General features: G+C 42.1%; 3 protein-coding genes across 3 annotated transcripts; all 3 read right to left on the bottom strand.

Annotated features, from left to right (window-relative positions):
* Positions 1–15,993: 15,993 nt before the first annotated feature.
* LOC140708289 (vomeronasal type-2 receptor 26-like) lies at positions 15,994–25,224 on the bottom strand. Its single transcript, XM_078378234.1, has 3 exons — positions 25,081–25,224; positions 24,658–24,817; positions 15,994–18,514 (listed from the first exon to the last, which is right to left on the bottom strand). Exons 1-3 carry the CDS (start codon positions 25,222–25,224, stop codon positions 17,604–17,606), a joined length of 1,215 nt encoding a protein of 404 aa, XP_078234360.1. The 3' UTR covers positions 15,994–17,603.
* LOC144583418 (vomeronasal type-2 receptor 26-like) lies at positions 21,757–41,577 on the bottom strand. The gene has a single exon (XM_078377142.1). It carries the CDS (start codon positions 32,697–32,699, stop codon positions 31,704–31,706), a length of 996 nt encoding a protein of 331 aa, XP_078233268.1. The 5' UTR covers positions 32,700–41,577; the 3' UTR covers positions 21,757–31,703.
* Positions 41,578–55,176: 13,599 nt separating this feature from the next.
* Positions 55,177–70,720, bottom strand: LOC140708287 (vomeronasal type-2 receptor 26-like). The gene is made up of 4 exons (XM_073003679.2): positions 70,577–70,720; positions 66,388–66,615; positions 61,639–61,765; positions 55,177–61,426 (listed from the first exon to the last, which is right to left on the bottom strand). Exons 1-4 carry the CDS (start codon positions 70,718–70,720, stop codon positions 60,516–60,518), a joined length of 1,410 nt encoding a protein of 469 aa, XP_072859780.2. The 3' UTR covers positions 55,177–60,515.
* Between the last annotated feature and the right edge of the window lie 1,369 nt (positions 70,721–72,089).

Raw genomic sequence — 72,089 nt, 5'->3', positions numbered from 1 at the left:
ATAGGATAGCTCCAATTATTTTTCTTATTCCTTTTTTCCCTTCTTTCTTTTCTTTTTCTTTTCTTTTTTGTTCTTCTTTTGGTTCATTAAAAGTATCAGCCAAATGTGGTGATCACCCTACTGTTGCTCATGTACTATGTTATTTGCATATACTACTGAGAGCTGTTGGGAGGTGGAGCCAGAGAAGCTAAACGTCAGAGAGAGGAGAGTCTGATGTGAGAAATCAGAGTCAGAGATGAGAGTCTGAAGCAGAAGTAAGTCTGTGGTAGTTAGAAAATGTGGCAGAGTTAGGAATTAACCTGTTGTGTTCAACTTTCTACTCAGCTTGGACCTCCATCTTTGTAATAAAAGGGTGTTGACAGAGGTCAACTGGTGGCAGCAGAAAGAGAGAGTGTGTAGTGGGCCTCAGGCTAGTGAAATAACCTGGGGACACGTAAGCGTGCATCACACCAACATCCAGACAACGAAAGCTACCATGAAGCTACAAATGGCCAACAGCCCCATGTAGTCTAGGACAGGGGTGTCCAACCTTTCACCTTCCCTGGGCCACATTAGAAGATGAAAATTTGGTTTGGGCCTCACATAAATTTGGTTTGGGCCGCATGGGGGGGGGCAGCCCTAGCCATCCTCCGCAGCCCCACTTCAAGCACGCTTACCGGCAGCTGCAATCTCAGACAGCAGAGGCTGCCAGCTTCGACTCCGGTGGCTTTATGGGGCCGGGAGGGGGTCCACCTATTGACGGGGATGGCGCAATGCAGTCACGCAGCCCCCCTCTCCCCTCCCCTCCCCTCCCACTCCTTCCTTCCTTCCCTCTCTCCCCCTCTACTGTTGTGACATGCACCGGCCGCATTCCGGCCACAAGTGCCATCAGTGTATTTTGAAACTTTGGAATTTCTTTAAAAATAAAAAATTGCACTGGGCCGCATTACAAGCCGACCTGGACCACGTGCGGCCCTCGGGCCGCAGGTTGGACAAGCCTGGTCTAGGACAATGTAGAACATGAGATCCTAATCTTCATTACAAAAGTGGGGAGAGGTAATTGTGGTGCTCGCCTAGGTCATGAAAATGAATGTGCTGTCTGCATGTACCCATGAAAGTGCCGGAGAGGAAGACTCACAAGATATAAGAGTCTCTGCAGGAGGAACAGATAGGGGGATTTGTGAATTTGGAGTTTGGGGCTGAGAGAGAAGGTTTGGTGATTGGGAGTCGATGAAGTAGGATGTTTTGTTAAGAGTTGATGACATTGATTGTCTCTTCATTACCTGTAATAATAAACAATTTCTATTTCATTCTTTTTAAAATGGCACATTTCTTGGACCTCTATCATGAGTAACACACAATAATTCGCGAAGCCTTTCATGGCCGGGATCTAATTGTTGTTCTGGGTTTTTCAGGCTCTTTTTCGGGTTTTTCTAGCCACCTAGAGTGGTCAAAATGACTAGATAGGCAGGGTATATATATAAGAAACAAACAAACAGACAAACAAACAAATAAATGAAGATGATGTGATTTCTCTCTCATCTGTATCTCATCTTTTTCCCTACCATTTGCTTCTTGTTCAGGTCAGGCCTGAGAATAAGAATATAACATTTGGGAAGGAAGATACAACCCAGCAAGCCACCACTGGAAGCCAAGATGGAGAAGACCTCCACGGCTACCATGTATTTCCCTTTAGTACTCAGGTAGGCTGGCAGAAAAGACACCCAAACACTGCAAAACATCAACATGCTGAAAGTGATTAATTTGGCTTCATTAAAAGTATCTGGCAACTTGCGGGCAATGAAAGCCACTGTGAAACCTATGATGGCTAACATTCCCATGTAGCCCAGGACAAGATAGAACATGAGGTCTGAACCTTCGTTACATTGAATTAAGATTTTGTCAGTCTCAGAATGCATGTCAAACTCTGGGAAGGGGGGAGAGGTAATCACCCAGAACACACAGATACCAGCCTGAATAAGAGAAGACACCATGATGACTGACCCTGCCAGCCGCTTCCCAACCCATCTCCTCATCCCAAGTCCAGGCCTTGTGGCCATGAAGGCTACAATCACAGTGATGGTTTTGGCTAAGACACAAGCAACAGATAGACAGAAGACGATACCAAACACCATTTGTCTCAGAAGGCAGGTGAGAGTTCCAGGCTGTCCAATGAAGAAGAAGGAACAGAGGAAGCAGAGGAGGAGAGAGGAGAGGAGGGCACAGGTGATGCTCCAGTTGTTGGCTTTGACCATGGGAGTATGTCGGTACTGAATGAAAGTCCCCATCACCCCAATGGTGGTGATAGAAAGGAAGAGGGCCAAGGAAGTCAGTACTGAGCCCAAGGGTTCCTCATAAGAGAGGTAGCTTAAGGCTTTGGGAATGCAACTGTCTTGATTCTTGTTTGGATACTGGTCTTCAGGGCATTCCTGGCATTCTTTTGCATCTGAAAAAAAACAACCTGGTCTTAGTTTTGGAGTCACACAACTTTTATCCATTAGAGAAAATGATCCTTCGAATGAGTCCTGCATTTTTTCAAAGTAGATACTCTCTTGGGACATCCTTGTTCTTCGATTTAACAAAATGAGGCAGGAACACCACTAGAGAGGCAATAAAAATTCCTGTATTTCTCCATAGGTTTCTTTTGGATTCCTTCACTTACCCATCTGGATCGAAATCCTCCCATTGGGGCATGCAACGCAGTCATAGCAGCACACCTGCTTCCCCAGTTGGACAGACATGCTCTCTCCAGGGTGGCAGCTCTCCACACAGGTGGACTTGGGTGGATTCTAATCATTATCAGAAGGAAAGTCAGGAAGAAGTTAATTGATAATTAGAAGGAAGGTTATTTAGAAGTTAAATGATCATGAGGAACAGGAGTCTCCAAACTTTTGAACATGAGCACCACATCATATATTTTCCACATTTTGAATTATCTATCTAGCTCACAACATAAAAAACACAGTATGTTATATATTAAAAGATACATTAAACAATATATGAATTAAAAGATAATTAAAATATTAAAACATTAAAAAAGAGAGTAAAATTTCTTCTGAAATCGGTTCAGGGATCCAGTTATAATTGTTAAAGTCCTGTCAGAAGAGATGGGTCTTTAGCTTTTTTCCCCAAATGATTAAAGGGAAGGGGCCATCCTGATTTGCCGAGGTTGAACGTTCCATAGCCTGGGAGCTGCCACAGAGGAGGCCCTCCCTCGTGTCCACATCAGCTGTGCTTGTGCTTGCAATGGAACTGAGAGGAGGGTCCACTCTCCTGATCTTAATTACCAAGAAGATGAATATCGGCATATATGATCCTTTAGATAGCTTGAACCCAAGTTGTATCAGTGTATAATGACCAGCACTTTGAATTGGGCCTGGAAACGGACTGGTAGCCAGTGAAGTTCTTGTAACAGGTGTGTTATAGGTTCCCTGTAGCTGGCACCAGTCAGTAGTCTGACTGAAGAGATTTGCACCAGCTGAACTTTCCAAACTGTCTTCAAAGGCAGCCACACATAGAGCGTGTCACAGTAATCCAAACGGGATGTAACTGAGGCATGTGTCTCTGTAGCCAGATCTAAACTTGCAAGAAACAAGCATAGCCGACGCAGCAGCTTTAGCTGTGCAAATGCACTCCTGGCCACCGCGGAGACCTGGGCATCCAAGGTTAGGGATGAATCAAGGGGTACATCCAAGCTACAGACCTGAGTTCTCAATTGGGGGGGGGTGTACCCCAATCCAGCACAGATAGTATCCCTATTCCCTCCTCTGCCTTCCGACTAACCAGTATCTTCTGTGTCTTGTCTGGATTAAGATTCATTTGCCCTCATCCAGCCCATTACTGATGCCATGCACTGGTTTAGAGTCAAGACTCAGGAGAGATTCCCTGGAATTAGGTGGAATGGAGATATAGATTTGGGTGTCATCTGCATACAGTGGGTCCTCGACTTACGAACGGCCCTAGTTATGAAGATTTCCGGTTACGAACCCGATCTCATCGCAAGTAGTAAACCCTACTTGCGAACGCAGATCGGGTTACGAACCCAAAAGTCAGGGAGGAAGGACGGGAAATTTGAATTTGCCTTTGGAGCTTTCAAATGGCTTCCTCGGACATCAGAGGAAGCCTTCTGAAATCTCCGAAGCCAAAAAGGCTTCAAAGTTCAAACTTCCCACGCTTTCTCCCTGCCTTTTTGGCTTCGGAAGCAAGCTGGCCAGCCAGGGAGAAATCGGGTTCCTCCTTCCACCCGACGGTGAGTCCCGCTCAGCCCAGCACGAAGAAGACTCAGCATCGGGTGAAAGGAGGGAGCCAATTTCTCCCTGACCAGCCGGCTTGCTTCCGAAGTACAAAAGGCAGGGAGAAAACGCGGGAAGTCCAAACTTTCTCCTTGCCATTTTTGGCTTCAGAGAGCTCCGAAGCCACCCACCGCGGCGGCGGGGACCCCCAGGGAAGTCTCCCAGGGCTTGCACGCCACCACGGGAAACCTCCAGTTGTGAGATTCAAATAAATTAACAACAGGTTCTATGTCCTAATGACCGTTTGTCCGTTCCCACCTCTATGCGTGCTTTGTTTCAGACATCGCTTGCTAAACAGGAGTCTTTGGAGGGGAGTTCTGCTTGTTTTTTCCTGTCCCACCTATGGTGTTAGCAAATAAATGTGCCCTAAACTTCAGATTCCTAGCTGTTTAAAACTTTTAGCTTCTTGATCTGAGGCAAAAGATATTAGACACTTCCAATGAGAGACCCAGAAAGCTCCTGAGTTGGACTACAAGTACTATGAGTTGTGTTCTTAGCCTCTTCTGAAAAAACATCAGCACAACCACATAGCAACATCAAAAGTACACTCACAAAGGAGATTGATGATGAAGGAAAAGCATATCTACAAGTACCAGAAACCCTCGCTCATGTTCTGTGTAGACTCTGGGACTGGCCGTTCAACTACATACTGTAAGTGTGCGGCCGGGCCTCACGGAGGAGGAGCTGCGGCCAGAAGGGAAAGAAACGGTGGGCTTTGGGAAAGAGCGGCTTCCGCCAAGTGGCACCAGGGCACGGCGGCGGCGCTGTGGGGATGGGGAGCCGGGCTTTTAGCAAAATTCACAGGTCTCGCTACAGACCAACAGGTGTGGCTAGTGGTTGCATCGAGAGGAATTGCAACAGAAGCGCTGGGGAATTCCTAGATTCACCCATGCGGCACGCACTGAAATCGGTCACCTTTATTAATCCTGGATGCCCAGTTCACTACAACGGCAGCCTACGGGAAAGGGGAGTGGGGTGGGGTGGAGAGAATCTATCCTATAAGCCACTCCTGCTCCCTGATCTCTCCTGGGTGGGTTGGTTCCTACTCGCCACAGCAGCGCAGGACCTCCCTCTCTCCGCCAGCGACGGACACCCATTGCAGGTTGATCCGGGCTTGCCCGCTGCTTCCTGCAACTGTCTGTTCGCGTGCTGCTGCTGCTCCCGCTGCCCCCCTTTGCTCTCTCTCTCTCCTCTACCCCCCTTGGCCTCACTGGGGCTGCCCTAAAGGCTGAGGTGGCGGTGCCTGTGCGCCAAATGATGCAGCCACCGCCGCACCTCCCGCGCTCTCCTGCGGCAGGTCACCTGGCTCGCAGGCAGCGGCTGCTTTCCCCTCTGCCATGGCTGACTGGGGGCACTAGTGTGGCTAAACTGGGCTTGGATCTGTCGCTCGCCCTCCCGCCCGCCCACCCTCCCTCCCTCCATTTCTGCTCCTCTGTTGCCCCCACCACTCACCGCTCCCTTAATCCGAAAAGCCGCCTTTATCCACCAGCCATGGAGGATTCCACCCCAACAGATCTGCGAGACATCAAGCTCAAGCTGGGGCGCAGTTCCTGAGAGCCTGATGAACTCCTTGCGTGGGCAGGAGTCTAGTACAACAAGGACCGCCAGCCCCACCACCACCACCTCCAGCCCCCAGAGCCCCAGAGCCGCTGCCAGCAGCGGCAGCAACTCCAGCACCCTGGAAAGACTAGAGACGAAACTTCACCTCCTCAGGCAAGAAATGGCGAGCTACCTTGCGGGTAATGGTGGGATTTAGCAGGCTAGCAAACGGTTCTACAGAGCCAATAGTACCTTAGGTATCAGTTCTGTTGAACTGGTGTGAACCGGCTGAATCCCACCACTGGAAACCTCCCTGGGGGTCCTTGCCGCCGTGATCGGTGCCTTCAGAGGTTTCAAAGGGCTTTCCCCAACATCGGAGGAAGCCCTTTGAAAGCTCCAAAGGCACCCAAGCCAGAGGAGGTCCGGGCGGCTAGAGCAGGCCGGGCGCCTGGATGCTCATCCCCGGCCGCGTGGAGCCAGTGGAGGGACGGGAGGCTAGAGCAGGCCAGATGCCTGGCCGCTCGCCCCTGTCCGCGCCGAGCCAGCAGAGCACCGGGAGGCTTCAGACTGGTAAGTCCTTTTTTTAAAACTTTACCTTGTGGGTTTTGGAGGGTGGGTTTGGACTGGGGGTTATGTTTCTGTGGTTTTTGTGTGTGTGGTTTTTTTTTGCAGTCCCAACAAGGGACTTGATCTTTTTATTTTGTTTTGTTTTGATTTGTTTTGTTTTTTGAAATGCTGGAACGGATTAATTCTGTTCCCATGCATTTCAATGGGAAATGGTAGGTCCATCCAGCACAGAAAGTGTCCCTATTCCCTCATCTGCCTTCCGACTAACCAGTATCATCTCTGTCTTGTCTGGATTAAGATTCCATTTGTTTGCCCCCATCTAGCCGATTAGTGATGCCATGCACTGGTTTAGAGTAAAGACTCAAGACAGCTTCCCTGGAATTAGGTGGAATGGTTATATAGAGTTGGGTGCCATCTGCATACTGGTGACACCCAACCCCAACACTCCAGACAACCTCTCCCAATGGTTTCATGTAGATGTTAAAAAGCATGAGTGACAAAGCAGAACCCTGAGGAACACCACAGGCCAATGGCCAGGGTGTTGAGCAGGAGTCACCCAGCAGCAGCTTCTGAGGTGTCCCCTCCAGGAAGGACTGGTGCCACTGTAAAATTGTGCCTCCAGGTTCACATCCCAGAGAGACCGCCCAGAAGGATAACGTGGTCAATTATATTGAACGCCGCTGAGAGGTCCAGCAGAACCAACAGGGACATACTACCCCTGTCCAGTTCCTGGCCTAGGTCATCTGCCAATGTGACCAAAGCTGTCTGTGTCCCATTGCCAGGCCTGAAATGGGTCTAGATAATCTGTTTCCTCCTTGCAAATATAATGCAGGGGTTGTTTTTTCCTTTACTTTTTTGCCAGAATCCTGATGCTTTTCCATAAAATTTGCCTAATTTGCTGTGCTTCTTTGGAGACAATAGACATGTTGTCATCACTGGTCACAAAAGACACTCTGGGCTGAGTCCATCTACTGTTCTCATATGGCATAGATGGTGGATCCATTTATACCGAAATGACATGGTTCAGAAGGGAAATATTATAAACAAAGGGAAATGGAAGCGGGAGAATTTAAGATGAAGGCAAGAGAAGAATCAATAGAATACACTTAGGAATTTCAGTGTTTTGCATATGTACAGTTAACAGAAAGATTTAAAGACAAGAAAATTGTGGAATTTGAAGCAGAAAAGTCTATCTTTGTAGAAGAATTATCTACCAAAGAGGATCATCTGTATTCCAGAATATATAAACTACTTCTGAAATATTATACAGAGGATGAAAAAGATTGAGACTGCATGGTAAAGTGGGCGTAACGGCTACACAAAGCCCTTGAAATGGCTGAAAGGGGAAAACCCTCAGAGCTTCTCAAAGGCAAAAGTCCAGTAAAGATAAAAATAACAGGGAAAGCCATATAGGACATTCTGTTAGATAAAGAAAATATTGATCTAGGGATGTGTAATTTTGAGTTTTAGAATATCCAATCACAATATGTATAGCTTAGTTTTCTGTCTTCTTTATGCTTTACTAGTTGTGTAACAAACTCAACAATAAATGTTCATAACTAATGAAGGAGAGATTCTGAGAGGAATTGAGAAAAGCGTGCGAAGATCTGATCCCCACCCCGGATCCCTCCTTTCCACATATTTTTTATTTCTGTTTGTTCCTCTTTCTTTTTTTCTCAGTATGTCCTTATTGGATTTGAAAGTTAATTAATTAATCAATCAATCAATGGAAAGCAAAGCTAGGATTAGTTATTCAAAAGACCTTTTTATCCTTCTGTGACAGTATACCAGCTGTGATACAAAACGATATTCATCCTCTAATTACCTTCCATTTGGACTCTTGCAAGGTACTTTAAGTGTCTCAGGCTTGAAAAGCAATCTGCACATTTCTCTGTGTTGTGTTCTTAGCCTCTTCTGAAAAAATATCAGCACAACCACATAGCAATATCAAAAGTACACTCAGAAATGAGATTGATGATGAAGAAAAAGCGTATATACCTGATCAAACTTCTCATTCCACTTGATGGTACTTCCATTCAACACGAATCTCTGGCCCACAGGAGCCAGAGGGTTCACACTTCCAACCCGGATTGTCTGGAAGGATTCATTGGGGAACCTGACAAAATTGATGATATCATATCCTGCTTCTAAGTCTCCTTTCTCATTAAAAAATATTTCTTCACCAGCACTGTTGTTAAACCGAATGTTTCTTAAAAATGAATGAAGCTGGACCAGAGGAGGGAAAAAAACACTTCTTTAGTCAGACTTGAAGAAATGGATAAATACTCTGTGCTTTCCAGCATCTGTATAGCACATTGGAAGAGTTAAAATAACAACTGGTGGGATATTTCCAGGACTTCTCAATGAACCGATGAAGCATTTTTTCCCCACCAGTATTATGTGTTTATTGATCCATGCAAATTTCCTCTGACTCAGTAACATTAAATCATAAGCAGAAATCCTCTGGCTACTGAGGCCACGTTGGGCACTTTACAGATTCCCACATTCTGTGGCTCCCAAAGGAAACCTCTCTCCCCATCCCATAATCTGTTTCTCTCTCTCTCTCTCTCTCTCTCTCTCTCATACACACACACACACACACACACACACACACACACACACACACACACACACACACACACACTCACGCACTCACTGCCCACACAAAGATAATTCAATCAGCAAGAGAAATGGGTCTTAATAATTCCTGTTCCTCACATTGCACAATTTTTTCATTTTCTAGTTCCAATTACCTGCCATGGCTGAATGTGCTGGAGGTTCCATTTCTCTCCAGGCCCCTTCCACTTCTGCTTAGCTCTTGATGAAAAGGCTGCATGGAGCGCATGAGCTACAGCATAAACGGCATTGTACGTACTGTAGCTCTGGCCAGACATGTCCATTTCAAACACACTTCCAGGAAGACTCCTCAGCTTCTCCTCTCCACTACAAACCTCCTGATTTGGATAATTGAGGTTGTAAAGTGGGAATGAACAAAGAAATGCAGTACACCAAAACTGATGGATGAAATAAAACTGATCCTGATATGGATTCATATGCTCTAGAAAGTTCTCAAATCCTGGCACCACATTTGTGTGGAGTTTGAAGGACAAACTTCCACTAAAAGATTTTGTGGCCAGTTTCATCCCAGCAGGTAAAGCTGTGAAATCCCACTGAGCCGTGGTCACCCACACCCTCCTTTGAGGCTGCCTTTCGTACAATTCAAACTTGTCTAAAACAAATCGTAGTCCCTCCAGTGACTGCCTGTCTCCATACACAAGAACCACATTAATTTCACTCTGAGAAAGAGTCAAATAGATTGGCGCCAGGATTATCCAAATTATTTCTTTTGGTGAAAATTCGGTCACGATTGGGATTTCCTCTGTCCAAGCAATGCAAATATGACTCTGTAAAAGCCTTGGTCTCAGGGTTCGAAGGAAGGTTTCCCCACTATCATCCTTGGAAACAATGACACCAATCCAGTTCCATCTAAAGTGCTTGAAGAGCTGAACAATCCCATCATACTGAGCATCTTCGTTGGGGACCATACGGTACAAAGAAGGGAACCGACTCTTGTCACGTAATGCAGGACTGGTGGAGCCATAGCTGAGCTGAGCGAGAAAGCATCATTACACTTACATTAAAAATAAACCCCATTTTTCTGAAAGATATACTTGCTCTAACTAAATATTTATCAGGAAGCACAATGAGGAAATAGAATGTTTGATTTCTAAGCTTGAACACTTTGTTGTACATTCACTTTGGATTATGAATTTGGCAGGTGGAAGTAAATGCTAGCCAATATGAGGAATGGAAGCGGGAGACAAATAAGGCCGTTCCATGAGGTTACTGTTTTCTAACCATGTGGACATACCTGAGGTATATTGTAGATACTGAAGATGGTGGCCATCTGCCTGGAGTTTTCAGAAGTGAGCCCACCAATGGCGGCCAGAACTTTTGCTCTCCTGCCACAGTTGTAATTGAGGGGTTGCCCTTTGCCCAGGAAGAGAAGATCCAGGGTGGTCAAGCAGCTTCTCCAAGGATTAAAAGAATTGTCATAAATCTTGTAACCCAATGTGATATTGTTTAAAAACTGAGCATTCTGGTTGATTTGGCGGATGGCAAAAGCAGAGACCAGGATATGCTGGTAGTTCTTTGGAATTACACTGCAATGAAATTTCACAAAACTGCTCAATTTTTTGCTTGAAGGAACCAAAAGTGTGTTATTACTTGTGCCTTGAATTTCGTCCTCAGACCAAGTTAGATGTCATCATCTATATCATGGGAAACATTTCTTGGATGAATGATTCTCCTTAGTCTAGGACGTATTTAGAACACCAGACATAACAGTAACCAAAATATCATATTCCTCATTTTCCCTTCACTATAGATACAGATTTAACAAATGTAGAACTAATTCTTTAAGCAGGCACCACGTTCCCTCTCAGGAAAAACATGCAGAAGAATGACTGAAAAATGTCATCCCCAAGGGGGATGGGAAGGACTGAGACAAGATATATTGAGTTTAAGTATCAAAAACTACAAAGAAAGGAGGACACTGTTTTTAGATCCTAGAAACTGTCAAAGTAGAAGAGCAAAAATACAGTGCAATGGAGAGTGAATTTGTCGACCCCTCTTATGGAAATGTCAGCAGCAGAAGAAAAGCGAATGGTCAACTTATCCAAAAAAAAGGGAGGGGAAAGGAGATGATGGATTACAAGTGTGTCAGACAGGAGAAAGGAGTCAGCAAACAGAATTGAAGGAGCCCTCAATAGCAGAATTAAGTAAACATAAAGGGTCAATAAGACAGAAGCATCCCAGAGAAATTGAGCTTGTTATTACAAACACCCAATTCACATACAACAAACAGAGTCACAACATTTGCTTTAAAAGCCACTACAAGTAGAGCTAGGTATTTGCAACCTATTTGTGTCAATTGCCATAAAGATTTAGATGTATGGAGACAGCTATATGGGATAGAATTTAAATGTTATCCTTAAGTTTTATCATTGAATTTTAGGGGATTAATATTAGCAGTATTTAATGCAGTGTATTAATTTCTTTAAAAATTTGCAATGATCTGTTGATTACACAATAAAGATTTGAATGAATGATAAGATGCAACAAGAAGAATAAGGATTTAGTAGTAAATAAAAAGCCATGTCTCGCTGTCTAGATTTCTAGAAGGCAAAGTGATCCTGAAGAAATTGTAAGTAGATGACATACACTTGGTCTATTTTTTGTAGATTATGTGGAGGAATGAAAGATTATGTAGTTCTAAACCTATAATTCCAATACCTATCTAGTGTGCTATTTTATGAATATTAGTGTTAAAGATATTATATTGATGCTAGCTACCTCCTTTCTGCAAAAAGTACCTAGAGAATTAATAATACTAAATTAATAGCACTCCTTTTCGGTCTGGATTTGTAAGAGTATCTACATCATCATTATAGAGAATACTAAGCAAAGTGTATGTCTTTACTATAATTGTAATTTAATTGCACAAGTGGATGTAAGAATACTTCCCCCCCCCTCTGGAATTCTATCCTGTTCCCACTCTTTCCTTTTCCCCTTACCTTATTCCTTTGTTCCTAACCAAAATCATATACTTTTGAAAAATCAATAAGAAATCCTGGAAGGGACCAAAGAGAAAAAAAAGAAAGAAAAGAAAGAATTTCTGTCATTCTATGACACTGAATGAACAGCAAGACATTCAACAAATGTTAGTATTCAAATCCAATTCTCTATCAATTATGTTGAATTACAGCCTGCTTCCCTTGACCTATATATAGATCCATACAGTACTAAAGCAAAATTAGAAATGTTAACGAACAGCAGACCCATAGAAAAAAGATATTTCTGAACGGTCAACCACAGAGAATTTATGGTCTCAGAAATAAATGGAGAAAGATCTCAAGTGAAACAGGAAAACATCTGAAAGATAAATCTGATATTCAACATGCTCCATCTGAAAAAGTTTAAAATCTTTTATGAATAACCTGCTCCTTCCACCGGATTATCTTGAATAGAAACAAAGGAGATTTTCCTGGGAGAGATCCTGATCAGGTGATTTCTCTTTTGCTTCAGTTCACAGGCCTAGGACAGTTTTCTCCATATACTGCCTCAACGTTTAGAGAGTGACAAGACAACCAACAAAATACTTTGTTTAATGAAGAGAAGGCATGCCCTTGGCTTCACTCTACATTCTCATTTATGAAGCAGTGAAAAAGAACTACTTACAAACCAATTACTTCAGAAGAATCTGGGTATTTCACAAAGGTCTTCAGAAGAAAACCACCAAGTGTAATGGATACAAAGTGCCCAAAACTCATCTCATCTGAATCTTTAGGGAAAGAAGTTTGAACTCTTGTCCTCCAGTCACAGATGGAAGGGCTCATATTCCAGCTGGAAGAAGGATGCACCAGGAACATCAACAAAGCCAGACAGAAGGCTGAAAAATGTTGGGACTGGTTCCCTTCAGACCTCTTCATGCTGAGCCAAAGGCACCACCAATACAATCAACTCTTGGCAGAAGACACAGAGAAGTTTGGACTGACAGAGCTGTCCACTTTATTTCTCAAACTGAGGTGTTGTCAGTTCATTGGAGATGAGACTTTGTACACTAAGTGCAGAGATGCTGACCTAAATGCGCTGTTTTTGCTCCTTGTTTTTACACGGATGCCTCTCATTTCTCAGGGGTATTGGGAAAACAGAAATGCAAAACACAGTCATTCAGATAATTATGGGAAATTTAATCAAGTCTCAGTGGATTTATTAAGTTAGAAGCCCCACTAAAGGAATAAAAATGGACACAAACTCTTTCCAAATTGTCTAAAAGTGATTATTTTGGCTTCATGAAAAGTTTAGGGCCAAATCTACTTAGGTTTTTTTTCCTTAAAAGTATTAAAATTTATTTTTTTTTCTAAAATGATGTGCTACCAGAACTGATAAACATTCAGTCCCATATTTACTAGTTCTCCCCTTCTTAACATTTATATCACATAAACGTTAATCATCAATCACTATATCCCAGACTTCTCTATACCAATCACCAATGCTGAACTTTTTTCAGGAATTTTCCAGGTAGCGAGTACTCAGAAATGTTTTTCCATTCTCTTCTTCTGGAGCTTCCCTGGGACTGGGCAGCTTGTCTAAATCCACATAAGTTGGCTTTTCTTCCAGAAGCCACCATGGGGAATCCAACTCATGATGTTCGGCTTTGCAGCCTGTAACCTAAGTCACTGAGCTCAAGGCCAATAGGATAGTTCCAATTTCTTTTTCCTTTTTTTTTTTTTTTTGGTAGACTTTCCCAATGGGTGGACAGTGAAGATGATGTGACTTCCCTCATTACCTGTGTCTGAATTGTTTCCTTATTATTTTCTCCCTCCTATTCAGTTCACACCTGAAAAGAAGAACAAAACATTTGGGAAGGAAGATACAACCCAGTAACCCACCACTGGAAAGTAAGATGGAGAAAATCTCCATGGTGACCATGTATTTCCCCTTCGTACGGTAGTTTGGCAGAAAAGACATCCAAACACTGCAAATCATCAACATTTTGAAAGTTATCAGTTCGGTTCATTAAAAGTATCAGCCAACTGTGGTGATCACCCTGCTTTTTCTCATGTACAATGTTATTTGCATATAATATTGAGAGCCAGAGAATCTAAAAGTCAGAGAGAGGAGAGTCTGATGTGAGAAGTTGGAGTCAGAGATGAGAGTCTGAAGCAGAAGTTAGTCTGTGTTAGTCAGAAAGTGTGGCAGAGTTAGGAATTAACCTGTTTTGTTCAACTTTCTACTCAGTTTGGACCTCCATCTTTCTAATAAAAGGGTGTTGACAGATGTCAACAAGTGGCAGCATAAAGAGAAAATGTGTAGTGGGCCTCAGGCTAGTGAAATAACCTGGGGACACGTAAGGGTGCATCAGACCAATTTCTGGACAAAGAAAGCTAGCATGAAGCTACAAATGGCCAACTGCCCCATGCAACCTAGAACAATGTAGAACATGAGATCCTAATCTTCATTACAGAAGTGGGGAGAGGTAAGTGTGGTGCCCGCCCAGGTCATGAATATTAATGTACTATCTGCATGTACCAAAGAGTGTGCCAGAGAGGCAGACTCACAAGATATGAGTCTCTGCCGCAGGAGCAGATAGGGGGATTTGTGAATTTGGAGTTTGGGGTTGAGAGAGAAGAATGGCGATGAAGTAGGATGTTTTGTTAAGAGTTGAAGACATTGATTGTACCTTCATTACCTGTAATAATAAAGAATTTCTATTTGGTTCTTTTTAAAATAACACATTGCCTGGACCTCTATCATGAATAACACACAATGTTGATGATGTCAACTGGTGGCAGTGACACAACACGTAGCTTGTGCCCATTGCTTGGCGAAACAACCAAGGAACTGGCAGGAAGGTGAGAGTAATCAACCAGAGAGCACAGATTCCAACCTGAGCAAGAAAAGGCACAAGGATGAAAGAGCCTGGCAGTTGCTTCCCCCTTTACCTGTCTCTGAACTCTTTCTTCATTCTTTACTCCCTAATTTTCAGGCCTGAAAAAAAACAACCCGTAACATTTGGGAAGGAAAGGAGAGCCCAGTAACCCACCTTCAGGGCCACCATATATTCCCCTTTAGTGCTCGGAATGGTTGGCAGAAAAGACATCCAAAGGTTGAAGGCTAAGCAAAAAAAGGAAGGGGTTTGGAGAGAAATGGAGCCTCCAGGACCTTCACCCATGGCAAGTAATGAGCAGGGAGGTTGGCAAGTCTCTGGGTCCAAGGGCAGAGTCCCAAGGCCCAAGTCTGAGTCCCTGTTTAAAACAAGCTTTTCTCCCACCAGTACGGCAGGAGTGGGTGGATGGGTTGTGGGCTGTGTATGTGTGGGCAGGTCGGAGGCTTTGTGAACTCTTCATCCCATCAGCCCCTCCCTGGAGCAACAGATTGTCACCACAGGTTTGGCCAATATGAAAAACCTGCTGAGCTGACCTCCCCTTCCCTGAACCTTTCATGCTCCCCATTGTGACTTTCTCCTCTGACATTTGCCACACTTTGCCTGCCTCTCCTGCAGTATTTTGTGTCTTCTTTTTTATTGTGATCCATCCAGAGTGGCGTTGTAGCCAGATGGATGGCATAGCAGTTGAACGACCAACCAAACTGCAAAATGTCCAACCAACCAACCAACCAACCAACCAACCAACCAACCAACCAACCAACCAACCAACCAACCAACCAACCAACCAACCAACCAACCAACCAACCAACCAACCAACCAACCAACCAACCAACCAACCAACCAACCAACCAACCAACCAACCAACCAGCCAGCCAGCCAGCCAGCCAGCCAGCCAGCCAGCCAGCCAGCCAGCCAGCCAGCCAGCCAGCCAGCCCCCCAACCAACCTCTGCTTCAAGAAAACCTCCTTCATTTCAGTTCAGAGGAATCTGGAAGCAAAAAAACAAAAACAAAAAACAGGTAATTCCTTCTCATGGGAAGAATACAGATTTAGAAGTCTATGTCTGTATTCCTCCACCTGTAATGAAAAGCTTTGGGGTTTCATTTTAAAAAAAGTGTTTGAGATGAACATCTAGATACATATTTCTTTTTTAAAGGTTTTAATCTTTTTGAGATGGATATCTTTTGAGATTTCATATTTTTATTTCAGATTTTCCCATTTTCTGTAAACATATTCTCTCCATTTAGTTCTACTGTATACCTCTGAGATTATCTATGCTGTGTGGTTAACCTTTTTTGCCATTGGTCTGTTCTTACTTAAAAAATGTAATCCCCCTTTAGACTAGGACTGATTTAGGGATTGATCTAGGAATACAGGTTCCAATTCAACAGGATCTGATATTTTTCATTTGACAGAGACCTGAATTTGAATATTATTGTCTGTTTAATTTCTTATCCTCCATTCATTATCCCCTTATTCCAGAATAAGATGCGAGAACACTGCTATGGAATAACACGGGCTACACTTTATTGAATATTCATATTTATCTTCAGTGGAAAACAGCGGGTCCTGGTGTAGTGCAGAATCAGGCTCTGCAAAGGGGTCTCAACGGACCCCTAACAAAATATGGATGAGTGCCAAGCCCCAAGATCTCACAGTTGTGAAGATAGCGAGAACCTGGCTGGCTCAAATTTGTCCACCCCCCCCAGACCTCAAGGGCCCTTCTTCTTGTTGACTGTTGGTCTGGGAGTGGCCCCAGTGGATCTTCTCCCCCATGTACTGTAATCCAAAGGTCCGCAGCACTGGGAGATCAGATGAGCTATACGTTACCTGTGGTTGTGAGGTGACTCACTGAAACGTCTTTTATTCTCACTCCCCACCTGTGTGGTAAAATCTGACAACCTCTCATTCTGCCAGCACACCTTAGCCAGTGTGGGATAGGCAAAAAATCTCTGCTTCCAAAGGCCAATCAAGATGTAAATCAAAAATTCTTATCTGGCCCCAAACAGGTGACCAGTAAAACTCACACTACCATTCAGGGCTGGGGGGAGGGTGGGCTGCCGAAAAGGAATAGGCCAAAGATAGGAGGAGTCTTGCCTTAAATACTTCCTCTCCACCATCCTTGCAGTTTACTCTGCAAGAGCTTCTTCTCTCACACTATACCAGGAACGGGATAATGCAAGCCCACACTGCCGAAGAGCTCATCAGCAGACCAGGCAGTGTCTTGAGCTTACAGGAATTATGTCCAGAACAAAGAAAGAAAAGCCATCAGTAATAACTGGCCTATTGTTCTACACCTGCTTCCTTAACAGAATTATAAGTTTGAGAATAATTTCTCCTTAAGTACAAGTGGCCAGACCTAATCAGCTCTGAGCACCAAACTTATTGCACAAGATATTGTAGCGTAATTGATTAGTGAAGCAGAAAACAGGATGATTTTGTCAAATTTAATTGCAGTCTGATTCCAAAAAATTATCAGCACATCTTGGCCTTTACTTATGCCATCTGCAAGATCAACCTGAATGCTGAATTGTTACCCAACATCCAGACAACATGCTGTCTAATAAAATGAAAGAAAAATATTGCACCCACTTGGAATTTAATTGTATAGGTATGTTCTCGAGAAGGCAGCAGACATTTTTTCTGCCTAAAGTAACATCAAAACAGTACAAAACCAGAACAGTTCTCAAGACTTCTAAGATATCTTTGATTTCTTTCTTTGGTATGTGTAGACTTTCCCCAGAGGAAGTCACTGAAGATGATGTGATTTTCTTCTCACCTCCATCTCACCTTATTCCCTACTATTTGCTCTTTGGTGTTCAGATCAGGCCTGAGAAGAAGAACATAACATTTGGGAAGAAATATACAACCCAGCAACCCGCCACTGGAAGCCAAGATGGAGAAGACCTCCACGGCTACCATGTATTTCCCTTTAGTACTCAGGTAGGCTGGCAGAAAAGACACCCAAACACTGCAAAACATCAACATGCTGAAAGTGATTAATTTGGCTTCATTAAAAGTATCTGGCAACTTGCGGGAAAAGAAAGCCACTGTGAAACCTATGATGGCTAACAGCCCCATGTAGCCCAGGACAAGATAGAACATGAGGTCTGAACCTTCGTTACATTGAACTAAGATTATCTCAGTCTCAGAATGCATGTCAAACTCTGGGAAGGGGGGAGAGGTAATCAACCAGACTGCACAGATACCAGCCTGGATAAGAGAAGACACCATGATGACTGACCCTGCCAGTCGCTTCCCAACCCATCTCCTCATCCCAAATCCAGGCCTTGTGGCCATGAAGGCTACTATCACAGTGATGGTTTTGGCTAAGACACAAGCAACTGATACACAGAAAACGATGCCAAACACCATTTGTCTCAGAAGGCAGGTGAGAGTTCCAGGCTGTCCAATGAAGAAGAAGGAACAGAGGAAGCAGAGGAGGAGAGAGGAGAGGAGGGCACAGGTGATGCTCCAGTTGTTGGCTTTGACCATGGGAGTGTGGCGGTACTGAATGAAAGTCCCCATCACCACCACGGTGGTGATAGAAAGGAAGAGGGCCAAGCTAGTCAGTACCGAGCCCAAGGGTTCCTCATAAGAGAGGTAGCTTAAGGCTTTGGGAATGCAACTGTCTTGATTCTTGTTTGGATACTGGTCCTTGGGGCATTCCTTGCATTCTTTTGCATCTGAAAGAAAACAACTTGGTCTTAGTTTTGTAGTCACACAACTTTTATCCATTACAGAAAACAATTCTTCAAATGAGTCCCGCTTTTTTTTTCAAAGTTGATACAGTCTTGGGACTTCCTTGTCCTCCGATTTAACAAAATGAGGCAGGGACACCACTAGAGAGGCAATAAAAATTCCTGTATTTCTCCATAGGTGCTTTTGGATTTCTTCACTTACCCAGCTGGATTTATAAACAATGGCTACTCCCCCTCCCCGCCCCTCCAGTCTACCCTGGTGCTGGACCGCATAACCAAGCGGACAGATGAGAGCCAGGGGAAGGCCCCCCTCCCTGCCAATCCATGTCTCGGTTATGCATGCCAGGTCTGCATCCTCCTCCAGGATAAGGTCGTGAATTACCTGGACCTTATTGGATACAGACCTGGCATTCAACAACACCAGGCGTAGAGTCGAGGGCTGACTGGTCTGGCTACTTCGGTACTGGGGAAAAGAGAAAATAATCCTTCAAATGAGTCCTGCATTTTTTTTTCAAAGTTGGTACTCTCTTAGGACATCCTTGTTCCTCGACTTAACAAAACGAGGCAGGAACACCACTAGAGAGGCAATAAAAATTACTGTATTTCTCCATAGGTGCTTTTGGATTCCTTCACTTACCCATCTGAATTGAAATTCTCCCGTTAGGGCACGCAACGCAATCATAGCAGCACACCTGCTTCCCCAGTTGGACAGACATGCTCTCTCCAGGGTGGCAGCTCTCCACACAGGTGGACTTGGGTGTATTCTAATGATCATCAGAAGGAAAGTCATGAAGAAGTTAAATGATACTTAGAAGGAAAGTTATTTAGAAGTTAAAGGATCATGAGGAACAGGGGTCTCCAAACCTTTGAACATGAGGGCCACATTGTATATTTTCCAGGGAACGTGCTTGTAGATGCAGCCGCATACATGCATGCACCCCAGGAAGCACGGACATCCACCCACCCGTATGGAGGCCTGCACACACACATTCACACACAAGCACAGACCGCTGGAAACTCGCCACCCTTCTTCAATATGAGCTGAAGTCCGTGGGCAGAAGGGAACAGTCTGAATAAAACGGTCCACAATTTGGAGACCCCGGAAGAAGAGGAAGATCTCTCTCTCTCTCTCTCTCTCTCTCTCTCTCTCTCTCTCTCTCTCTCTCTCTCTATCTATCTATCTATCTATCTATCTATCTATCTATCTCTCTCTATCTGTCTGTCTGTCTGTCTGTCTGTCTGTCTGTCTGTCTATCTATGCGGCTGACAACATTAAAATTCACACAATTTAAAAACACAGTAAGTTAAATATTAAAAGATAAATTAAACAATATATGATTTAAAACACAAATAAAACATTAAGCTTTTTTCCAAATGATTAAAGGGAAGGGGCCATCCTGATTTGCCGAGGTTGAACGTTCCATAGCCTGGGATCTGCCCTAGAGAAGGCCCTCCCTCGTGTCCACATCAGCTGTGCTTGTGATTGCAATGGAACTGAGAGGAGGGTCAACTCTCCTGATCTTAATTGCCAAGAAGGCGCATATCGGGATATATGATCCTTTAGATAGCCTGGACCCAAGTTGTATCGGAGTATAACAGGGGTCTCAAACTCAATTTACCTGGGGACCACTGGAGACAGAGTCTGGCTGAGGCTGTGCTACATCAAATTTTCCACCAAGCGGAGCAAGAGCCCAAGGAAGCCGCCCAGGAGTTTCCTTAGCCCGGCTGGTGCTCCGAGGAGGAGGAGGAAACACCGGCGGGCTCTGAGGAGGCTGCTGGCCAGGCTGGTGCTGGAGGTGCCGAGAGATAGAGAGAGCCAGAGAGCTGCTTCCCTGGAAGAGGTGGCGGCAGTAGCAGCTGCTGTTGGTGGCTTGGAGGTGCTCTTTGAGGATGGGCCAGGAGCGAGTTCTGCTCTCAGGCATTGCTCAGCAGTGGCTCGGACGCTTTGGGAAAAGGGCCAGGAGCATGCCTCGCTCTCCAGCTCTTCCCCAAGACATTGCCTCTTGCATCCTCCATCCGGAACTGCAGCCTGCCAGCCACCACACAGCTGGGCTGGCTGGCAGGCTGCAATTCTGGGTAGAGGGTGGAAGAGGCGCTGTCTTAGGAGAGAGCTGGCGAGCGAGGTGAGGCTTTTTTTGACTCTTGACAGCAGAGGACGTGTGGGCACTTCAGGGGGTGGGCAAGGTGGGGTCCACAAACTGTCATCTGGTGGGCCTCAAATGGCCCCCAGGCCGCATGTGTCAGACACCTAGTGTATAATGACCAGCACGTTGAATTGGACCAGGAAATGGACTGGTAGCCAGTGTAGTTGTAATAAGTGGGTTATCTGCTCCCTGTAGCTGGACCCAGTCAGTAGTCTGTCTGCAGATGTTTGCACCAGCTAAACTGTCCAAACTGTCTTCAAAGGCAGCCCCACATAGAGCGTTTTACAGTAATCCAAACGGGATGCAACTGAGGCATGTGTCACTGTAGCCAGATCTGAACTCGCAAGGAACAGGCACAGCTGACACACCAGCTTTAGCTGTGCAAATGCACTCCTGGCCACCGCCGAGACCTGGGCATCCAAGGTTAGGGATGAATCAAGGGGTACACCCAACCTGCAGACCTGAGTTCTCATTGGGGGGGGTGTAACCTGATCCAACACAGATAGTATCCCTCTTCCCTCATCTGCCTTCCGACTAACCAGGATCATCTCTGTCTTGTCTGGATTAAGATTCAATTTGTTTGCCCTCATTCAGCCCATTACTGATGCCATGCACTGGTTTACAGCCAGGACAGCTTCCCTGGAATTAGGTGGAATGCAGATATAGAGTTGGGTGTCATCTGCATACTGGTGACACCCAGCCCCGAAACTCCAGACAACTTCTCCCAACTACTGTCCTCATATAGCATAGACAAATGGAATAAGTTACTTGATGGTGGATCCATTCATATCCAAATGACATGGTCAAAAGGGAAATATTATAAACAAAGGGAAATGGAAGCGGGAGAATTTAAGGTGAAAGCAAGAGAAGAATCAATAGAATACACTTAGGAATTTCAGTGGTTTGCATATGTACAGTTAACAGAAAGATTTAAAGATAAGAAAAAAATGTGGAATTTGAAGAAGAAAAGTCTATCTTTGTAGAACAATTATCTGCCAAAGAGGATCATCTGGTTTCCAGAATATATAAACTACTGCTGAAATATTATACAGAGGATGAAAAAGTTTGAGATTGCATGGTAAAATGGGCATAACGTCTACGCAAAGCCCTTGAAATGGCTGAAAGGGGAAAACCCTCAGAGCTTCTCAAAGGCAAAAGTCCAGCAGAGTTAAAAATAACAGGGAAAGCCATATGGGATGTTCTGTTAGATAAAGAAAACATTGACATAGGGATGTGTAATTTTGAACTGTAGTATTTCAGATCACAATATATATAGTTTAGGTTTCTTTCTTTCTTTCTTTCTTTCTTTACAATATTTTTTTAGTCGCACCATTAGCAGTGGGTTTTGGGCAGCGTACAACATTAAAACTTAAAAACATTTTAAAAGACAATATAAAATATCATATATTAAAATCATTCTTAAAAAATTAAAATTAATAAGTCCTGCTGCTCATGTGGCCAGTTAGGGAATACTGTTTAATTAAAATGCTGGCTAAACAAAAAGGTCTTTGCCTGGCACTGAAAAGCCAAGAGTGTTGGAGCCAGGCGGATCTCTATAGGGAGGGCATTCCTAAGTTGGGGGGCAACAGCTGAGAAGGCCCTATTTCAACATGCCATCCCCCTCACCCCTTTCAGGGATGGCACCTTCAGAAGCACCTGCTGGCCTGATCTTAGAGGACCGGCAGGCTCATATGGAAGAAAGCGGTCCTTTACGTAACCAGCTCCTAAGCCGTTTAGGGCTTTATTGTGTAACAAACTCAATGATAAATATTAGTAACTAAGGAAAAAGAGATTCTGAGAAGAATTGAGAAAAGCGTGCAAAGATCCGGTCCCCACCCCGGATCCCCCGTTTCCCAACATTTTTATATTTCTGTTTGTTCCTCTTTTTTTTTCTCAGTATGTCCTTATTGGATTTGAAAATTAATTAATCAATCAATCAATCAATGGAAAGCAAAGCTAGAATTGGTAACACAAAAGATCTTTTTATCCATCTGTGACAATATATACCAGCTGTAATACCAAATGTTATTCATCCTCTAATTACCTTCCATTTGGACTCTTGCAAGGTATTTTAAGTGTCTCAGGCTTGAAAAGCAATCTGCACATTTCTCTATGTTGTGTTCTTAGCCTCTTCTGAAAAAATATCAGCACTACCGCATAGCAATATCAAACGTACACTCAGAAATGTGATCAATGATGAAGAAAAAGCATATCTACCTGATTAAACTTTTCATTCCAGTTGATAGCACTTCTATTTACCAGAAATCTCTGGCCCACAGGAAGCATAGGGTTCACACTTCCAACCCGGATTGTCTGGAAGGATTCGTTGGGGAACCTGACAAAATTGATGATGTCATATCCTGCTTCTAAGTCTCCTTTCTCATTAAAAAATATTTCTTCACCAGCACTGTTGTTAAATCGAACGTTTCTTAAAAACAAATGAAGCTGGACCAGAGGAGAGAAAAAAAAATAACTTTTTTAGTTAGACTTGAAGTAATTGATAAATACTCTGTGCTTTCCAGCATCTAAAAATTGTCCATGTAAAACACAATGGAAAAGTTAAAATAACAACTGGTGGGATGTTTCCAGACTTCTCAATGAACCGATTAAGCTTTTTTCCCCACCATGTGGAATGTTTATTGATCCATGCAAATTTCCTCTGACTCAGTAACATTAAATCATAAGCAGAAATCCTCTGGCTACTGAGGCCACATTGGGCAGTTTACAGATTCCCACATTCTGAGGGTCCCCAAGGGAACCTCTTTCCCCCCCCCCCCATTCCCTTAATCTCAGTTTCTCTCTCAGTCTCGGTCTCGGTCTCGGTCTCTCTCTCTCTCTCTCTCTGCCACACAAAGATAATTTTACATTGTTCCCAAGTAACAGATGTTGTCAGAAGAGAATATATATTAGTTAAAACATAATTCTCATTTAAGACACAATTCATTAACTTCAAGGAAACATGGATTTTTAAAAACAAATCATTTAAAACAAAATTAGGGAACATTGGAAAGGTGTTTGATGCACTTGTGGAAGACACGGTCATCGACAGGTCCCTCTCTGTCACTCTTCCAGAAGAAAAGTGAAACAGTGTGTACTGCTATGATTTGGAAGTTAGGGCTACAAACAGATTTTGCTCTATTCTGCTTGGTGTTGGTACTGGATTAGTTTAGTTTTATTTATCTATTCTTTGTTTTTGAATGAGATTGATTCACTCCACAGGAGAAATGGGTCTTAATAATGTCCTGTTTCTCACATTGCACAATTTCCTTGATTTTCTAGTTCCAATTACCTGCCATGGCTGAATGTGCTGGAGGCTCCATTTCTCTCCAGGCCCCTTCCACTTCTGCTTAGCACTCGATGAAAAGGCTGCACGGAGCGCATGAGCTACAGCATAAACGGCATTGTAGGTATTGTAGCTCTGGCCAGACATGCCCATATCAAACACACTTCCAGGAAGGCTCCTCAGCTTCTCCCCCCCACTACAAGTCTTCCAATTTGGGACATTGAAGTTATAAAGTGGCAAGGAACAGAGAAATGCAGTACACCAAAACTGATGGAGGAAATAAATCTGATCCTGATATGGATTCATATTCTCCAGAAAGTTCTCGAAACCCGGTACCACATTTGTGTGGAGTTTGAAGGACAAGGTTCCACTGAAAGACTTTGTGGTCAGTTTTATCCCAGCAGGTAAAGCTGTGAAATCCCACTGAGCCGTGGTCACCCACACCCTCCTTTGAGGCTGCATTTGCTGAAATTCAAAGATGTCTAAAACAAGTCGTAACCCCTCCAGAGATTGCCTGTCTCCATACACAAGAATCACATTACTTTCACTCTGAGAAATTGTCCAATAGATTGGTGCCAGGATTATCCAAATTATTTCTTTTGGTGAAAACACGGTCACTATTGGGATTTCCTCTGTCCAAGCAATGCAAATATGACTCTGTAAAAGCCTTGGTCTCAGGGTTCGAAGGAAGGTTTCCCCACTATCATCCTTGGAAACAATGACACCAATCCAGTTCCATCTAAAGTGCTTGAAGAGCTGAACAATTCCATCATACTGAGCATCTTCGTTGGGGACCATCCGGTACAAAGAAGGGAACTGACTCTTCTCACGCAATGCAGGACTGATGGAGCCATAGCTGAGCTGAGAGAGACAGCATCATTACATTTACATTAAAAATAAAGCCTATATTTCTGAAAGATATACTTGCTCTAACTAAATATTTATCAGGAAGCACAATGAGGAAATAGAATGTTTTATTTCTAAGGTCGAACACTTTGTTGTACATTCACTTTGGATTATGAATTTGACAGGTGAAAGTAAATGCTAGCCAATATGAGGAATGGAAGCGGGAGACAAATAAGGCCGTTCCATGAGGTTACTGTTTTCTAACTCTGTGGACATACCTGAGGTATATTGTAGATACTGAAGATGGTGGCCATCTGCCTGGAGTTTTCAGAAGTGAGCCCACCAATGGCGGCCAGAACTTTCTCTTTCCTGCCACAATTGTAATTGAGGGGATGCCCTCTGCTCATGAAGAGAAGATCCATGGTGGTCAAGCAGGTTCTCCAGGGATTAAAAGAATTGTCATAAATCTTGTAACCCAATGTGATATTGTTTAAAAACTGAGCATTCTGGTTGATTTGGCGGATGGCAAAAGCAGAGGCCAGGATATGCTGGTAGTTCTTTGGAATTACACTGCAATGAAATTTCACAACACTGCTCAATTTTCTGCTTGAAGGAACCAAAATGGTGTTATTAACTGTGCCCTGAATTTAGTCCTAAGAGCAAGTTAGATGTAGTCATCTATATTATGGAAAAATAGTTCTTGCATGGATGAATCTCCTTATTTAGGACACATGTAGAACACTAGACATGACAGGACCCAAAATATCACATTCCTCACTTTCCCTTCATTATAGATACAGGTTTAACAAATGTAGAACTAAGTCTTTCTGCAGGCACCACGTTCCCTCTCAGGAAAAACATGCAGAAGAATGACTGGAAAATGTCTGTCTTTAGAATGATCCACAGATAGAGCAGTTTTATTTTTTTTTCCTACTGCTGCTCATAGTGGCTAGGTTGCTCTGAAGATTGTGAAGTAGAACCCAATGTGCCACATCCCCTCCTGGAAAACATTGATGCTGTCCTCTCCAGTCGACTGATCTTCCCTGCAATGTTCTTTGAAGATATCATATGCCTCCGAACTTTGTAGATGGAGAGCAATTTGAGGGAGATTTCCAAGAGGGCCTTCCTGAACACACCCTGCCTTCAAATCTTTCCCTTCGAAGTCAGGGAATTATAAAAGACAATTTTCTATTTCATCTCTGACCATCTTTCCTACTTCTTTCAAGATTTTGGACAAAACCTCATCTCTCCAACATCTTTTCTCAACTGTAGTCTGGCTCTCTTGATTCACAACACCATTTTTCAAAGCTGTCTCCCATTCCTCTGCACCCTGACATATTCTTGCTTTCTGCATAAAGCAGAATCTGTGATTCTGGGGGGTGGGGCTTCATCACAGTGAGACTGGTTGGGTTTCAGGAGGGCTCCCAAAACTGTCCGGGATTTCAACCCCCTCCAAACTTGGAGGAGAAAGGACTTATACCAGGAGAGGTGAACGTGTGAAGCATCAAAATTCGATTTAGTATATATGGAACATTGAAATACCTAAATCATGAAAAAAGTTAATCGGTGTGAGAAAGTGACTATATCTGACTGGATGGGTTAGTACTCCTTCCTCACTTGAGGCTTGAGTGGGAGAAACAGAAAGGAAAGGAGGAAGGAAGGAAAGACGGGGGAGGAAAAGTATTCGTTTCTAGGCAGCAGGACTAGATGACTACTTAAATCTGTGAAGCAGCCAGAAAAAGACTCTAGGAGGACCAGAGATAAAGAATCAATTGTAAGTTTTATTTGCTCAAGGACATAAGTTGCATTTGTGAATATCTATTTTGTCTTACTTCTGCTGGAAACAAAGCTAGAAAGGGACTTGTAGAAATCTGGAGTTCTTTGAACTATGGATCAATCTTCTTTTAAATCCCCGGAAAAGAGTATGCAAGAATTTTTTGTCTTTGGATTACAAGATATAAATGGAAATATAGATCAGCTATCTGAACAAATTAAAGACATTGGGATACAGTTGAGATTCAAAGGGAAGAAGGGATAGAAACTAGAAGATCTCCAAGGGGGATGGCAAGGATTGGGAGAGGAAACAAGACATATTGAAATTAAATAACAAAAACTACAAACAAAGGGAGACAAGGATATTTTTAGATCCCAGAAACTGTTAGAAGAGACAATAAAAAAAATACAGTGCAATGGAGAGTGAATTTGTGAGCCCTACTTATGGAAAAGTCAGCAGCAGAAGAAAAGCAAAAGGTGAAAGGGAGGGGAATGGAAATGATAGCTTACATGCGTGGCAGATGGGAGAAAGGAGTCAGGAAATGGAATTGAGGAAGCCCTCAGAAGCAGAATTAAGTAAACATAAATGGTCGATAAGATAGAAGCATCCCAGAGAAATTGAGCTTGTTATTACTAACACCCAATTCACATACAATAAATAGAGTCACAGTATTTGCATTTAAAGCCACTACAAGTAGCGCTAAGTATTTGCAAAATATTTGTGTCAATTGCCATAAAGTTTAAGATGTATGAAGACAGCCATATGGAACAGATTTTAAATGTTATCTTTAACTTTTATCATTGAATTTTTGGGGGTTTTAGCTAAAATGGTTTAAATAAATAATAATCATATTTACAGCCCCATTTTAAAGTATTAATGTTAGCATTATTTTAATGCATTGCTTTTTTTTTTTACTGCCACCTATGGCATGATAGTACTGTTGCTTTCATGCAGCATATTAATTTCTTTTGACAATTTGAAATGATCTGTTGATTATGCCATAAAGTTCTGAATGAATGATAAGATGGAATGTGCAGGATGACATACTTGGTCTAGTATTGCCCACCCAGTCCCGGAATAAAGACTCGAGACAATGATATGGATTAAATACGGGCCACACTTTATTAAATCAGATCAAACTGTATATCACCAACATCATCAAAGGAGGGGCCTGCTGTAGTGTGGAAACAGGTGAAGGCAGGCTATCTAAATACCCCTTGATCAGTCAATGGGCAAATCCCCGACCCCAGGTTCCAGTGGTCTTAAAGACAGAAGGAACCCTGCTGGCCACTAATAAACACACCAGACCTCAAGACATCTTTAATTGATGACTGTTGGTCCGCAAGGGGCCCAGCGCATCTTCCCACCACCGGCCCTGTAATCGCACGATTCCCAAAGCTGGGAGGTTGGATGTGCTGTTGGCTTACCTGAATTACAAATGGGACACACCGAGACTACATGTTTTTCCGCACTACTCGCCACACCATAGGGATTAGCCTGGCTAAGTCCCATGCCCGCCACAGAGCACTCCGAGCTCAGAAAGCAGGCCCCTTTGATGTTTTCTAGAAATATGTCCAAACCTGCATCAGACAGTTGGACACCATTATTATGAAAATATGCAGTATTGCTCAATTGGATCCTAGGTGATTAATCACCATGTACGTACTAAACGTTTAGAGGGCGACAAGACAGCCAACAGCTTTAATTAAATACTTTGTTGAGAAGAAATGTCCTTGGCTTCACTCTACATTCTCATTTATGAAGCAATGAAAAAGAACTACTTACAGACTAATTACTTCAGAAGAATCTGGGTATTTCACAAAGGTCTTCAGAGCAAAATCACCAAGTGTAATGGATACAAAGTGCCCAAAACTCATCTCATCTGAAGCTTTAGGGAAAGAAGTTTGAACTCTTGTCCTCCAATCACAGACGGAAGGGGCCATATTCTGTTGGGAATAATGTAGCATCAACAAAATCAGACAGAAGGTTGACCAATATTGGGACTCGCCTCCCTTGGACTCCTTCATGGTCTTCTCCAGCCACCACCAGTGCTCTCACTCCTGGCAGAACATACAGAGAAGCTTAGACTGGCAGTGCTGTCCACTCCCTCTCTCAGACTGGCATGTTGTCAGTTCCTTGAAGTGGAGACTTTATAGACGAAAGAGTGTTTGCTCCTTGTTTTGGCACAGAAGCACCCACATTTCTCAGGGTCATTGGGGAAACAGAATGTGGAATGCAGTAATTCAGATAATTATAGGGAAGGTTATCAAGGCTTCTTGAGTTTGTTATGCTGATGGCCTGAAGTATTAAAAATGTACACAAAAGTATAAAAAAGGATCAAGACTTTTAATGTGTCTAACATCTTGAGTTACTTTGTTGTTGTTATGTGTTGTCAGGTTCTTTGGGCTTATAGCAAGGCAATGCATGAAGCACCTCGGAAAAGTTATACAGTGGTGTCTCACATTACGATGTTAATCAGGGTCACCTCAGTCTAGTGTCATGATTCCTAAAAAATCTTCTCTTCCTCTTGCAACCTCTTCTTCTTCTCACTGGAAATTGTTAAACACAGAAGTATTCATAAAGAACGTGCCACATTGTGTCCAAGTGACAATGTTAAGAGAACCTATCCCAAGTAATCCATCAATTAATCAAACCTTATGAAAACTAAAACTATAAAGTTTTTCTGGGCTCTTCGGGATTAGTTGAGAGAAGGGGATTGTCATGATTCCCCACGGGACTCCTGATTGTTTCACCAAACTAAGAGCTCACAATATATGTCTTTCAGCTGCCACCAGTTGATTACATTAACATTGTTTATTATGAATAATAAAAGTACAGGCAATGTGTCATTTTTAAAAGAAACAAATAGAAATTGTTTATTGTTACAGATGATGATAGTTCAAGCAATGTTTTTAACTCTTAAACAAGCATCCTCCTTTATCCACTCTCAACCAGTCCCCCGCCCAAACTCCCAAACGCTTCAAATCTCTCAAAACTCTCAATCTCCGTAATTCCATTAAAATTCTCTGTCCTCCTGCTGAGTCTCTTATGTCTCATGACTCCACCCCTCCAGCACTCAAATTGGTCTATGCAGATATTACATTAATATTCATGACCTGGGCAGAAGCCTCAGGTTTCTACCTGTGAATCAGAAACAGGTTAATAGCATTTTTCGACTAATTTCTAGAAGACTGGTTCTTTCATGCTGGTCTTGAAAAATATGGAACACAGGTGTCCTCAATGCTTGGTAAGGGAGGGAATAAAGATCTCTCACTTCTGGAAGTGCTGGAGTCAACAGAAGTCTGTGTTCCATGTTCTCATCCTAGAGAGATCACATTCTCATTCTTAGCACTTGGCCTTGGAGATTTTTGGGAGGTGACCTCCAGAAGTCCTAAATAACCTTATCAGAAGTAGGATGATGGGAGGAGAAGTCTAAAACAGCTGGGGGGCTTCAAAGAGAGAACCACACACTAGAATAAGACCCCTGTCATGGGTGATATCAATAAGGTCACATTTCTTTCTTCGGGACCTGAATGAAAAATGACACAGTACAATGACCAAAATGAGGTACTGTCAGGGTCATGTCTCCCATTTCCACATATCAGAGTTGCATCCCAAATTTCAAAGGGTTTGCAACTGAATTTTCTTAGAAATGGGTAAATAACAAATAAAAAATTCCATTGAGCCACCACCCTTGTTTTGCTGGCACTGTTTCAAGAGTAGAGACAAATTGATTAGATCAGCATCTGATCTTTTCCCTCACAGGCAGGCGACTTATTGCACTCAATAGTAAGGCCCTGAATCTTATAAAATATGCTGCTCATTAATAAACTTTGTAAATTCAATTGAAGAGGACACTTCCCCCCCCATATCATAATATGACTTCATCAATTGATCATAGGAAACTGACACACTTGGCAATCCAGAGGGTTTATCATATTTCATGATGAGAAATAATTCTAAAAACGTACCACTGAGTCTGACTACACTTTGACTAGTCAACATGCCCACAAATATTATTTATTTATTTATTTATTTATTTATTTATTTATTTATTTATTTATTTATTTATTTATTTATTTATTTATTTATTTATTTATTTATTTATTTATTTATTTATTTATGCCCCGCCTATCTGGTCTACTCGACCACTCTAGGTGGCTTCCAGTATAGGATAAAACAATGAAATACAAGAACATTACATAATCATTTGAGACAGTTACAATAAAATAGAGTGAGAATAAAATAATAAGGAATAGAAAAGAAATCAGGCATTGACTGGAGGGAAGGCCTGGATGTACAACCATGTTTTTAATTGGGTTTTAAAGATTCCCAGCGTAGGGGTTGCACAAATCTCTGAATGGAGGTTGTTCCAAAGGCGAGGAGCCACCGCCGAGAAGGCCCAGTTTCGTGTCTTTTCCTTCCGGGCCTCTCTCAGCGTCAGGCTCCTCAGCCTCTCCTCCTGACTCACACGGGTGATCTGGGTAGACCTTGGTGGGAGCAGGCGTTCCCTCAAATATCGAGGTCCTAAACCGTTTAGGGCCTTGTAAGTAAGCATTAAGACTTTGAAGTCGACGCGGAAACAAATGGGCAGCCAATGCAATGCGGCTAGAGTTGGAGAAATATGTTGGTATTTTCTCACTCCAGTGAGGAGTCTGGCCGCCGCATTCTGCACCACCTGAAGTTTCCACATCATCCTCAAAGGCAGTCCCACGTAAAGTGTGTTACAGTGGTCTAATCTTGAGATTACGAGCACATGCACCAAGGTAGTGAGTGCTCCCGTGTCGAAATAGGGCCGCAGCTGGGCAATCCAACAGAGGTGGAAAAAGGCAGTGCGGACTACCGACACCACCTGGGTTTCCATGGTGAGTGTCGGGTCCAGATGTACGCCCAGGCTACGGACCCCACTCTTCACGGCCAGGGTCACCCCCCCCAAGCGTGAGAGAAAAATACACCACCCACTTCGAATTTATTCTGTAGGTATGACCTCAAAAGGGCAACAGACATTTTTCCTACCTCACATACCATGAAATCAACGCAAAACCAGGACAATTATAAAGGCCTCTAAGATAACTTGTTTCTTTAAGCTTCTCCACAGAGGAATTCACTGAAGATGTGATATCTCTATCAACTGTACCGACCCTTTTCCCCTACTATTTGCTTCTTGTTGTTCAGGTCAGGCCTGAGAATAACAACATAACATTTGGGAAAGAAGATACAACCCAGCAAGCCACCACTGGAAGCTAATATGGAGAAGACCTCCACGGCTACCATGTATTTCCCTTTAGTACTCAGGTAGGCTGGCAGAAAAGACACCCAAACACTGCAAAACATCAACATGCTGAAAGCGATTAATTTGGCTTCATTAAAAGTATCTGGCAACTTGCGGGCAAAAAAAGCTACCAAGAAACTGAGGATGGCCAACAAACCCATGTAGCCCAGGACAAGATAGAACATGAGATCTGAACCTTCATTACATTGAATTAAGATTTTGTCAGTTTCAGAATGCATGTCAAACTCTGGGAAGGGGGGAGAGGTCATCAACCAGACCGCACAGATACCAGCCTGTGTAAGAGAAGACACAATGATGACTGACCCTGCCAGCCGCTTCCCAACCCATCTCCTCATCCCAAGTCCAGGCTTTGTGGCCATGAAGGCTACTATCACAGTGATGGTTTTGGCTAAGACACAAGCAACAGATACACAGAAGACGATGCCAAACACCATTTGTCTCAGAAGGCAGGTGAGAGTTCCAGGCTGTCCAATGAAGAAGAAGGAACAGAGGAAGCACAGGAGCAGAGAAGAGAGTAGGGCACAGGTGATGCTCCAGTTGTTGGCTTTGACCATGGGAGTGTGTCGGTACTGAATGAAAGTCCCCATCACCACGATGGTGGTGATAGAAAGGAAGAGGGCCAAGCCAGTCAGGACTGAGCCCAAGGGTTCCTCATAAGAGAGGTAGCTTAGGGCTTTGGGAATACAACTGTCTTGATTCTTGTTTGGATACTGGTCCTCGGGGCATTCCTGGCAATCTTTTGCATCTGAAAGAAAACAACCTGGTCTTAGTTGTGGAGTCACACAACTTTTATCCATTAGAGAAAATGATCCTTCAAATGGGTCCTGCATTTTTTTTCAAAGTTGTTACTCTCTTGGGACATCCTTGTTTCTCGACTTAACAAAATGAGGCAGGAACACCACTAGAGAGGTAATAAAAATTCCTGTATTTCTCCATAGGTGCTTTTGGATTCCTTCACTTACCTATCTGGATCGAAATCCTCCCATAGGGGCATGCAATGCAGTCATAGCAGCACACCTGCTTCCCCATTTGTACAGACATACTCTCTCCAGGGTGGCAGCTCTCCACACAGGTGGACCTGGGTGTTTTCTAATGATCATCAGAAGGAAAGTCATGAAGAAGTTAAATGATACTTAGAAGGAAGGTTATTTAGAAGTTAAATGATCATGAGTGTGACGTGAAAGGAGGACCAAGTCACCACAGCTTCTGCTTTTGGGCCACTCTTCCTCACAAAATGGACACCACAGAGCTCATATATCAGTGCTTCCACTCTGAAGCTTAAGCGCCTCTCCACCAAATTTGCTCCCCTTGAGTCAAATTCTAGAGAGTTACCACGCTTTACACTTCAGGTGACCCTAACTGAAATCCTTTTGCTCTGGTCCCTTTAGCCAAGGCTTTACTGGACAAGTCGCATCCCACCGCTGCCACCAATTTTATTGTGACGTCCTCCTTTCACGTCACAATGGTCACATTACTCTCATTCACACTTTATTCACGCTGCCACCAACCACACTTATTGATCTGACTCATCAGACAATGGTATGGATTTCAAAATAAAAAGGATTGTTTATTAAGAAAACATAAATAATAGTAAATCACTGTGGAAACTAAATAAGGCAATCAATGTGATAAAGTATCCCCTCAATCACTCTCTCATTCAGACCTACACTAGCACAGTACCTCATAACATGAATAAACAGGCCCTAACACCCTAACCAAGTTCCTAACCGAACCCTATCTCATCCCAGTCTTCCCATCTCCCAATTCTCTCTTCACCACATTCACTCCCCCCTTATATACATTAACTCCACCCACTGAAGTCCCACCTCCTGTCCTGCCATAGGCAGATAAACTCCAGGCATAGCAGTGACAGGCAGGTGACATCATCACAGCCGTCACAATGAGGAAGCGCTGGGAGGCTTCGGACTGGTAAGTCCTTTTTTAAAAAAATATTTCTCTGTGCGTTTTGGAGGGTTGGTTTGGACTGGGGGGTTATGGTTCTGTGGTTTTTGTGTGTGTGGCTTTTTTTTCCAGTCCCAACATGGGACTTGCTCTTTTTATTTTTATTTTTGTATTTTTATTATTATTATTATTATTTGAAATGCTGGAACGGATTAATTCTGTTCCCATGCATTTCAATGGGAAATGGTAGGTCGACTTACAAACTTTCCGAGGTACGAATGTCCTCCCAAAACGGATTAAGTTCATAAGTCGAGGCTCTACTGTACTGGTGACACCCAACCCCAAAACTCCAGACAGCCTCTCCCAACGGTTTCCTGTAGATGTTAAAAAGCATGGGTGACAAAGCAGAACCCTGAGGAACACCACAGGCCAATGGCCAGGGTGTTGAGCAGGAGTCACCCAGCACCAGTTTCTGAGGTCTCCCCTCCAGGAAGGATTGGAGCCTTTGTAAAATAGTGCCTCCAAGTTCACATCCCAGAGAGACCGCCCAGAAGGATGACGTGGTCGGTTGTATTGAAAGCCGCTGAGAGGTCCAGCAGAAGAAACAGGGACACACTCCCCCTGTCCAGTTCCCAGCCTAGGTCATCCGCCAATATGACCAAAGCTGTCCATGTCCCATTGTCAGGCCTGAAGTGGGTCTAGATAATCTGTTTCCTCCTTACAAATATTCCGAGGGTTGGTTTTTTTTTTTTGCCAGAATCCTGATGATTTTCCATAAAATTTGCCTAATTTGCTGTGCTTCTTTGGAGACAATAGACATGGTGTCATCACTGGTCACAAAAGACGCTCTGGGCTGAGTCCGACTACTGTTCTCATATGGCATAGACAAATGGAATAAGTTACTTGATGGTGGATCCATTTATACCCAAATGACATGGTTCAAAAGGGAAATATAAACAAAGGGATATGAATGAGGGAGAATTTAAGGTGAAGGCAAGAGAAGCATTAGTAGAATACACTTATGAATTCCAGTGTTTTGCATATGTACAGTTAACAGAAAGATTTAAAGAAGATCAGAAAAATGTGGAATTTGAAGTAGAAAAGTCTATCTTTGTAGAAGAATTTTCTGCCAAAGAGGATCATCTGGTTTCCAGAATATATAAACTACTTCTGAAATATTATACAGAGGATGAGAAAGTTTGAGACTGCATGGTAAAGTGGACATAACGGCTACACAAAGCCCTTGAAATGGCTGAAAGGGGAAAACCCTCAGAGCTTCTCAAAGGCAAAAGTCCAGCAGAGTTTAAAATAACAGGGAAAGCCATATAGGACATTCTGTTAGATAAAGAAAATATTGATCTAGGGATGTGTAATTTTGAGTCTTAGAATACCCAATCACAATATGTATATCTTAGGTTTCTGTTTTCTTTATGCTTTATTAGTTGTGTAACAAACTCAACAATAAATGTTCATAACTAATGAAGAAGAGATTCTGAGAAGAATTGGGAAAAGCGTGCGAAGATCTGATCCCCACCCCGGATCCCCCCTTTCCACACTTTTTAAAATTTCTGTTTGTTCCTTTCTTTTTTTCTCAGTATGTCCTTATTGGATTTGAAAATTAATCAATCAATCAATCAATCAATGGAAAGCAAAGCTAGAATTGGTTATTCAAAAGACCTTTTTATCCTTCACTGACAATATACCAGCTATGATACCAAATGTTATTCATCCTCTAACTACCTTCCATTTGGACCCTTGCAAGGTACTTTAAGTGCCTCGGGCTTGAAAAGCAATCTGCACATTTCTATATGTTGTGTTCTTAGCCTCTTCTGAAAAAATATCAGCACTACCACATAGCAATATCAAAAGTACACTCAGAAATGAGATCGATGATGAAGAAAAAGCATATCTACCTGATCAAACTTCTCATTCCAGGTGATGGCACTTGAATTCAACACGAATCTCTGGCCCACAGGAGCCGCAGGATTCACACTTCCAACCCGGATTGTCTGGAAGGATTCGTTGGGGAACCTGACAAAATTGATGATATCATATCCTGCTTCTAAGTCTCCTTTCTCGTTGAAAAATATTTCTTCACCAGCACTGTTGTTAAACCGAATGTTTCTTAAAAACGAATGAAGCTGGACCAGAGGAGGAAAAAAATACTCATCTTTAGTCAGACTTGAAGAAATGGATAAATACTCTGTGCTTTCCAGCATCTGAAAATTGTCCATGTAAAACACAATAGATGAGTTAAAATAACAACTGGTGGGATATTTCCAGGACTTCTCAACGAACCAATGAAGATTTTTTTTCCACCAGCAGTATCAAGTGATGTGTTTATTGATCCATGCAAATCTCCTCTGACTCAGCAACATTAAATCATAACCAGAAATCCTCTGGCTACTGAGGCCACGTTGGGCAGTTTACAGATTCCCACATTCTGTGGCTCCCAAAGGGAACCTCTTTCTGCCGTCCCATAATCTCTCTCTCCCTCCCTCCCTCCCTCCCTCCCTCTCTCTCTCTCTCTGCCACACAAAGATAATTTTACATTGTGTCGGAGTAACAAATGTTGTCAGAAGACAATATATATTAGTTAAAACATAATTCTCATTTAAGACACAATTCATTTACTTCAAGGAAACATGGATTTTAAAAAACAAATCATTTAAAACAAAATTAGGGAACTTTGAAAAGGTGTTTGATGCACTTGTGAAAGAGATGCTCATTGACAGCTCCTTCTCTGTCACTCTTCCAGAAGAAAAGTGAAACAGTGTGTACTGCTGTGATTTGGAAGTTAGGGCTACAAACACATTTTGCTCTATTCTGCTTTGTGCTGGTATTGGTTCAGTTTAGTTTTATTTATCTCTTGTTTGTTTTTGAATGAGACTGGTTCACTCCTGTTTCTCACATTGCACAATTTCTTTGATTATCTAGTTCCAATTACCTGCCATGGCTGAATGCACTGGAGGCTCCATTTCTCTGCAGGCCCCTTCCGCTTCTGCGTAGCTCTTGATGAATAGGCTGCATGGAGCGCATGAGCTATAGCATAAACGGCATTGTAGGTACTGTAGCTCTGGCCAGACATGCCCATTTCAAACACACTTCCAGGAAGGCTCCTCAGCTTCTCACCCCCACTACAAGTCTTCCAATTTGGACTGCTGAGGTTATAAAGTGGCAAGGAACAGAGAAATATAGTATACCAAAACTGATGGATGAAGTAAATCTGATCCTGATATGGATTCATATTCTCCAGAAAGTTCTCAAAATCTGGTACCACGTTTGTGTGGAGTCTGAGGGACAAGGTTCCACTGAAAGATTTTGTGGTCAGTTTTATCCCAGCAGGTAAAGCTGTGAAATCCCACTGAGCTGTGGTCACCCACACCCTCCTTTGAGGCTGCATTTTGTGAAATTCAAATATGTCTAAAACCAATCGTAGCCCCTCCAGATACTGCCTGTTTCCATTCACAAGAATCACATTAATTTCACTCAGAGAAAGGATCCAATAGATTGAGCGCATCCTCTCCCACATGATGTCTTTTGGCAAGTACACTGTCATTATTGGGATCATCTCTGTCCAAGCAATGCAAATATGACTCTGTAAAAGCCTTGGTCTCAAGGTCTGAAGGAAGGATTCTCCACTGTCATCCTTGGAAACGATGACACCAATCCAGTTCCATCCAAAGTGCTTCAGGAGCTGAACAATCCCATCATACTGAGCATCTTCGTTGGGGACCATCCGGTAAAAAGAAGGGAACCAAATCTTGTCACGTAATGTAGTACTGATGGAGCCATAGCTGAGCTGAGCGAGAAAGCATCATAACTCTTACATTAAAAATACACCACATATTTATGACAGATACATTTGCTCTAACTTAATTTTTACCAGGAAGCACAATGAGGGAAAAGAATGTTTGATTTCTAAATTCCAACACCTTGTTGTACACTACCTTCAGATTATGAATTCTATAGGTGGAAGTAAATCCTAGCAAATATGAGAAAGCAATGGAAGTGGGAGACAAATAAGGCCTTTCCATGAGGTTAGTGTTTTCTAGCCCTGTGGACATACCTGAGGTATATTGTAGATACTGAAGATGTTGGCCATCTGCCTGGAGATTTCAGAAGTGAGCCCACCAATGGCAGCCAGAACTTTCTCCTTGTTGCCACAGTTGTAATTGAGGGGTTGCCCTTTGCCCAGGAAGAGAAGATCCATGGTGGTCAAGCAGCTTCTCCAGGGATTAAAAGCATTGTCATAAACCTTGTAACCCAATGTGATATTGGGTAAGAATTGAGCGTTCTGGTTGATCTGGCGGATGGCAAAAGCAGAGGCTAGGATGTGCTGGTAGTTCTTTGGAATGACACTGCAATGAAATTTCACAAAACTGCTCAATTTTCTGCTTGAAGGAACCAAAATTGTGTTATTAATTGTGACCTGAATTGCATCCTCAGAGCAAGTTAGATGTGGTCACCCATATCATGGAAAAATAATTCTTGGATGGATGATTCTCCTTAGTGTAAGACAGATGTAGAACACTAGACATGACAGGACCCAAAATATCACATTCCTCATGTTTCCTTCACTATAGATACAGGTTTTACAAATGTAGAACTAACTCTTTCTGCAGGTACCACATTCCCTCTCAGGAAAAACATGCAGAAGAATGACTGAAAAATGTCTGTCTTTAGAATGATCCACAGATAGAGCAGTTTTATTTTTTCCTACTGCTGAACATAGTAGCTATTTTGCTCTGAAGATTGTGAAGTAGAACCGAATGGGCCACATCCCCTCCTGCAAAACACTGATGCTGTTCTCTCTAGTGGACTGATCTTCCCTGCTGTGTTCGTTGAAGATATCATATGCCTCCCAACTTTGTAGATGGAGAGCTATTTGAGGGAGATTTCCACGAGGCCCTTTTTGAACACACAATGCCTTCAGATCTTTCCCTTCAGAATCAGGGAATTATAAAAGACAATTTCATCTCTGACCATCTTTCCTACTTCTTTCAAGCTTTTGGACAGACCTTCATCTCTTCAACGTCTTTTCTCCTCTGTTGTCTGGCTCTCTTGATTCACAACACCATTTTTCCAAACTGTCTCCCATTCCTCTGCCCCCTGACATATTCTTGCTTTCTGCATATAGCAGAATCTGTGATTTCGGGACGTGGGGCTTCGTCACAACGAGACTGGTTGGGTTTCAGGAGGGCTCCCAAAACTGTCCGGGATCCTTAGGTTTCAACCCCCTCCAGACTTGGGGGAGAAAGGACTTTTACCAGGAGAGGTGAAAGTCTGAAGCATCAGAATTCGATTGAGGGGAACTCTGGTGTTGCTTCTCTCTGATATCTTCTTTTGTCTGAGTACAGAAATGATCTAGGAGCCATCTTGGCACTAAGCTGTGAATGCCCCATGAAGAGAACTTGATGTAAGCTGCTTTTTTCTATATGGAACTTTGAAGGACTTAAATAATGAAAAAAGTGAGAGTGATCGGGGAGAGAAAGTGGTTATATCTGACTGGATGGGTGAGTACTGCCCCCTCACTTGAGGCTTGAGTTGGGGAAAGAGAAAGGAAAGGGGGAGGAAGAAAAGAGGGGGGAGGAAAAGTGTTTATTTCTAGGGCAGCAGGACAAGATGACTACTTAAATCTGTGAAACAGCAAGAAGAAAACTCTATGAGGACCAGAGAGAAAAATTCAATTGTTAATTTTATTTGCTTCAGGATATAAGATGCATTTGTGAATAACTATTGTGTCTTACTTGTGCTGGAAACAAAGCTAGAAGGAGACTTGTAGAAATCTGGAGTTCTTTGAACTATGGAGCAATTTTCTTTTAAAGAGCCAGAAAGGACTATGGAAGAATTTTTTGTCTTTGGATTACAAAATATAAATGGAAAAATAGATCAGCTATCTGAACAAATTAAAGACATTGGATTACAGTTGAGATTCAAAGGGAAGAAGGGAAAATAAATAGATCTCCAAGGGGCACAGCAAGGATTGAGAGAGGAAACAAGACATATTGAAATTAAATAACAAAGACTACAAACAAAGGGAGACAGAGATATTTTTAGATCCCAGAAACCATGAGAAGAGACAAGCAAAAACACAATGCAATGGAGAGTGAATTTGTCAACCCCTCTTATGAAAAAGTCAGCAGCAGAAGAGAAGCAAAGGGTGGACTTCTCCATGAAGGGGAGGGTAATGGATATGATGGCTTATATGTGTGGCAGACAGAACAAAGGAGTCAGCAAATGGAATTGAGGAAGACCTCTGAAGAGGAATTAAGCAAACATAAATGGTTGATATGATAGAAGCATCCCAGAGAAATTGAGCTTGTTATTACAAACATCCAATTCACACACAATAAATAGAGTCACAATATTTGCATTTAAAACCACTACAATATCGCTAATTATTTGCAAAATATTTGCATCAATTGCCATAAAGTTTTAGATGTATGAAGACAGCCATATGGAACAGACTTTAAAAGTTATATTTAACTTTTATCATTGAATTTTTGGAGGTTTTAGCTAAAATGGTTTAAATAAATAATAAACGTATTTGCAGCCCTATTTTAAAGTATTAATATTAGCATTATTTTAATTCTTTGCTTTATACTGTCACCTATGGCATGATAGTACTGTTTCTTTAATGCAGCTTATTAATTTCTTTCAACAATTTGAAATGATCTCTTGATTATGCCATAAAGGTCTGAATGAATGATAAGGTGGAATATGAAGGATAACAAGTACCTAAAGGACTAATAGTAGTAAATAAAAAGTAATGTCTCAGTCTAGATTTCTAGCAGGCAAAGTGATCCTGAAGAAATTGTTAATAGATGACATACTTAGTCAAGTATTGCCCACCAAGTCCTGGAATAAAGACTCGAGACAATGATATGGATTAAATACGGGCCATACTTTATTAAATCTGATCAAATTGTATATCGCCAACATCATCAAAGGAGGGGCCTGCTGTAGTGCGGAAACAGGTGAAGGCAGGCTATCTAAATACCCCTTGATCAGTCAATGGGCAAATCCCCGACCCCAGGTTCCAGTGGTCTTAAAGACAGAAGGAACCCTGCTGGCCACTAATAAACACGCCAGACCTCAAGACATCTTTAATTGATGACTGCTCGTCCGGAAGTGGGCCAGCGCGTCTTCCCACCACCAGCACTTTAATCGCATGATCCGCAGAGCCGGGAGGTTGGAAGCGCTGTTGGCTTACCTGAATTACAAATGGGACACACCGAGATTACATGTTTTTCCGCACTACCCGCCACAGCATAGGGATTAGCCTGGCTAAGTCCCATGCCCGCCACAGAGCAGTCCAAGCTCAGAAAGCAGGCCCCTTTGATCTCTTCTATAAATATGTCCAAACCTGCATCAAAAAATTGGACACCATCATTATGAAAATATGCAGTATTGCTCAATTGGATCCTAGGTGATTAATCACCATGTACATACTCAACATTTAGAGGACAACAAGAGAACCAACAGCTTTAGTTAAATACTTTGTTTAATGAAGAGAGGAAATGCCCTTGGCTTCACTCTACATTCTCATTTATGAAGCAATGAAAAAGAACTACTTACAGACTAATTACTTCAGAAAAATCTGGGTATTTCACAAAGGTCTTCAGAGCAAAATCACCAAGTGTAATGGATACAAAGTGCCCAAGAATTGTCTCATCTGAAGCTTTAGGGAAAGAAGTTTGAACTCTTGTCCTCCAATCACAGACGGAAGGGGCCATATTCTGTTGGGAAGAACATAGCATCAACAAAATCAGACAGAAGGTTGACCAATATTGAGACTCACCTCCCTTGGAATTCTTCATGGTCTTATGCAGCCAACACGAGTGCTCTCACTCCTGACAGAACATACAGAGAAGTTTAGACTGGCAGTGCTGTCCACTCCCTCTCTCAGACTGGCATGTTGTCAGTGGAGACTTTATAGACAAAGGAGTGTTTGCTCCTTGTTTTGACACAGAAGCACCGACGTTTCTCAGGATCATTGAGGAAACAGAATGTGGAACACAGTAATTTAGATAATTATAGGGAAGGTTATCAAGGCTTCTTGAGTTTGTTATGCTGATGGCCTGAAGTATTAAAACTGTACACAAAAGTATAAAAAAAGGATCAAGACTCTTCAATGTGTCTAGCATCTTGAGTTACTTTGTTGTTGTTATGTGTTGTCAGGTTCTTTGGGCTTATAGCAAGGCAATGCATGAAGCACCTCGGAAAAGTTATATCCTTAAGTGCCCTGCTTACATCTTGAAAAGTAGAAGCTCTGACTTCCTTTATTATATCCATCCTTCTCATTTTAGTTTTCCTTAATCTTCATATTCTCTTACTGCTGTCTTTTCCAATGAGTCCTGCCTTCTCATGATACGTCAAAATACAGTAACTTTAATTTTGTCTTTGTAGATTCTACTGGGAGTTCAGGTTTCTTTTGAAATACATTCCATTGAAAGGTCTCTGAAATAGGCTAGAGTATTTAATTATTTATTTACACTATTTTATTTATAAGAATTTACCTCACTTTTCTCCTTAAAAAGAACCCAAAGTGGCTTACCTCATTAAAAGACAATATTTAAATGCTAAGAAGAGTAAGTATACAAATCTTTTAGAAGGATCGTACAAATTTTACAATTTGTTTTTTAAAACCAGCACCAGAAAAGATATTCAAAACAGCAAGGTATAATACCCTATTTAAAACATTTTCAGATAGCTAATGGCTAAGGGAAAAACATCCTGAAAAAAAAGTTCTTTGTCTGCTTGTGGACAAACCTCAAAGATCTCTCTCTCTAGAATTCATAAAGAGGGAGAAGGAGGAGGCTGGTGGATGTCCTAACTGACTTTCCCCAAATCAGGGTCACCTCAGTCTAGTGTCATGATTCCTAAAATCTTCTGTTCCTCTTGAAACCTCTTCTTCTTCTCACTGGAAATTGTTAAACACAGAAGTATTGATAAGGAAAATGCCACATTGTGTCCAAGTGACAATGTTAAGAGAACCTATCCCAAGTAATCCATCAATTAATCAAACCTTATGAAAACTAAAACTATAAAGTTTTTCTGCGCTCTTTGGGATTAGTTGAGAGAAAGGGATTGTCATGATCCCCATGTGGCCCCTGATTGTTTCACCAAGCTAGGAGCTCACACTATGTGTCTTTCAGCTGCCACCAGTTGATTACATCAACATTGTTTATTATGAATAATAGAAGTACAGGCAATGTGTCATTTTTAAGAGAACCAAATACAAATTTATTATTGTTACAGATGATGATAGTTCAAGCATTGTTGTTAAACCTTAAAGAAGCATCCTCCTTCATCCACTCTCAAACACCAATCTCCCTCCGAAACTCCCAAACGCTTCAATTTTCTCAAAACTCTCAGTCTCCCTAACTCCATTAAAACTCTCTGTCCTCCTGCTGAGTCTCTTATGTCTCATGATTCTGCCTCTCCAGCACTCCCATTGGTCTATGCAGATATCATATTAATATTCATGACCTGGGCAGACGCCACAGGGTTTCTACTGTGAATCAGGAACAGGTTAATAGCATTTTTCGATTGACTTCAGTTCTTTCATGTTGGTCTTGAAAAATATGGAACACAGGTGTCCTCAAACTTGGTAAGGGAGGGAATGAAGATCTCTCACATCTGGAAGTGCTGGAGTCAACAGAAGTCTGTGTTCCATGTTCTCATCCTAGAGAAATCACATTCTCAGCACTTGGCCTTGGAGATTTTTGGGAGGTGACCTCCAGAAGCCCTAAATAACCTTATCAGAAGTAGGATGATGCAAGGAGAAGTCTAAAACAGCTGGGCGGGGTCAAAGAGAGAACCACACACTAGAATGAGACCACTGTCATGGGTGATATCAATAAGGTCCCATTTCTTTCTTCGGGACCTGAATGAAAAATGACACACTAGAATGACCAAAGCGAGGTACTGTCAGAGTCATAGCTCCCATTTTCACATATCAGAGTTGCGCCCCAAAGTTCAAGGGGTTTGCAACTGAATCTTCTTAGAAATGGGTAAATTACAAATTAAAAATTCCAATGAGCCACCACCCTTGTTTTGCTGGCACAAATTGCTTACACCAGCATGTGATCTTTTCCCTCACAGGCAGGTGACTTATTACACTCCATCGCAAGGCCCTGAATCTTATAAAATAAGCTGCGTAGAGTCCGTACGAATCTCTGAGGGGAGGTTGTTCCAGATGTGAGGAGCCACTGCCCACTACGAATTTATTCTGTACGTATGACCTCAAAAGGGCAACAGACATTTTTCCTACCTCACATACCATGAAATCAACGCAAAACCAGGACAATTATAAAGGCCTCTAAGATAACTTGTTTCTTTAAGCTTCTCCACAGAGGAATTCACTGAAGATGTGATATCTCTATCAACTGTACCGACCTCTTTTCCCTACTATTTGCTTCTTGTTATTCAGGTCAGGCCTAAAAATAAGAACATAACATTTGGGGAGGAAGATACAACCCAGCAAGCCACCACTGGAAGCTAAGATGGAGAAGACCTCCACGGCTACCATGTATTTCCCTTTAGTACTCAGGTAGGCTGGCAGAAAAGACACCCAAACACTGCAAAACATCAACATGCTGAAAGTGATTAATTTGGCTTCATTAAAAGTATCAGGCAGCTTCCGGGCAAAAAAAGCTACCAAGAAACTGAGGATGGCCAACAAACCCATGTAGCCCAGGACAAGATAGAACATGAGGTCTGAACCTTCATTGCATTGAACCAAGATTTTGTCAGTCTCAGAATGCATGTCAAACTCTGGGAAGGGGGGAGAGGTAATCAACCAGACTGCACAGATACCAGCCTGTGTAAGAGAAGACACCATGATGACTGATCCTGCCAACCGCTTCCCAAGCCATCTCCTCATCCCATGTCCAGGCTTTGTGGCCATGAAGGCTTCTACCACAGTGAGGGTTTTGGCTAAGACACAAGCAACAGATACACAGAAGACGATGCCAAACACCATTTGTCTCAAAAGGCAGGACAGCTTCCCAGGCTGTCCAATGAAGAAGAAGGAACAGAGGAAGCAGAGGAGGAGAGAGGAGAGGAGGGCACAGGTGATGCTCCAGTTGTTGGCTTTGACCATGGGAGTGTGGTGGTACTGAATGAAAGTCCCCATCACCACGATGGTGGTGATAGAAAGGAAGAGGGCCAAGCTAGTCAGTACTGAGCCCAAGGGTTCCTCATAAGAGAGGTAGCTTAGGGCTTTGGGAATACAACTGTCTTGATTCTTGTTTGGATACTGGTCCTCGGGGCATTCCTGGCAATCTTTTGCATCTGAAAGAAAACAACTTGGTCTTCGTTGTGGAGTCACACAACTTTTATCCATTAGAGAAAATGATCCTTGAAATGAGTCCTGCATTTTTTTTTCAAAGTTGATACTCTCTTGGGACATCTTTTTTCTTCGATTTAACAAAATGAGGCAGGAACACCACTTAGAGAGGCAATAAAAATTCCTGTATTTCTCCATAGGTGCTTTTGGATTCCTTCACTTACCTATCTGGATTGAAATCCTCCCATTGGGGCATGCAATGCAATCATAGCAGCACACCTGCTTCCCCAGTTGGACAGACATGCTCTCTCCAGGGTGGCAGCTCTCCACACAGGTGGACTTGGGTGTATTCTAATGATCATCAGAAGGAAAGTCATGAAGAAGTTCAATGATACTTAGAAGGAAGGTTATTTAGAAGTTAAATGATCATGAGGAACAGGGCTCTCCAAATTTTTGAACATGAGGGCTGCATCGCATATTTTCCACATTTTGAAGGCTAAGTGAATGTGCTTGTAGACGCAGCCGCACACACGCATGTCCTCCCACCCGTGTAGGAGCCCTTACACACACATTCACACACCAGCACAGACCGCCAGAAACTCACCACCCTTCTCCCATATGAGCTGAAGGCCCTTGTCAGAAGAGAACAGTCTTGATAAAATGGCATGTTAGGCAAGATGTGGCCTGCAGGCCACAGTTTGGAGACCCCTGATGAAGAGGAAGATTTATCTATATCTATATCTATATCTATATCTGTCTGTCTGTCTGTCTGTCTGTCTGTCTGTCTAATCTAGCTATCTATCTATCTGTCTGTCTATCTGTCTGTCTATCGAATCTATCTATCTACCTATCTACCTATCTATCTATCTATCTATCTATCTATCTATCTATCTATCTATCTATCTATCTATCTATCTATCTATCTATCTATCTATCTATCTATCTATCTATCTATCTATCTATCTATCTATCTATCTATCTATCTATCTATCTATCTGTCTGTCTGTCTGTCTATCTATCTATCTATCTATCTATCTATCTATCTATCTATCTATCTATCTATCTATCTATCTATCTATCTATCTATCTATCTATCTGGCTCACAACATTAAAATGCACACAATTTAAAAACACAGTAAGTTAAATATTTTACATTACATAAACCTTTATTGGCATTTGATTACATTTAAAGGAGTAAATAGTGTGACCAAGAAATTAAAGGGAACAAATTAGAACTGAAGTTAGGAAGGATGGGAGTTGTGGTTTCTCATAAGAATGGTTGACAGAAATTCTGCCACGAGATAGGTAGTAGTTGGAAGGGAGTCACTAAGGAGGATTGGGAGGGGATTGGAAAGGGCAAGAGGGAGGGTTAGGAGAAAGGGGTTTAGTAGTGAAGATCTAAGGGCGGAGTGAGAGGGGCAATGAAGTAGGATGTGGGCTACTGTGTCTGGTTCACGGGAGCAGGATGTGCATAGTCTGTTTGGTCGGGGAGTATTGGAATATCTACCAAGATGGTAAGCAGACAGGAAGATGTTAAAACGAGCAAGAAGGAAGGCCCTCCTTTTCCTTGGGTCAGTCAGGTGAAAAGGGTAACTAGCAGGGCAGCCCATTAAGGGGGGGAGCCCGAAGAAGGATGGGGAGCAGGTGGGATTAAGGTTTGATAGGAGGGTTCGAGTTAAATATTAAAAGCTATATTAAACAATATATGATTTAAAATACAATTAAAACAATAAAACATTTTAAAAAGCTGTCAGAAGAGATGGCTCTTTAGCTTTTTTCCAAATGATTAAAGGGAAGGGGCCATCCTGATTTGCCGAGGTTGAACGTTCCATAGCCTGGGAGCTGCCACAGAGAAGGCCCTCCCTCGTGTCCACATCAGCTGCGTTTGTGCTTGCAATGGAACTGAGAGGAGGGTCCACTCTGCTGAATTTAATCACCAAGAAGGCGCATACCAGGATATATGATTCTTTAGGTAGCCTGGACCCAAGTTGTATCGGAGTATAATGACCAGCACTTTGAATTGGCAGGGAGGAAGGGCGGGAAATTTGAATTTCCTGCCTTTCCTCACTGCCTTTGGAGCTTTCAAAAGGTTTCCTCCGACATCACAGGAAGCCTTCTGAAACCTCCGAAGTAAAAAAAGGCAGGGAGAATGCGCGGGAAGTTTGAACTTCCCACACTTTCTCCCTGCTTTTTTGGCTTCGGTAGCAAGATGGTCAGCCGGGGAATAATTGGCTCCCTCTTTCCACCCGACAGTGTGTCCCCTTCGCGCTGGGCTGAGCTCAGCCCAGCGTGCAGAGGACTCAGCATCGGGTAAAAGGAGGGAGCTGATTTCTACCAGGCAGCCTGGCTTGCTTCCGGAGCACAAAAGGCAGGGAGAAAGCGCAGGAAGTTCGAACTTCCTGCACTTTCTTCTTGCCTTTTTGGCTTCAGAGAGCTCCGAAACCACCCATTGCGGTGGCGGGGACCCCCAGGGAGGTCTCCCAGGGCTTGCACGCCACCATGGGAAACCTCCCTGGGGGTCCTCGGCACCATGATCAGTGCCTTCAGAGGTTTCAAAGGGCTTACCCCGACATCGGAGGAAGCCCTTCGAAAGCTCCAAAGGAAGCAGAGCCAGCGGAAGGCCAGGTGGATCCAGCGGTGGGCCGGGAGGCTAGAGCAGCCCGGGAGGCTAGAGCAGGCCGGGTGCCTGGCCTCTCACCCCCGGCTGCGCCAAGCCAGCAGAGTGCTGGGAGGCTTCGGACTGGTAAGTCCTTTTTTAAAAAAATGTTTCTCTGTGGGTTTTGGAGGGTGGGTTTGGACTGGGGGGTTATGTTTCTGTGGTTTTTGTGTGTGTGGCTTTTTTTTTGCAGTCTCAACGTGGGACTTGCTCTTTTTATTTTTATTTTTGTATTTTTGTTATTATTATTATTTGAAATGCTGGAACAGATTAATTCTGTTCCCATGCATTTCAATGGGAAATGGTAGGTCGACTTACAAACTTTCCGAGCTACGAATGTCCTCCCAGAACGGATTAAGTTCGTAAGTCGAGGCTCTACTGTACTGGTGACACCCAACCCCAAAACTCCAGACAGCCTCTCCCAACGGTTTCCTGTAGATGTTAAAAAGCATGGGTGACAAAGCAGAACCCTGAGGAACACCATAGGCCAATGGCCAGGGTGTTAAGCAGGAATCACCCAGCACCAGTTTCTGAGGTCTTCCCTCCAGGAAGGATTGGAGCCTTTGTAAAATAGTGCCTCCAAGTTCACATCCCAGAGAGACTGCCCAGAAGGATGATGTGGTCGATTGTATTGAAAGCCACTGAGAGGTCCATCAGAACCAAGAGGGACATACTACCTCTGTCCAGTTCCCGGCCTAGGTCATCCGCCAATGCGACCAAAGCTGTCTGTGTCTGAAATGGGTCTAGATAATCTGTTTCCTCCTTGCAAATATATTGCAAGGGTTCTTTATTTCTTTCTTTCTTTCTGCCAAAATCCTGATTCTTTTCCATAAAATTTGCCTAATTTGCTGTGCTTCTTTGGAGACAATAGACATAGTGTCATCACTGGTCACAAAAGACGCTCTGGGCTGAGTCCGACTACTGTTCTCATATGGCATAGACAAATGGAATAAGTTACTTGATGGTGGATCCATTTATACCCAAATGACATGGTTCAAAAGGGAAATATTATAAACAAAGGGAAATGGAAGAGGGAGAATTTAAGGTGAAGGCAAGAGAAGCATTAATAGAGTACACTTATGAATTTCAGTGGTTTTCATATGTACAGTTAACAGAAAGATTTAAAGAAGATCAGAAAAATATGGAATATGAAGAAGAAAAGTCTATCATTGTAGAAGAATTATCTGCCAAAGGGAATCATCTGGTTTCCAGATTATATAAACTACTTCTGAAATACTATACAGAGGATGAAAAAGTTTGACACTGCATGGTAAAGTGGCCATAACGGCTACACAAAGCCCTTGAAATGGCTGAAAGGGGAAAACCCTCCGAGCTTCTCAAAGGGAAAAGTCCAGCAGAGTTTAAAATAACAGGGAAAGCCATATAGGACATTCTGTTAGATAAAGAAAACATTGACCTAGGGATGTGTAATTTTGAATCTTAGAATTTCCAATCACAATATGTATAGTTTAGGTTTCTGTTTTCTTTGTGCTTTATTAGTTGTGTAACAAACTCAATAATAAATATTTGTAACTAAGGAAGAAGAGATTCTGAGAAGAATTGAGAAAATCCCAACTTTCCCAACTTTTTTTGTATTTTGTTCCTCTTTCTTTTTTTCACAGTATGTCCTTATTGGTTATTCAAAGGACCTTTTTATCCTTCTGTGACAATATACCAGCTGTAATACCAAATGTTATTCATCCTTTAATTACCTTCCATCTGGACTCTTGCAAGGTACTTTAAGTGTCTCAGGCTTGAAACGCAATCTGCACATTTCTTTCTTTCTTTCTTTCTTTCTTTCTTTCTTTCTTTCTTTCTTTCTTTCTTTCTTTCTTTCTTTCTTTATTTATTTATTTATTTATTTATTTATTTATTTATTTATTTATTTATTTATTTATTCACCAGGACTGTTGTTAAACTGAATGTTTCTTAAAAACGAATGAAGCTGGACCAGAGGAGGGGAAAAAAAACACTTCTTTAGTCAGACTTGAAGAAATGGATAAATGTGATTTCCAGCATCTAAAAATTGTCCATGTAAAACACGATGGAAGAGTTAAAATAACAAGTGGTGGGATGTTTCCAGGACTTCTCAATGAACCAATGAAGCATTTTTTTCCACCAGTAGTATCAAGTGTGTTTATTAATCCATGCAAATTTCCTCTGACTCAGTAACATTAAATCATAAGCAGAAATCCTCTGGTTGCAGCCTGTTGTGTACAAGGTTGATGATGGCATAGGCATAGGGGCCATATTGGGCAGTTTACAGATTCCCACATTCTGAGCCTCCCAAAGGGAACCTCCCTCCCCCTCTCCCGTAATCTCAGTTTCTCTCTCTCTCTGTCTCTCTCTCTCTCTGCCACACAAAGATACCGTAATTTTACATTGTTCCCGAGTAGCAGATGTTGTCAGAAGAGAATATATATTAGTTAAAAAATAATTCTCATTTAAGACACAATTCATTAACCTCAAGGAAACATGGATTTTAAGAAAGAAATCAATTAAAACAAAATTAGGGAACTTTGGAAAGTTGTTTGATAAAGAATTGTGAAAGACACATTGATCTACATCTCCCTCTCTGTCACTCTTCCAGTAGAAAAGTGAAACAGTGTGTACTGCTGTGATTTGGAAGTTAGGGCTACAAACACATTTTGCTCTGTTCTGCTTCGTGTTGGTATTGGATTAGTTTAGTTTTATTTATCTGTTGTTTGTTTTTGAATGAGATTGGTTCACTCCTGTTTCTCACATTGCACAATTCCTTTCATTGACTAGTTCCGATTACCTACCATGGCTGAATGTGCTGGAGGCTCCATTTCTCTCCAGGCCCCTTTCTCTTCAGCTTAGCACTTGATGAAGAGGCTTCATGGAGTGCCTGAGCTGCAGCATAAACGGCATTGTAGGTACTGTAGCTCTGGCCAGACATGTCCATTTCAAACACACTTCTAGGAAGGCTTCTCAGCTTTTCCCCCCCACTACAAACCTCCAGGTTTGGGACGCTGACGTTATAAAGTGGCAATGAGCAGAGAAATGCAGTACACCAAAACTGATGGATGAAATAAATCTGATCCTGATATGGGTTCATATTCTCCAGAAAGTTCTCAAATCCTGGTACCACGTTTGTGTGGAGTCTGAGAGACAAGGTTCCACTTAAAGAATTTGTGGCCAGTTTCACCCCAGCAGGTAAAGCTGTGAAATCCCACTGAGCCGTGGTCACCCACACCCTCCTTTGAGACTGCATTTTGTGAAATTCAAAGATGTCTAAAACTAATCGTAGCCCCTCCAGAGATTGCCTGTCTCCATACACAAGAATCACATTAATTTCACTGACAGAGAGGATCCAGTAGATTGATTGCATCCTCCCCCCTTTACGTCTTCTGGCATGAACACTGTCATTATTGGGATCATCTCTGTCCAAGCAATGCAAATATGACTCTGTAAAAGCCTTGGTCTCAAGGTCTGAAGGAAGGATTTTCCACTGTCATCTTCGGAAACGACGACACCAATCCAGTTCCATCCAAAGTGCTTCAAGATCTCAAGAATCCCATCATACTGATCATCTTCATTGGAGACCATCTGGTACAAGGAAGGGAACTGACTCTGGTCACGCAATGCAGGACTGATGGAGCCATAGCTGAGCTGAGCGAGAAAGCATCATAGCTCTTACATTAAAAATAAACTCCATATTTCTGAATCATATACTTGCTCTAACTAAATATTTACCAGGAAGCACAATGAGGGAAAAGAATGTTTGATTTCTAAAATCCAACACCTTTTTTTTCACTACCTTTAGATTATGAATTCTACGGGTGGAAGTAAATACAGTACTAGCAAATATGAGAAAGCAATGGAAGTGGGAGACAAATAGGGCCTTTCCATGAGGTTACTGTTCTCTAACCCTGTGGACATACCTGAGGTATATTGTAGATACTGAAGATTGTGGCCATCTGCCTGGAGTTTTCAGAAGTGAGTCAACCAATGGCGGCCAGAACTTTCCCTTTCCTGCCACAGTTGTAATTGAGGGGTTGCCCTTTGCCCAGGAAGAGAAGATCCATGGTGGTCAAGCAGCTTCTCCAGGGATTAAAAGCATTGTCATAAATCTTGTAACCCAATGTGATATTGGGTAAGAATTGAGCATTCTGGTTGATCTGGTGGATGGCAAAAGCAGAGGCTAGGATGTGTTGATAGTTCTTTGGAATTACACTGCAATGAAATTTCACAAAACTGCTCAATTTTCTGCTTGAAGGAACCATTATGGTGTTATTAACTGTGCCCTGAATGTTGTTCTCAGAGCAAGTTAGACGTGGTCATCTATATCACGGGAAAACATTTCTTGGATGGATGATTCTCTTTAGTGTAGGACATATGTGGAATACTAGACATGACAGGAACCAAAATATCACATTTCTCACTTTCGCTTCACTATAGATACAGGTTTAAGTAATGTAGAAATAGCTCTTTTTGCAAGCACCACATTCCCTCTCAGGAAAAACATGCAGAAGAATGACTGAAAAATGTCTATTAATAGAATGATCCACAGATAGAACAGTTTTATTTTTTCCTAGTGCTGAACATAGGGGCTAGGTTGCTCTGAAGATCGTGAAGTAGAACGCAATAGGGGAACATCCCCTCCTGCAAAACATTCATGCTGTTCTCTCCAGTGGGCTGATCTTCCCTGCTGTGTTCATTGAAGATATCTTATGCCTTCCAAGTGTGTAGATGGAGAGCTATTTGAGAGAGATTTCCATGAGGCCTTTCCTGAACACACCCTGCCTTCAGATATTTCCCGTCAAAGTTATGGAATTATAAAAGACAATTTTCTCTTCCATGTCTGACCATCTTTCCTACTTCTGTCAAGCTTTTGGACAGACCTTCATCTCTCCAGTGTCTTTTCTCCTCTGTAGTCTGGCTCTCTTGATTTGCAACACCATTTTCCCAAGCTGACTCCCATTCCTCTGCACCCTGACATATTCCTGCTTTCTGCATATAGCAGATTCTTTGATTCTGGGAGTTAGGGCTTCATTGTAGAGTAACTGGTTGGGTTTCAGGAGGACTCCCAAAACTGACCAGGACCCCTAGTTTTCAACCCCCTCTTGACTTGGGGGAGAAAGGACTTTTACCAGGAGAGAGGAAAGTCTGAAGAATCAGAAGTCAATTGAGGAGGACTCTGGTGTTTCTTCTCTCTGATGTCTTGTTTTGTCTGAGTACAGAAATCATCTCGGAGTCATCTTGGCACGAAGCTGTGAATGCCCCATGAATAGAACTTGACGGAAACTGCTTTATGTATATATGCTGGAAAGAAAGCCAAAAAGAGACATGTGGAAGTCTGGAGTTCTTTGAAGCATCGAGGAATTTTCTTTTAAAGCCTGGCAAAAGACTATGCAAGAAATTTTTGTCTTTGGATTACAAGACATAAATGGAAAGATAGATCAGCCATCTGAACAAATTAAAAACGTTGCGATACAATTGAGATTCAAAGGGAAGAATGGAGAAAAACTAGAATATCACCAAGGGAGACTGGAAGGACCGAGGCAGAAAACAAGATATATTGAAATTATATAACGAAAACTATAAAGATAGGAGGACAAGGATATTTTTAGATCCCAGAAACAGTCAGAAGAGAAGAGCAAAAATTCAGTGCAATGGAGAATGAATTTTTGAATCCCTCTTATGGAAAAGTCAGCAGCAGAAGAAAAGCAAATGGTCAACTTATCCACGAAAGGGGAGGGGAAAGGAGATAAAGGGTTACATGTCTGGCAGATGGGAGAAAGGAGTCAGTAAATGGAATTGAGGGAGCCCTCAGAAGCAGAATTAGGAAAACCTAAACGGTCGATAAGACAGAAGCATCTGAGAGAAATTGAACTTGTTATTACAAACCTCTAATTCACATGCAATAAATAGATTCACAATATTTGCTTTTAAAGACACTACAAGTAGCTCTATTTGCAAAATATTTGTGTCAATTGCTATAAATAAATAAAAAGCAATCTCTCTCTGTCTAGATTTCTAGCAGGCAAAGTGATCCTGAAGAAATTGTTAGTCGATGACATAAACTTGGTCTAGTTTTTGTAGATTATGTGGAGGAATGAAACATTATGTAGTTCTAAACCTATAATTCCAATACCTGATTGAGGAAAAAGAAAGGAAAGATTCTGTGAGAAAGTAGGGGCAGAATGAGAAAATCCAGATAAGATGGAATTCACTTTTAGAGCAGTAATATTATCTTTACCAAAGTTGACCTGATCCCATATGATGGAAATGTTAAATAGATCCTATGACAAAATATTGGATTTGATGATGAATTAGAATAATGGATATAAACATGGCAGAATAATATTACTTTTTTAAAAAAGTTAACAAGCTTAAGAAGAAAAAGAACAAGATGGTCCAAGGAAATATCCTCAATGTTTAGAGAGTGACCAGACAAGCAACTGCCTTAATTAAATACTTTGTTTAATGAAGAGAAGAAATGCCCTTGGCTTCACTCTACATTCTCATGTATGAAGCAGTGAAAAAGAACTACTTACAAACCATTTAGTGCAGAAGAATCTGGGTGTTTTGCAAAGGTGTTCAGAGGAAAAGCACCAATTGTAATGGATACCAAGTGCCCAAGAATCATCTCATCTGACGCTTCATGGAAAGAAGTTTCAACACTTGTCCTCCAGTCACAGATAGAAGGGCTCCTATTCCAGCTGGAAGAATGAAACACCGGGAGCATCAACAAAGCCAGACAGAAGGCTGACAAATGTTGGGACTGGTTCGCTTCAGACCTCTTCATGCTGAGCCAAAGGCACCTCCAATACAATCAACTCTTGGCACAAGACACAGAGAAGTCTGGACTGGCAGAGCTGTTCACTTCATCTCTCAAACTGAGGTGTTGTCAGTTCCTTGCAGATGAGAATTTATACAATAAGGGCAGAGATGCTAACCCAAATGGGCTGGGTTTGCTCCTTGTTTTGACACGGAAGCTTCTCATTTTTCAGGGGTATTGGGAAAACAGAAATGCAAAACACATTCATTCAGATAATTATGGGAAATTTAACCAAGGCTCATTGGATTTGTTAAGTTAGAAGCCCCGCTAAAGGAATAAAAATGTACACAGACTCTTTCCAAAGTATCTAAAAATGATTATTTTGGCTTCATCAACATTCATCATTAATCACTATATCCCAGACTTCTCTATACCAATCACTAAACAATATATTGTAAACTGATTTGCAGCTCCTAGCAATAATCAGTGTTATGTTGAATTTTTTTCAGGAATTTTCCATGTAGCAAGTACTCAGAAATGACTTTCTATTCCCTTCCTCTGGAGCTTCCCTGCATCTGGGCAGCTTGTCCAAGGCCACACAAGCCGGCTTTTCCCCCAGTAATCAACATGGGGAATCCAACTCCTGATGTTCGGTTTTGCAGCCAGTAACCTAAGGCACTGAGCTCAAGGCCAATAGGATGGCTCCAATTTCTTTTCTTTTCCTTTCCCAATGAGTTGACAGTGAAGATGATGTGACTTCCCTCTTTACCTGTGTCTGAATTGTTTCCTTATTAATTTCCCCCTCATATTCAATTCACACTTGAAAAGAAGAAGAAAACATTTGGGAAGGAAGGTACAACCCAGCAACCCACCACTGGAAACCAAGATGGAGAAAATCTCCATGGCTACCATGTATTTCCCCTTCGTAAAGTAGTTCGGCAGAAAAGGCATTGAAACACTGCAAATCATCAACATGTTGAAAGTGATCAGTTTGGTTCATTAAAAGTATCAGCCAAATGTGGTGATCACCCTGCTTTTGCTCATGTACTATGTTATTTGCACATATTATTGAGAGCTGTTGGGAGGTGGAGCCAGAGAAGCTAGAAGTCAGAGAGGGGAGAGTCTGATGTGAAAGTTCAGTGAGATTAAGTCAGAGCAGAGAGTCTGAAGCAGAAGTTAGTCTGTGGTAGTTAGAAAGAGTGGCAGACTTAGGAATTAACCCCTTTTGTTCAACTTTATACTCAGCTTGGACCTCCATCTTTCTAATTAAAGGGTGTTGACAGAGGTCAACTGGTGGCAGCAGAAAGAGAGAACGTGTAGTGGGCCTCAGGCTAGTTAAATAATCTGGGGACACGTAAGGGCAGATCACACCAACTTCTGGACAAAGAAAGCCAGCATGAAGCTACAAATGGCCAACAGCCCCATGTAGTCTAGGACAATGTAGAACATGAGATTCTAATCTTCATTACAAAAGTGGGGAGAGGTAATTGTGGTGCCCGCCCAGGTCATGAATATTAATGTGCTATCTGCATGTACCCATGAAAGTGCCGGAGAGGCAAACTCACGAGATATAAGAGTCTCTGCAGGAGGAGCAGATAGGGGGATTTGTGAATTTGGAGTTTGGGGTTGAGAGAGAAGGTTGGCAATTGGGAATCAATGCAGTAGGATGTTTTGTTAAGAGTTGATGACTTTGATTGTACCTTCATTACCTGTAAGAATAAACAATTTCTATTTGGTTCTTTTTAAAATGACACATTGCCTGGACCTCTATCATGAATAATACACAATGTTGATGTCGTCAACTCCTGGCAATGACACGACTCGTAGCTTGTGCCCATTGCTTGGTGAAACAACCAAGGGACAGATGGGAACTTGAGAGTAATCAACCAGAGAGCACAGATCCCAACCTGAGTAAGAAAAGGCACAAGAATGACAGAGCCTGGCAGTTGTTTCCCCCTTTACCTGTGTCTGAATGCTCATTCTTTTCTCCCTAATGTTCAGGCCTGAAAAGAAGAATGTAACATTGGGGAAGGAAGGCACAGCCCAGTAACCCACCTCCAGGGCTACCATATATTTCCCTTTAGTGCTTGGATTGTATGTCTTTTCTCCCATCCAAAGGTTGAGAGCTAAACAAAAAAGAAAGGGGTATGGAGAGAAATGGAGCCTCCAGGACTTTCACCCATGGCAAGTAATGAGCAGGAAGTTGGCAAGTCTTTCTGTCCAAAGAGTCCCAAGGCCCAAGTCTGAGTCCCTGTATAAAACAAGCTTTTCTCCCACCAATAGGGCAGGGGTGGGTGGATGGGTTGTGAATGTGTGGGCAGGTCAGAGGCTTTGTGAACTTTTCGTCCCATCAGCCCTTCCCCAGAGCACCAGATTGTCACCAAAGATTTTTGATTTTTGACTGTCTTTTTTTAAGCAGAGAGGCTGCCTGTTTTGGTTGAGTACTATTCTGTACCGTGCATTAACTTTTATTTTTTATTTTTGCAGCTTGGTGGTTGGGGGTTAGGGCTAGGTGGGGGTTACAGTATGTTTCTGTGCTCTGATGGGTCTTGCAGTATAGATTTAAAATGTGAAAAGTAGATTGTAATATTAAATTAAAATTAAATATGAAAATTAGACTGTAAAATGTAAAATTTACTGTATTTATTTTTGCATTCTGTGCCTTCTAGGGTTTGTGTATGAGACCTCTCCTTTGTTTTAAAATGTGTGGATTTCAAATGTACTCTACAGAAAATTTTCTGTGAGGGTGGATGGCATGGTGTAAAATTGGTTATTTTTCCCTTTAAATCAGAAAAATTTATGTGAGGGTCTGTGCTGGATGGTATACACTGTACAGAAAAATGGGGTTTTAATGCTTGCTGATTTTTGAAGCAAGTAAAATGCAGTTTAAGACTCCAAAATGTTTTTTTCTTTAAATTAGAAAATTTTCTGTGAGGGTCTGTGCTGAATGGCATCCTGTAAAATGGCCCTGTGGTAGTTGTAGATGCAGGCAGCCTGGCTTTAAAATGGCTGCCAGCCAGGCAGCCTGGCAGGGAGGCAGGGTTTAAAATGCAGTTCAGACTCAAGTCCGAAGTGTAAGTTTAAGACTCCAGTCTTTTTTCCCCTTAAAATCAGGGAATGTGTTGATTTGTTAATGCAGGGTTTGTGTACTGTGGTGAGCTGAACCATAGTCATACCTCCAAAGAAAGAACAGAGCAAGCTCTAAAAAGGATCATCTCCACTGAAACCAAAAAAGGAAATCATCAAAAAGAATGAACAAGGCATGAGTCTGAGTGAACTGGCCACTGAATACCAGATGGCAAAGTCTATGATTGGTACCATAGTGAAGATGAAAGATATCCTGAAGAACATTGATGTGGCAAAACGAGTCCCAATCACAACAAAGAACAGGCCACCCCTGATGGAAGAAGTGGAAAAACTTTTGCTGGTGTGGATCAACGACAAACAATTGAAAGGGGACACCATCAGTGAAGCCATGATCTGTGAAAAAGCAAGGAAGCTGCCCAGTGATTTAATGGAAAGAAACCCCTCCGGAAGTGCAGTAGGAATGCTGGTTTTCAAACTAGGTTAAAGTGCATCTCAGAGTCATGTCTGTCTTTGTGCTGAAGAATTCTGTGGGGTAAGAATGCTGGCTTTCAAAATGGGTTAAAAGGCAATTCAGAGTCATGTCTTTGTGATTAAACATGCTTTAAAATGGCTTGGTTGAAAAAAAAAATTTAAAAGTGCTTTTAAAACTGTTCCCTGCCTCCTGCCCTCCTTTCCTGAACTTTTCCTGACCAAAGATCACCTTAGGTCAAAAGAAGAAAAAAGAAAAAAAATCTCTCCCTGGTGGTAGAATGTGGATTAGTAGGCTTCCCATTAGTTCCTATGGAGCAAAAACGGCAGATATGGATTAAATGGTTTTCAATGCATTCCTATGGGAAATGCATATTCGACAGCGGACTTTTCGACCTGCGGACCCCATCCCAATACAGATTAATTCCGTCCATCGAGGGTCCACTGTATTCCTGCTCATGGGAAGAATACAGATTTAGAAGTCTATGTCTGTAGTCCTCCACCTGTAATGAAAAGCTTTGGGGTTTCATTTTTTAAAAAAATTGAGATGGCCATCTAGATACATATTTCTTTTTTAGGTTTTAATATTTTTGAGATGAATATGTTTTGAGAATTCATATTTTTATTTCAGATTTTCCCATTTTCTATAAACATATTCTCTCCACGTACTTCTACTGTATACCTCTGAGATCATCCATGCTGTGAGCTTGACCTCTTTTGCCATTGGTCTGTTCTTACTTAACAAATGCAATCCCCCTTTAGACTAGGATTGATTTAGGGATTGATCTAGGAATACAGGTTCTGATTCAACAGGATCTGATGCTTTTCATGTGACAGAGACCTGGATTTGAATACTATTGTCTGTTTAATTTCTTATCCTTCATTCATGATCCCCTCACCTCAAATAAGACACAAGACAACTATTAGGGAATAAACATGGGCCATACTTTATTGAATATTCATATTTATCTTCAATGGAAAAAGGGTGGGGGTCCTGCTGTAGTGCGGAATCAGGTTCTGCAAATGGGTCTAAACAGACCCCTAACCAAGCTATGGGTGAGTCCCAAGCACCGAGGTCTCGCAGTGATGAAATCTGTCCACCCCACAGACCTCAAGACCCCTTCTTCTTGTTGACTGTTGGTCCAGGAGCAGCACCTGAAGATCTTCTCCCCCAAACAGTGTAATGGCACGATCTGCAGCGCTGGGAGATTAGAGGAGCTATTTATTTTATTTATTTTTTACTACATTTCTATCCTGCCCATCTAGTCATTTCGACTACTCTGGGCGGCATACGTCAGACACAACACAACAATTAAAATATTATCAGCATCCAAAAATAAAATGAATCATCGGTCAAGATGGAAAACAAAAATAAATCAAATAATGGCCGGACGGAAGGCTTTTAAAACATTGGCTATACATTACCTGTGGTTGTGAGGGGACTCACTGAAACCTCTTTTATCCGCACTACCCACCTGTATGACCACATTTGACCACCTCTTACTATGCCTTTGCCAGTGTGGGATAGGTGAAAAATCCCCGATTCCAAAGGCCAATCAGGATGTGGATCAAAAATTCCTATTCAGCCCCAAACAGGCAGCCAGTAAAACTCACACTAGCATTCAGGGTGGGGGGTGGGTGGGCTGACGAAAAGAAAGAGGCTGAAGGTAAGAGGAACCTTGCCTTAAATACTCCCTCTTCCCTAATCTTCTCAGTATACTCTGCAAGAGCTTCTTGTCTCACGCTATCCCAGGAATGGGATAATGGTGGCCCACACTGCCAAAGAGCTCATCAGCAGACCGGGCAGTGTCTTGGGCTTACAGGAATTATATCCAGAACAAAGAAAGAAAAACAGTCAGTAATGACCGGCCTATTGTCCTACACCACTTTCCTTAACAGAATTATCCATTTGAGAATGTTTTCTCTTTAAGTACAGGTGGCCAGATGTAACCAGCTCTGAGCACTGAACTGATTGCACAATATATTGTAGCATAATTGATTATTGAAGCAGAAAATAGGATAGTTTTGTCAAAGTTAATTGCAGTCTAATTCCAAAGAATTATTTGTTTACAGGATTTTTTAGCTGCGCCATTACCAGTGGTCTTAGAATGGAATACAACAATATTAAAACTTTAAAAACATCAAAACCAGTAAAAATAGTCATTATTAAATTATATACTATGTTAAAATTATCAGCATATCTTGACCTTTACTAATGCCATCCTCAAGATCAACCTGAATGCTCAATTGTCACCCTACATCCAAACAACATGCTGTCTAATAAATTGGAAGAAAAACACTGCACCTACATGGAATTTAATTGTGTATGTATATTTTCATAAAAGCAGCAGAGATTTTTTTCTGCCTAAAGTAACATCAAAAGAGTACAAAACCAGAACAGTTTTCAAGACGTCTAAGATACCTATAATTTCTTTCTTTTGTATGTGTAGACTTTCCCAAACGTAGTCGCTAAAGATGATGTGATTTTCTTCTCACCTGCATCTCACCTTATTCCCTACTATTTGCTCCTTGGTGTTCAGATCAGGCCTGAGAAGAAGAATGTAACATTTGGGAAGAAATATACAACCCAGCAACCCGCCACTGGAAGCTAAGATGGAGAAGACCTCCACAGCTACCATATATTTCCCTTTAGTACTCAGATAGGATGGGAGAAAAGACACCCAAACGCTACAAAACATCAGCATGCTAAAAGCAATCAATTTTGCTTCATTAAAAGTATCAGGCAGCTTCCGGGCAAAAAAGGCTACCAAGAAACTGAGGATGGCCAATAACCCCATGTAGCCTAGGACAAGGTAGAACATGAGATCTGAACCTTCATTGCATTGAAGCAAGATTGTGTCAGTCTCAGAATGCATGTCAAACTCAGGGAAAGGGGGAGAGGTTATCAACCAGACCACACAGATACCAGCCTGAGTAAGAGAAGACACCGTGATGACTGACCCTGCCAGCCGCTTCCCAACCCATCTTCTCATCCCATGTCCAGGCTTTGTGGCCATGAAGGCTACTATCACAGTGATGGTTTTGGCTAAGACACAAGCAACAGATACACAGAAGACAATGCCAAACACCATTTGTCTCAGAAGGCAGGTGAGAGTTCCAGGCTGTCCAATGAAGAAGAAGGAACAGAGAAAGCAGAGGAGGAGAGAAGAGAGTAGGGCGCAGGTGATGCTCCAGTTGTTGGCTTTGACCATGGGAGTGTGGCGGTACTGAATGAAAGTCCCCATCACCATGATGGTGGTGATAGAAAGGAAGAGGGCCAAGCTAGTGAGTACTAAGCCCAGGGGTTCCTCATAAGAGAGGTAGGTTAGGGCTTTGGGAATACATCTGTTTTGATTCTTGTTTGGATACTGGCCTTCAGGACACTTCTTACATTGTTCTGCATCTGAAAGAAAGCAACATCATCTCAGCTTTGGAATCACCCAACTTTAATTTATTAGAGGAAATATGTCTGTAATTGAGTCCTGCATTTTTTTCCTCAAAGTTGATAATCTCTTTGGACAACCTAAACTTTAAAAAATAATCCAGAAATGCCACTATAGATGCAATTCAAATTCTTGTATTTCTCCATAGGTGCTTCTGGATTCCTTCACTTACCCATCTGGATTGAAATCCTCCCTTTAGGGCACGCAACGCAATCATAGCAGCACACCTGCTTCCCCGGTTGGACAGACATGCTCTCTCCAGGGTGGCAGCTCTCCACACAGGTGGACCTGGGCAGACTCTAATGACAATTAGCAGGAAAATTATTGAGAATTAACTTTCTTTTAAAATATAATACAAGGGTTGTATTTTTTGCCAGAATCCTAATGGGTTTCCATAAAATTCACTGTGCATCTTTGGAGACAACAGACATAGTGTAAACAGTCCCAAAACACACTCTTGCCTGAGTCCAAGTCCTGTTCTTATCTAGTGCAGGCAAATTGCATCAGTTACTGAATGGTGGATTCATGCATTTTTATAACCAAATTACTCAATGGAAGATTTAAGGATCCTCCCAGTCTCTACAAGCTTCCTTTGTTTGAGAGCTAACCTGAATTTCTTGTAGCAACTCAATTTGACATCATCTACATGGAACTACTGGGAGAGTTTGTCCAAAGTTTTGGAGTAAAGTGGACAGACAGAATTGTAGCTCCTGTCCTCTGCAGATGCTGGCCAGAAGGACTGAGAAAAGGTTGCGAACTTCCAGAACACGGCAAAGTAGCCAGAAAAACCCACAACAACCATCGGATCATGCCCATGAAAACTTTGAGGAAGACATTGTCACCAGTATGCTGATGACACCCAACTCTATCTCTCCTTTCCATCTAATGCAGAGGTGAGCAATTGATTTCTATAGAGGGCCACATGAAATATCTGAACTGAGTTCGGGGGCCGAACCAACTTTACTTAAAAATAAAATGAAACAGTGATGTTATGATTGCTTTTATTTTAAACTTGGTAATCTTCATGCCTTCGAGTTCAAAACAAATTAGGGCAAAGGCTCATAGAGTTCTGTCAAGTGAACAAGCTGGTCAGCACAAACACTCTTTTCCAACAACACAAAAGGCACCTCTACACATGGAAATCACCAGATGGGCAATATCGAAATCAGATTGATTATATTCTCTGCAGCCAAAGATGGAGAAGCTCTATACAGTCAGCAAAAACAAGACCTGGAGCTGATTGGGGCTCTGATCATCAGCTTCTCATAGCAAAATTCAAGCTTAAACTGAAGAGAGTAGGAAAAACCATTGGGTTAGTCAGGTATAATCTAAACCCAATCCCTTATGAATACACAATGGAAGTGAAGAACAGATTTAAGGAACTTGATTTGGTGGACAAAGTGCCTGAAGAACTTTGGATAGAGGCTCGTAACATTGTACAGGAGGCAGCAACAAAAACCATCCCAAGGAAAAGGAAATGCAAGAAACCCAAGGGGCTGTCCAACGAGGCCTTACAAATAGTGGAGAAGAGAAGGAAATCAAAATGCAAGGGAGATAGGGAAAATTATAGAAAATTGAATGCAGACTTCCAAAGAATAGGAAGGAGAGACAAGAGGGCCTTCTTAAATGAACAATGCAAAGGAATAGAGGAGAATAATAGAAAAGGAAAAACCAGAGATCTGTTCAGGAAAATTGGAGATATCAGAGGAACCTTTTGTGCAAGGATGAAGATGATAGAGGACAAAAATGGTAGGGACCTCACAGAAGCAGAAGACATGAAGAAGAGGTGGCAAGAATACACAGAGGAACTATATCAGAAAGATTTGGATATCCCGGATAACCCAGATAGTGTGGTTACTGAGCTTGAGCCAGACATCCTGGAGAGTGAAGTCAAGTGGGCCTTAGAAAGCTTGTCTAACAACAAGGCCAGTGGAGGTGATGGCATTCCAGTGGAACTATTTAAAATCTTAAAAGATGATGCTGTTAAGGTGCTACATTCAATATGCCAGCAAGTATGGAAAACTCAACAGTGGCCAGAGGTCTGGCAAAGATCACTCTACATACCAATCCCAAAGAAGGGCAGTGCCAAAGAATGTTCCAACTACCGGACAATTGCACTCATTTCACACACTTGCAAGGTTATGCTCAAAATCCTCCATGGAAGGCTTCAGCAGCATGTGGACCGAGAACTCCCAGAAGTGCAAGCTGGATTTCGAAGGGGCTGAGGAACTCGGAACCAAATTGCTAACATGTGCTGGATTATGGAGAAAGCCAGAGAGTTCCAGAAAAATATCTACTTCTGCTTCATTGATTATGCAAAAGCCTTTGACTGTGTCGACCACAACAAACTATGGCAAGTCCTTAAAGAAATGGGAGTGCCTGACCACCTTATCTATCTCCTTAGAAACCTATACACGGGACAGGAAGCAACAGAACTGGATAAGGAAACACTGATTAGTTCAAAATTGGGAAAGGAATATGACAAGGCTGTATATTGTCCCCCTGCTTATTTAACTTATATGCAGAATACATCATGCGAAAGGCGGGACTGGAGGAATCCCAAGCCAGAATTAAGATTGCTGGAAGAAATATGAACAACCTCAGATATGCAGATGATACCACTCTGAAGGCAGAAAGTGAGGAGGAATTAAGGAACCTTGTAATGAGGGTGAAAGAGGCGAGCTCAAAAAATGGTCTGAAGCTCTACATCCAAAAAACTAAGATCATGGCCACTGGGCCTATCACCTCCTGGCAAATAGAAGGGGAAGATATGGAGGTAGTGACAGATTTTTCTTTCTTGGGCTCCATGATCACTGCAGATGGTGACAGCAGCTCCGAAATTAAAAGACACCTTCTTCTTGGGAGGAAAGCGATGACAAACCTCGACAGCATCTTAAAAAGCAGAGACATCACCTTGCCAACAAAAGTCTGAATAGTCAAAGCTATGGTTTTTCCTGTAGTGATGTACGGAAGTGAGAGCTGGACCATAAAGAAAGCTGACCGCTGAAGAATTGATGCTTTTGAATTGTGGTGCTGGAGGAGACTCTTGAGAGTCCCCTGGACTGCAAGGAGAACAAACCTATTAATTCTAAAGGAAATCAAGCCTGAGTGCTCACTGGAAGGACAGATCCTGAAGTTGAGGCTCCAATATTTTTGGCCATCTCATGAGAAGATAAGTCTCCCTGGAAAAGACCCTGATGTTGGGAAAGTGTGAGGGCAAGAGGAGAAGGGGGCAACAGAGGATGAGATGGTTGGACAGTGACATTGAAGTGACAAACATGAGTTTGGCCCAGCTCCGGGAGACAGTGGAAGACAGGACGGCTTGGCGTGCTCTGGTCCATGGGGTCACAAAGAGTCGGACACGACTAAACAACTAAACAACAACAAAATCTTCACAAATACTAAAGAGGTTTTTTGCAGTATATTAAAGATAAGCAACTAATCAGCTTTAGACGAAAAGCTATAAATGGTTTTGATGTTCAACTTGTTCAGTGAGAGAAATTCAGTCTGTCTGGAGCTTGAACAAGTGCTTGAACACCGGAGTGGAGTGACGACCGGCGGGCCAGACAGGAGCGGCTCGCGGGCTGTATGTGGCCCTCGGGCAGCACTTTGCCCAGGTCTGATCTAATGCCAAGGAGGTTGTTTTGGTTCTTAACAAGTGCCTGATATCTATAATGTGCTTGATGAGGGCAAACGAACGAACATTTGATCCAGACAAGACCGAAGTGCTCCTGGTCAACTGGAAGGACAGAACAGAGATTTGACCTTTGCCAAATTGGGTTCTGCTCCCTCTGAAAGTACAGGTTCGCAGATTGAGTGGACTCCTGGATTCATCCCTCAGGATTGATGCCTAGGTTTTGGCCAGGAGTACTGTGCACATTTAAATTTGGGGTGACAGCTGTGCTCATCCCTCAAGATGTCTGATTTGACTACAGTGAAGTATGCCTTAGTTACATTTCTCTTGCATTACTGCATCACATGCTGTGTCGGGCTGTCTTTCTGGATGGTTCAGAAATCTCAGCTGATTCAAAATGGAGCAGCCAGACTATGGATTGGTCCCAGTGATAGGGAGCCTATAATGCCCCTGTTGCAACAACTGCACTGCCTACCAGTGCGCTCCCAGGCCAAATTACGAGTGTTGGTCATTACCTATAAAGCTATGTATTGTTTCGGTACAGGCTACGTGAAGGACTGTATCTCTCTATCTGAGCCTCCTCAGTCTTTTAGGTCATCAGAGGGGACCCTTCTCTCTGTCCCATTGCCAGGACAGGCACGGTTGATGGAGACACGAGAGCGGGTCTTCTCTGTGGCAGCTCCCAGGTTTTGAAAGGCTCTCCCTCCAATGATAAGGCTGACCGATGAAAAACCATCTTCTCAGGCAGGCTTTTAGCATTCATAATAAATACCTAAATGTCATTTTAAAGTTTGATCATTGTTAATGTTTACCTACATTTATTTATTATACTGTCTATTAATTAGTGTATAATTTAATTGTTTCTAAATGTTCAACATTCATTGTTCACAATGATATTATTCTAATGTTTGGAATTGCCTTCAGTCCCCTTATGTGGAGAAAGGCAGCCTATAAATCGAAGAAAAAACCAAATGGTTAAAAATGATCTCTGGAAGCAAAGCTAGAATTGATAATTCAAAATACCTTTCTGTTAGCCAGTGGCAATGTACCAGGTGTAAGACCAAAAGAGATAGCCTTAAACTGTTATTCTAGCTCTCATAGTCTTCCATTTGGACCCTCGCATGGGACTTTAAGTGAAGCAGCTTTGAGAATCAATCTGTCCACTTCTATACAAAGGGCTTCTCGCCTCATCTGACAAAATATCACCACACACAGATACCAGCATCAAATGTACGCTCAGAAAAGAAAATGATGATACTGCACATGCTGAAGAATAAACATATGTACCTGATTAAACTTCTCATTCCAGGTGATGGCACTTCCATTCAACACAAATCTCTGGCCCACAGGAGCCAGGGGGTTCACACTTCCAACCTGGATTGTCTGGAAGGATTCGTTGGGGAACCTGACAAAATTGACGATATCATATCCTTCTTCTAAGTCTCCTTTCTCGTTGAAAACTATTTCTTCCCCAACACTGTTGTTAAACCGAATGTTTCTTAAAAATGAGTGGAGCTGGATTGGAGGAGAAAAATATAACTTCATTAGACTCCAGGAAATGGATTAATACTTTGAGCTTTGAAGTATTTGAAAATATTCCCTCTAAAGCATGATGGAAGAGGAAAAATAATATCTAGTGGGATATTTCTTGGGCTTCTCAATGAACCAATGCAGTTTTGCCCATTTTATCTATCAAGTGATGTGTCTCCTGATCCTTGCAACTTTCCTTTGAGGAACATAAAATCATAAGCAGAAATCCCCTGGCTGCAGCCTGGTGTGCATGAGGTGATGATATCATAGGCTCTGACCTTTTGGTGACCTCAGGTTGGTGGGAGTCAGTGGCAGATTTTTCCATACATTGAAGATCATCCCACTTGTTCTGAGGCTTCCAAAGGGAACCTCCCTCCTCTCTCATAAACACACACACACACACACACACACACACACACAAACAAACAAACAAACAAACAAACAAACAAACACACACACACACACACACACAGAGGGCACCCTTCTGTCTCCTATAATAGCTGATCCATCTACTGATTTCTAATAGACATCTTGTGCATAGAACTTCTCCTTCTCCCTGAGTACCAGATGTTGTCAGAAGAGTAATGCTATATTAGTTAAAACACTTCTCTGATATAGAAGGGAGGAGCCACGAGCAGCGAGAACAGGGGAATTCTAGGGCTCTAGATTCCCCTGGGTCTATTCCGAGTCAGATGACACCCCCCCCGGAGAAGGAGGGGGCAAATTCCACAGGAGAATGGACTTGTTAGCAAGTGGGAGCTTCGGAACCGCCAAATTTCAGGTGGCAGTCTGGTTTTTGGGAGAGTTCCCTTCCTGCACGCAGTCTGTCCCATGAAGTCGCCATGATCGGTGAGTTAGCTGCTCGGCAAAGGGGACGAAATTTATTATCTGACTATAGAACAGAAATTAATCTAATCTGTTGATAAGCTACAGCACGTAAAGATCAAATCTGCTATGTGAAAGCTGTTTGGAAGGAGACCTCAAGCGGCATAACTTCGGATGCCTTAACATTGGAGTTTTTTACTACGCCATAGCACGAAAACGAAACCAACTTATTCTCTTTCCTTTCTAACCCTCCCTCCCAGAGAACTGGCCTCCCATAAATCTGTAAAGTCAGGACTTTACAGATTTTGAGTAATTAATCTGTTGACTGGTACAGCCATGGAAGCTGGGGGTGAGTTATTGTCGCAACTGACAATGCATTATTTCAAGGAACTCCTTCAAGAATGTCAAAGCCACATAATCGGACATTTGGGAATGCAACTTGAGGAGTTCAGAATGGAGCTGAAAGAAATCTTTTCTGCTATGCACGAAAAAATCGAAAGCAAGCTGGAATCCCAGATAATTAATGGACAGTCTTCAATCTTGGAGAAACAGCAATTGGCATGGTGTGAAGATAACCCAGAGTCAGAGAGAAAGAAGAAAAAGACTCCTTTTCTTCAAAGGATGACTAAAAAAGACAAAAGGGGGGAGGGAAAGGGAGAATGTATCTTAAGACTGTGTCGAAAAGAAAGAAGGTAAGGGAGGGATGGGCAAGAAGTTACGATCAGAGGTCACATGCTTTCTTGCTCCAAAATCTAAACACTGACTATATTGGGATTAAATCAATTAACCACATAGAAATTGCTTTAAAGAAATATTACAGATGGCATTTCAAAACTGGGAAATACTTTGTTGGTGAGGCATTTATATTGAGATATTAAATATATGTGATCATGAGGCCAATTCCGGTTGGACGACACTGGAGCTGATAAATAGAAACCAGAAAGGGGGAAGTTACTTGCTGAATAAATAATAGAAGTCATTTGTTTTAAGATAGATATAATTAATATATAAAGCAATATGATCAATATACTATAAGCAAATTTGGCCAAACATGAAACCTAAGGTTAGATAAGTGTATGTGATTTATAGATTTTAGAAATGATGATGAATAATAATATTGGATGTTTTGTTTTAAGGCATGTACGTATATGGATATATCAAACATGCAAGAACTATAAGAATGATTATGCTGAAAATATTAGATACATAGTTTACTGTATATAAGAATGGAGATTATCAAGGAATGAATAGGCCTGTGTGGATTTTATGCTGGATAAGAAATTTTAAAGAGGAAATGAGGAATGTATATGATAAGAGACAGACGGATGGAAATGCAGATGAGAGAATTCAAACATTTATTACAAATTTAGGATGTTAGATAATTATATATATGTAATAACGATGTGGAATATAACATGTGCAGATGCACACGGATATATTATTTCTGTAGTCAGAATTTACATAATAGATAAGCTGGTATCAGAAATACCTCCCCGCCTATATGTTTGTCTTCTCACTTGTGTATGTTTTGTTAGTTGCATATGTTATTGCTTTGTAGGTATTCTTGTTGTTGTTTGTTGCAGGTATGTATGTTATAAAAATAATAAAATGTTATTATAAAAAAAATTTCTCTCATTTAAGAGGCAATTCATTTACTTCAAGGAAACATGGATTTTAAAAAAACAAATCATTAAAAACAAAATTTGGGAACTTTGGAAACGTATTCAATGCACTTGTGAAAGACACGCTCATCGACAGCTCCCCCTCTGTCACTCTGCCAGAAGAAAAGTGAAACTTCTGTTTTCTGCTGTGATTTTGAAGTTTGGGCTGCAAACACACTTTGCTCTATTCTGCTTGGTGTTGGTATTGGATTGATTTAATTTAGTTTATCTATTGTTTGATTTTGAATGAGATTGATTCATTCAGCAGGAGAAATGGGTCCTAATATTGTCCTGTTCCTCACATTGCACAATTTCTTTCATTTTCTAGTTCCAGTTACCTGCCATGGCTGAATGTGCTGGAGGCTCCATTTCTCTCCAGGCCCCGTTCTCTTCTGCTTCGCTCTTGATGAAAAGGCTGCATGGAGCGCCTGAGCTACAGCATAAACGGCATTGTAGGTACTGTAGCTCTGGCCAGACATGCCCATTTCAAACATAGTTCCAGGAAGGCTCCTCAGCTTCTCACCCCCACTACAAACCTCCAGATTTGGAAAATTGAGGTTATAAAGTGGCAAGGAACAGAGAAATGCAGTACACCAAAACTGATGGATGAAATAAATTTGATTCTGATATGGGTTCATATTCTCCAGAAAGTTCTCAAAGCCTGGCACCACGTTTGTGTGGAGTCTGAGGGACAAGGTTCCACTGAAAGATTTTGTGGTCAGTTTTATCCCAGCAGATAAAGCTGTGAAATCCCACTGAGCCGTGGTCACCCACACCCTCCTTTGAGGCTCCATTTTCCCAAATTCAAAGATGTCTAAAACTAACCGTAGGCCCTCCAGAGACTGCTTGTCTCCATACGCAAGAATCACATTAATTTCACTCAGAGAAAGAGTCCAATAGATTGACCGCATCGTTGCCCACCCTACGTCTTTTGGCAAAAACATTGTCATTATTGGGATCATCTCTGTCCAAGCAATGCAAATATGACTCTGTTCAAGCCTTGGTCTCAAGGTCTGAAGGAAGGATTCTCCACTGTCATCCTCGGAAACAATGACACCAATCCAGTTCCATCCAAAGTGCTTCAAGAGCTGAACAATCCCGTCATACTGAGCATCTTCATTGGGGACCATCTGGTAGAAAGAAGGGAACCGACTCTTCTCACGTAATGCAGGACTAATAGAGCCATAGCTGAGCTGAGCGAGAAAGCATCATTACACTTACATTAAAAATAAACCCTATTTTTCTGAAAGGTATACTTGCTCTAACTAAATATTTACTAGGAAGCACAATGAGGAAATTGAATACTTGTTTTCTAAACTGCAACACCTTGTTGTACATTCACTTCAGATTATGAATTCTACAGGTGGAAGTAAATGCTAGCTAATATGAGGAAGCAATGCAATCGGGAGACGAATGAGGTTTTTCCATGAGGTTACTGTTTTCTAACCCTGTGGACATACCTGAGGTATATTGTAGATACTGAAGATGGTGGCCATCTGCTGGGAGTTTTCCGAAGTGAGCCCACCAATGGTGGCCAGAACTTTTGCTTTCCTGCCACAGTTGTAATTGAGGGGATGCCCTTTGCCCAGGAAGAGAAGATGCATGGTGGTCCAGCAGCTTCTCCAAGGATTAAAAGAATTGTCATATATCTTGTAATCCAATGTGATATTGGGTAAAAAATCATCATTCTGGTTGATCTCGCGGATGGCAAAAGCGGAGGCCAGGATGTGCTGGTAGTTCTTTGGAATTACACTGCAATGAAATTTCACAAAACTGCTTAATTTCCTTCTTGAAGCAACCAAAATGGTGTTATTAACTGTGCCCTGAATGTTGTTCTCAGAGCAAGTTAGACGTGGTCATCTATATCACGGGAAAACATTTCTTGGATGGATGATTCTCCTTTGTGTAGGACATATGTAAAACACTAGACATGACAGGACCCAAAATATCACATTCCTCACTTTCGCTTCACTATAGATACAGGTTTAAGTAATGTAGAAATAGCTCTTTTTGCAAGCACTACTTTCCCTCTCAGGAAAAACATGCAGAAGAATGACTGAAAAATCTGTATCAATAGAATGATCCACAGATAGAGCAATTTTACCTTTTCCTAATGCTGGACATAGTGGCTAGGTTGCTCTAAAGATTGTGAAGTAGAACCCAATGGGCCACATCCCCTCCTGCAAAACATTGATGCTGTTCTCTCCAGTGGACTGATCTTCCTTGCTGTGTTCGTTGAAGATATCATTTGCCTCCCAACTTTGTAGATGGAGAACAATTTGAAGGAGATTTCCACAAGGCCCTTCCTGAACACAACCTTCCTTCAAATCTTTCCCTTCGAAGTCAGGGAATTATAAAAGACAATTTTCTCTTTCATCTCTGACCATCTTTCCTAGTTCTTTCAAGCTTGTGACAGACCTTCATCTCTCCAATGTCTTTTCTCCTCTGTAGTCTGGCTCTCTTGATACACAACACCATTTTTCCAAGCTATCTCCCATTCCTCTGCACCCTGACATGTTCCTGCATTCTGCATTTAGCACATTCTGTGATTCCTGGAGGTATGGCTTCATCGCAGCAAAACTGGTTGGGTTTCAGGAGGGCTCCCAAAACAGACCGGGACCCCTAGTTTTCAACCCCCTCTTGACTTGGGGGAGAAAGGACTTTTAACAGGAGAGGTGAAAGTCTAGAAAATCAGAATTCAATTGCTTCTCTCTGAGGTCGTCTTTTGTCTGAGTACAGAAATCATCTGGGAGCCATCTTGGCACTAAGCTGTGAATGCCCCATGAAAAGAACTTGAAGTAAGCTGATTTTTATATATATGGAACTTTTAAGGACTTAAATAATGAAAAAAGTGAGAGTAACTGGGAAGAGAAAGTGACTATATCTGACTGGATGGGCGAGTACTGCATCCTCACTTGAGGCTTGAGTGGGAGAAAGAGAAAGGAAAGGAAGGAGGAAGAAAAGAGTGGGAAG

Source organism: Pogona vitticeps, chromosome 6 (genome assembly GCF_051106095.1).
Source record: "Pogona vitticeps strain Pit_001003342236 chromosome 6, PviZW2.1, whole genome shotgun sequence".
NCBI lineage: Eukaryota > Metazoa > Chordata > Lepidosauria > Squamata > Agamidae > Pogona > Pogona vitticeps.
Note: the sequence above shows the minus strand (reverse complement) of the source record. Positions and strands in the feature narration are given on the sequence as shown.

Bases quoted from the DNA above. Each gene is read 5' to 3' on its own strand.
- LOC140708287 (XM_073003679.2), bottom strand. From the start codon at position 70,720: ATGCATCTTCTCTTCCTGGGCAAAGGGCATCCCCTCAATTACAACTGT. The intron at 66,616-70,576 runs GTATGTCCACAG...CCTCCAATCCAG, and splicing joins GTATCTACAATATACCTCAG to CTCCACTCATTTTTAAGAAA. The intron at 61,766-66,387 runs GTACATATGTTT...AATTGTCATTAG, and splicing joins GGAATGAGAAGTTTAATCAG to AGTCTGCCCAGGTCCACCTG.
- LOC144583418 (XM_078377142.1), bottom strand. From the start codon at position 32,699: ATGCAGGACCCATTTGAAGGATCATTTTCTCTAATGGATAAAAGTTGT.
- LOC140708289 (XM_078378234.1), bottom strand. From the start codon at position 25,224: ATGGATCTTCTCTTCATGAGCAGAGGGCATCCCCTCAATTACAATTGT. The intron at 24,818-25,080 runs GTATGTCCACAG...TGTCTCTCTCAG, and splicing joins GTATCTACAATATACCTCAG to CTCAGCTATGGCTCCATCAG. The intron at 18,515-24,657 runs GTGGGGAAACCT...GTTTTCTTTCAG, and splicing joins CATTGTTTCCAAGGATGATA to ATGCAAAAGAATGCAAGGAA.